We start from the raw sequence: 72,089 nt of genomic DNA, 5'->3' as shown, positions 1-72,089 counted from the left end.
GTGAATATGGGCTTATAGCTAAACATATTTTCAATTCTTTTTATGACTTAATAATACTCCTTTGGATAAATGAATTATATTTTATACAACTATGAAAGATATTCTATAACATAATCTTATTAATTACATGTCCTATATTTTTTAAAATATAGAGATGTGTCATAATGAAAGGTAAGTCTCATACCCTAACCCCTGGCAACTACTGCTGTGTTTCCTGTTGTTACAGTTTTGCCATCTCTAGTATATGATGTAAATAGAAACATACATTGACTGAACTTTTGACAGCAAATTTTTTCAATCAACCTAATGTCTTTGAGATACATCTAAGTTATTACATATATATTAATAGCTTGTTCCTTCCTATCGTTAAGTAATATTCCATTATATGGATGTACCAAAGTTGATTTATCTATTCTCTTACTGAAGGACACTTGTGTTGTTTCCAGATTTGGGTGATTAGAATAGAATGTTTATAAAACTCCATATAAACTTTTCTGTGTCAACATAAATTCTCATTTCTCTTGTATAAAGACCTAAGAGTGATATTTCTTGGCAATATGTTAAATGTATGTTTAACTTGGTAAATTGGACAGTTTTCTAATGTGGCTATCCCATTTTTACATCCCCACCACTATGTATGGGGGTTCCATTTGTTACACACCTCAGCATCGTTTGGTGTTATCGGTATATTTAACTTTAGCCATGGTACCCCCTGTTTAAATTTGCATTATCATAAGTTATACAAACATTTTATCTAAATCTACCAAAAGCCTCATTGGGTTTTCACTGCAGTTCTGCTCATTGTATAGATCAATATGGTAAGAACTGAAAAATTAGTGTGTCGATTTATGCAGTCCATAAACACAATATGTCTCTCCACTTAGATATTTGATCTATTTTACCAAACATTTCATAATTTGCTGCTCACCAATCCTGTACACACTTGATGGATTATTAATCATACTGTTCTTTTTTTAGGTTTCTCCTTACAATTTTTCGTTGCTAGCACATAGAAATATATTTGATTTCTCTGTGTTAAACATGTATCCTGTGACTTTGATAACCTCACTTACTAGTTCCAGGAAGTTTATTTGTTTATTCATTCTTTCATATATCTATTTTGTGAATTCGTTGGGATTTTCTGTATAAAAAAGCTATGCCTTCTGCAAATAGGAAAAGTTTTATTTCTTCTTTACAATATGTATGGGCTTTATTACCTTACTTGCCTTTTTACAAGGAATTTTTTTTAGGACGTAGAGTATAACATTGCATAGGAACGGTGACAATGAACACCCTTGCCTTTTTCCCAAAGCTAGGGGAAAAGCATGAAGTCTTTCATCATTAAGTACGGTATTACTGTAGGATTTTTTGTAGATGTTCTTCAACAGTTTAAGGAAATTAACTTTTTTATTCATGGTTGCTGAGAATTTTATTCTAAATAAAAGTTGAATTGTGTAAAAGATTTTTCTTCGTCAATTAATAATACATGTGTTTTTCTTCTCTAGAAGGTTAAAAACGGAATAAGTTCATGATAAAAACTCTCAGCAGAAGAGGAATAGAAGGGAAATTCCTCAACGTAATAAAGGGCATTTATACAAAGCCTATAGCCAACAACATCCTAAAGAGAGATCCTAAACAGAGATCGGGAGCCAGACAAGGAAGCCTTTTATCACCACTCTTATTCAACATTGTGCTGGAGGTCCTAGCCAGAGAAATTAGGATAGACAAAGAAATAATGGGCATCCAGATTGGTAAGTAAGAAGTAAAAGTATCTCTATTTGCAGATGACATGATCTTATACACAGATAACCCTAAAGAAACCAAGAAAACTACTGAAACTAATAGAAGAGTTCAGCAGAGTGTTGGAATACAAGATAAACATACAAAAATCAGTTGAATTCCTCTACACCAACAAAGAGAACATTGAAGAGGAAATCGCCAAATCAGTTCCCAAGAAGATAAAATACCTAGGAATAAATCTTACCAGAGACGTAAAAGACCTACACAAAAAAAACTACAAGACGCTACTGCAAGTAACCAAAAGAGACCTACATAAGCGGAAAAACATACTTTTCTCGTGGATAGGAAGACTCAATATTGTAAAAATATCTATTCTACCAAAAGCGATCTACAGGTACAATGCAATTTCGATCCAAATTCCAATGTCATTTTTTAATGAGATGGAAAAACAAATCACCAACTTCATATGGAGGAGAAAGAGGCCCCAGATAAGTAAAGCATTGCTGAAAAAGGAGAACAAAGTGGGCGGCCTCACACTACCTGATTTTAGAACCTATTATACCACCACAGTAGTCAAAACAGCCTGGTACTGGTACAACAGATACATAGACCAATGGAGCAGAATTGAGAATCCAGACATAAATCCATCTACATATGAGGAGCTGATATTACACAAAAGTCCAAAGTCTGTTGAATGGGGAAAAGGCAGTCTCTTTAAAATATGGTGCTGGCATAACTGGATATCCATCTGCAAAAAAATGAAATAAGACCCATACCTCACACCATGCACAAAAACTAACTGAAAATAGATCAAAGACCTAAATATAAAATCTCAAACAATAAAGGCCGTGGAATCAAAATTAAGGACAACATTAGGAGTTCTAATAAAAGGCATAAACAGTATATAAATCATTACTAACAATGCAGAACAGAAACAAGACAACTGGGAGCTCCTAACCTATGCTCATCAAACACCTATGCTCATCCAAAGCCTTCACTGAAAGAGTAAAAATATTACCTACAGACTGGGAAAAAGTTTTTAGCTATGACATTTCTGATCAGCATCTGATCTCTAAAATCTACATGATACTGCAAAAACTCAACAACAAAAAGACAAATAACCTAACTAAAAAATGGGCAAAGAATATGAACAGGCACTTCACTTAAGAAGACATTCAGGTAGCTAACAGATACATGAGGAAATGCTCATGATCATTAGCCATTAGAGAAATGCAAATCAAAACTACAATGAAATTCCATCTCACTCCAACAAGGCTGGCATTAATCCAAAAAACACAAAATAATAAATGTTGCAGAGGTTGTGGAGAGACTGGAGCACTTATACGTTGCTGGTGGGAATGTAAAATGGTACAACCACTTTGGAAATCAATTTGGTGCTTCCTTAAAAAGCTAGGAATAGAACTACCATACAGCCCAACAATCCCACTCCTTGGAATATATCCTAGAGAAATAAGAGCTTTTACACGAACACATATATGCACACCCATGTCCATTGCAGCACTGTTTGCGGTAGCAAAAAGATGGGAGCAACCAAGGTGCCCATCAACAGATGAATGGATAAATAAATTATGGTATATTCACACAATGGAACACTACCCATCAATAAAGAACAATAATTAATCTGTGAAACATTTCATAACACGGAGAAATCTGGAAGGCATTATGCTGAGTGAAATTAGTCAGATGCAAAAGGACAAATATCGTATGAGACCATTATTATAAGAACTCAAGAAATAGTTTAAACAGAGAATAGAATATTCTTTGATGGTTACAAGAGTGGGGAGAGAAGGAAGGAGAGGGGTATTCACTAATTAGATAGTAGATGAGGACTAATTAGGCGAAGGGAAAGGAAACACACTGTACAGAAGAGGTCATCATGACTGGACTAAACCAAAAGCAAAGAAGTTTCCTGAATAAACCAAATGCTTTGAAGGCCAGCATAGCAGGGTCGGGATTTGACATCCATGGTTCCAGAAGACATCTAGGACAATTGGCATAATATAATCTATTAAGAAAACATTCAGCATCCCACTTTGGAGAACGGCATCTGGGGTATTAAGGGCTAGCAAGCGCCCATCTGAGATGCATCAATTGGTCTCAACCCACTTGGAGCAAAGGAGAATGAAGAACACCAAAGACATAAGGTAATTATGAGCCCAAGAGACAGAAAGAGCCACGTAAACCAGAGACCGTAATAGCCTGAGACCAGAAGAATCAATAACTGCTCTGACAGGGAACACAATGGAGAATCCCTGATGAAGCAGGAGAGCAGTGGGATGTAGAACTCAAATTCTCATCAAAAGACCAGACTTAATGGTCTGACTGAGACTAGAAGGACCCCGGAGGTCATAGTCCCCAGGCCTTCTGTTAGCCCAAGACAGGAACCATTCCCAAAGCCGACTCTTCAGACAGGGATTGGACTGTATTATAAAATAGAAAATGATACAAATGAGGAGTAAGCTTCTTGGCTCAAGTAGACACATGAGACTATGTGGGCAGCTCCTCTCTAGAGGGGAGATGAGAAGGTAGAGGGGGACAGAAACTGGCTGAATGGACACGGGAATACAGGGTAGAGAGGAGTGTGCTGCCTCATTAGGGGGAGAGCAACTAGGAGTATATAGCAAGGTGTATATAAATTTTTGTATGAGAGACTGACTTGATTTGTAAATTTTTGCTTAAAGCACAATAAAAAAAGCAAATGAACAAAAACAAAAATGGAATGCATCATTTGAGTCTCCAATATTGAACTAGCTTTTCTTTCCCATTATAAACTCACTTGGTCATAGTTTATTTTTGTTTGTGTAGGTTGCTGGATTTGAATTGCTAATATTTTGTTGAGCACTTTTGTATCTATGTTTATGAAAGATCCTTTTGGTAATTTATTTTCTGATACTGTTTCTTTGGTGCTTTGATACCAGGGTAATGATGGCCTATATAATGTTTTCTGGAAAAGATTGTTTAACATTTGCATCATTTCTGCATTAAATATTTGGTAGAATATTCCAGTGAAAAAATTTGGCCCAGAAATTTTTTTCTGAGGTATTGTAGGTACAAATTCAATATCTTATAGGACACTTCAGACTATGTATTCTATTTATTTTGGTAGCTTGTGAATTTTGAGGAATTGTTCCGTTTCATTTAAGTTGCCAAACTTATGTGTTCAGTTGTTCATAGCATTCTTTATTATTCTTTAAATATCTTACTCCTTCAATCTCAACATTGATAATGTACATATAATATCTTATGCTCATCATTTTTATTATCTGTTGATTAATTTTATTAGTATTTTCAAAAATCAACTTTTGGTGTTATTGACTTGGGGAGCTTTTCCTATTTTTTTTTTTCAAATTTTGCCATGTTACAGTAACAGCAAAATGTGATTTTGGAATGCATTTGGGCACTGAATTTGACTAGTGTTTGCTCCCTTCCTAGTCATGACTGAAGATATTTCCTGTTGCTACCTACCAGTGAAAGAAATTTTAAAGTGCATATAAGACCATAGATATATGACCTATCTTCTCACAGAGTACATCTGTACTCATATCTGGTCATAAAAATACTAGTAGGTACAAACTTTAATAAGTATTTTATTGAATTAACTCAAGACTTTTAGATTGCTATTTCTCTTTTTTTTTCTTAGGTTGTACAGCATCTGAAAAAAGTTATTTTATTTTATTTTTTCCTCACACAATTATTTATACACATATTGTTTTGTGACATTAATTGCAATACCCACAATGTGACAGCACACTCCCCCTTTCTACCCTGGGTTCCCTGTGTCCATTCATCCAGTTTCTGTCCCTTCCTGCCTTCTCATCCTGCCTCTGGACAGGAGCTGCACATTTGGTCACGCGTATCTGATTGAACTAAGAGGTGCATGCCTCATGTGTATTATCTTCTTTTTTATAGTCCTGTCTAATCTTTGTCTGAAGAGTGGGCTTCAGGAATGGTTTTGGTTCTTTGTTAACAGAGTGTCTGGGGGCCGTAGTTTTGGGGGTCCTTACAGTACCTTTCAGACCATTATGTCCGGTCTTTTATGAGAATTTGAGTTCTGCTCCACACTCTCTCTCTGTCTGGGACTTTCTGTTGTGTTCCCCCTCACAGCAGTCACTGGTGGTAGCTGGGCACCATCTAATTCTTCTGGTCTCAGGCTGGTGGAGTCTCTAGTTTATGTGGTCCTTTAGTCTCTTGATGTTTTTCTGTCTACTATTTTTTCAATTACTGAGAGAGGAGTGTTACAGTCTTCAGATAAATACAATCCCCGTACCGAAAAAAAAAGGTGTGAACTTATTTATCTCCTTAAGTTTTATCATTCATTGCTTTTTTTTTTCCACTTAAACTCTATTATTTAAATATAGGTGCATTCATGTTTAGTATTGTTATACCTTCATGGTTAATTCACTCTTTCATCATTATGTAATGTCCCACTTTTTTCCTGGCAATTTTTATTTGCAATGACATCTACTTTGTTTTATATTAATCTAGCCATCAAAAGAAAATGGAAGGAACACACAAAGTCACTGTACCAAAAATAATTGGTCAATATTTCAGAAGGTAGCATATGATCAAGAACCGAAGGCCTTGAAGTAAGAAGTCCAAGCTGCACTGAAGGCATTGGTGAAAAACAAGGCTCCAGGAACTAATGAAATACTAAATGAAATGTTTCAACAAACTGATGCAACGCTAGAAGGGCTCACATGCCTATACCAAGAAATTTGGAAGACAGCTACCTGGCCAACTGACTGGAAGAGATCCACATTTGTCCCCTTTCCAAAGAAAGGTGGTCCAAAGAATGTGGGAATTATTGCACAATATCATTAATGTCATACACAAGTAAGGTCTTGCTAAGGATAATTCAAAAACATTTGCAACACTACATCAACAGGGAACTGCCAGAATTTCAACTGGGATTCGTAAGAGGACGTGAAATGAGGAACATCATTGCTGATGTCAGAGGGATCTTGGCTGAAAACAGAGAATACCAGAAAGATGTTTACTTGTGTTTTATTGACTATGCAAAGGCATTCCACTGTGGGGATCAAAACAAACTATGGATAACGTTGCAAAGAACAGGGATCCAGGACACTTGTGTTCAGGCAGAATCTGTACACAAAAAAAAGGGGCAGTAGTTTGAACAGAACAAGGGGATATGAAGTAGTTCAAAAAGGTGTGAGTAAGCCTTCTATCCTTTTACTATACTTATTCAGTCTGTATGTTGAGCAAGTAATCCAAGAAGCTGGACAATATGAAGAAGAACCCAGAATCAAGATTGGAGGAAGACTCATTAACAATCTGTGTTATGCAGATGATTTGAAACACTTACTGATGAAGATCAAAGACGATAGCCTTCAGTATGGATTAAACCTCAATATAAAGAAAAAAATTTTCCCAACTGGACCAATAAGCATAATTATTATAAACAGAGAAAATACTGAATTTGTCGAAGATTTCATTTTACTGGGATCCACAACTAACACCCATGGAAGCAGCAGTCAAGAAATCAAATGATCTATTGCAGCAGGCAAAACTGCTGCAAAAGACCTCTTTAAGGTGTTAAAAAGCAAAGATGTTATCTCGAGGCTAAGGTCAGTCTGACCTAAACAATGGTATTTTCAGTTGCCTTATATGCATGTGAAAGCTGGACAATGAATAAGGAAACTGAAGAAGAATTGACACCTTTGAATTACACTGTTGACAAAGAATATTGAAGGTACTATGGACTGCCAGAAGAACAAACAAATCTGTCTTGGAAGTACAGCAGAATTCTTACAAGTGAGGATGGTGAGACTTTGTCTCATGAACTTTAGACATTTTATCAGGAGTGAGCACTTTCTGGAAAAGGACATCATAGTTAGTAGAGGGTTAGCAAATAGAGGAAGAACCTCGATGAGATGAATTGACACAGTGGCTACAACAATGGGCTCAAACACAGCAGCAATTGTGCGAATGGTACAGGACTGGGAAGTGTTTCATTCTGTTGTACATAGGGTTGCTATGAGTCGGTGCCTGCTCCAAGATACCTAACAACAACAATATTGCCACATGCATTTTGTTTTGCTTAGTGTGTGCATGGTGAGTTTTTTAATCATTTTACTTTTAATCTGCTTATACCATTTTATTCAAAACAATTTTCTTCTGCTCCATATATAGTTGGGTCTTTTTTTTTTTTAATTCTGAATATATCTGTTTTTTTGGTATATACTGTATATATAACATAATATGTGTTATATATGTATTTAATTGTGTATATATTATATAATATATAATTATATACATATAATGTATTATATATAATATATATGCAATTTACATTTAAACTTCTTATTGAAATATATGATTTAAGTCTATCATTGTTATTTGCTTTTCTTGCCCCTCCACTATTTTGAATTGTGAATAATAAATTTTCTTAGTTTTCCTTTTTATTTTACAATCAATTCTGAAGGATATTTTTCCATAAAAAAGACTCTGGATTAACTCGCTGTTTTCCAGCACTTTACAAGTACGTTTCCACTTTCTTTGAGCTCCATGGATACTAATAAGAATCCATAGTCATGCTGTTGCAGGGTAAAAAACATCACACAGTTTAGTAAAGCAAAAAGGAAGTTTTATTTGGCATATATTCAAAAAGACTAAAGTGGGAAATGGACAACCATGCTGCCACAGTTGTGTCTGCTGAGTCCAAAGAAAACTACAGAATAAGCAAGAGTGGTAAAACGGACAAGCATGCTGCCACAACCTTGTCTGCCTGAGTCCAAAGAATATTTCAGAATAGGCAAGAATGGGAAAATGGACAGGCATACTGTCACAGCCATGTCTGCCCGATTCCAAGGACTCTTACAGAGTCATCAGTATATATTAACGTTACAAAATGAGCAAAACCCTTGAAAGCTTCATCTTTTCACAGATTGGTTAGAAACTGATCCTACATTTTGAATTGTCTTTCTTAACAATCATTGGTACAGGTTCCAGAAACAACAGTCATGAGAGTCTTCATTGGTCCAACAAATTTTCCATTCACAAAATGCTAATAGAAAAAGATAAGAGTCAAAAGTCTCGTGTTCTTTTATTAGCTCATGTGGAAGGTTCCTTAAAAGATGTTTTTGGAGAGTGTCCTAGGTATTGTCGTTATACATCAGGGCCCAGTTGATGTGTCCTTGTGAGCCCTTGTAAGCCCAGCTTCAGCTGAGTCACTTTCTCTAGGCTCAAGGACAGGGAATAACAATTCCAATATTATTTCCTAAATCAATGTGAATGATTGATTTGTCTTACATAATATGTTCTATCTCTCAGATTGCTTTCAAGCTTTTTCTTTGTCTTTAGATTTCAACAGTTTTATTATAAAGTCTCTACACATGTATCTTTGGGTTCATCTCAGTCAATGATTCTGTAACTTCTGGAATCTGTAAATGTATGCCTTTCACCAAATCTTACATATTTTTCCCATAATTTTTTTCAAATACATTCTTTTCTAAACTGTACTTTTCTCCTCTACTTATGGGACTCCAGTGATATGAATGCTAAACTTTCCATTTGTATTTCCAGAGGTCCCAGAGTCCCTGTTCATTTTTTTCACAATATTTTATATCACTACTGTTCAGGTTGAATAACGTATATGTACCTATCTTTAAATTTATTAACTTTTTTAAATCTGTGTTCTCCTCTCTGTTACCGAACAAATTTAGTTGGCTTCTTTATTTCAGTTATTATATTCTTCAGTTCTAAAATTTCTATTTGATCCCTGACTTTTTGTTTTTGTTTAGTTTTTGGTTAAACTTCCTAATTTCTATTCTTTCCAAGAGGGTTTGCCTTACTTATTGAATTACTACTATAATAACTGCTTTTTTTCCCAGATAATTCCAATCTCTGTGTCATCTCATTTTTAGCATTTATTGATTGTCTTTTCCTTTGCAAACTAAAGTAATTTTGGTTTGTATCCTAACCATCTTTTAATATTTTTAATGTGACTCTGGGTTTTGTTTAGATCCTAAGATAATGATATTTTTGTTTGTTTTTACAACAATATTCTCACTTGGGTTTATGGTGCAAGTTCTTACCAGCTTTCTCTGTGTTGCAATTTTAATTCAGCTCCATTTTCAAAACATTTGCAAGTCCGTTTGGATCCATCCCCACATGCACTACTCAGTACACAGTATGAGATGTGTTTGGAGGTCTACTTGCTAGTTGATTTCTCAAAGTCTATAGTGTTCTACTTAGGATAAGGTCTATACGTATGCAGCTCAGACTTCGCCCAGGGGTTCATAAACAATTCTATGGAGTTGTTTTACTTGGCTTCAGTCTTTCTAAAATCTAGTAGATAACTTTCTGGTTAAGTTCTAGTCTTCTTCCCCAATTTACCTGCTACTGTTTACTTTTCAGAATCCTGAAATGTTCATACTTTCTATACAGGTTCAATAATTGTATTGAGTCACAGAGACAAGGTTGAATAGGATTACTCCATCTTAATGGAGTTATCAGAACCTCGAGATCCCATGTAGAATAATACCGCATCAACAGGATTTATCATGGACTACATGCCCACAAATTCTCTTCTCTCCTGATACTCTATATTTCACTAGAGAAATTTTGAGAATGGCCTGGTGAGTAGGTGAAAAATAGATAACAGACTTTTTCAGATTCTTAGACAGTTGTTTCTAAAACTTGGAAGGCTACCTTCCAAGTGGCTTTGCTGGTCAGTATTAAATTTCTACTAAGGGGCTTCATTGCTAGGGGAAGTAAAGTGCCTAATCCGTCCACAATATAAGCAGGATTTGTCTGACATAAACTGTGATACTTCATCATGGATATCATAGGCAAGGTATGGTGTATGAAAGAAAACCAGAAATGCTCAGGCTTACTTTCCAACTTTGGCATGGCCGGTGGTATGATTTACTGATAACATTGATGATAAAATTGATCATATACAGGAAGGATAACCTAAAAAAATTGAAAAAAAGATGGGACCTTAATTGTTTTTGTTAGGTGTCTTTGAGTCAGTTCCAATTCATAGCAACTTTATGTACAACAGATCAAAATGCTGTTCAGTTCTACACTATCCTCGCAGTCTTTGTTATGTTTGACCCATTGTTGCAGCCACTGTGTCAAACCATCTCTTGAGAGTCTTCCTCTTTTTCGCAGATCCTCTGCCAAGCATAATATCCTTCTTCAGGGACTGGTCCCCCTGATAATATATCCAAAGTACATGACATGAAGTCTTGCCATCTCAGCTTGCAAGGAGCATTCTGGCTGTATTTCTTCCAAGACAGATTTGTTCATTCTTCTGGCAGTCCCCGGTTTATTCAATATTTTTTGCCAACATCATAGTTCAAAGGAATCATTCTTCTTCAGTCTTCCTTATTCATTGTCCAGCTTTTTCATGCACATGAGGTGATTGAAAATATCATGACCCGTGTCAAGTTCACCTTAGTCCTCAAAGTGACATGTTTGCTTTTTCACACTTCAAGAAGGTCTTTTGCTGTGGACTTGCCCAATGCAATACATCATTTGATTCCTTGAATGCTGTTTCCATGGACGTTGATTGTGGATTCAGGTAAATGAATTCCTTGATAACTAGAATATTTTCTCTGTTTATTATGATGTTGTTTATTGGTCCAGTTGTGAGGATTTTTGTTTTCTTTATATTCAGGTATAAGCTGTACTGAAGGCTGTAGTTTGATCTTCATCAATAAGTGCTTGAAGTCCTCTTCACTTTCAGCAAGCAAGGTTGTGCCATCTGCATATTTCAGATTGTTAATGAATCTTCCTCCAATCCTGATGCTGTATTCTTCCTTTAACCAAGGTTCCCCGATTATTTGCTTTGTATACAGAGTAAATGATTATGGTGAAATGATACAATGCTGACTTACATTTTCTCTTTTTAAACCACACAGTATCTCCTTGTTAAGTTCAAATGACTGCCTCTTGGTTTAAGTACAGGTTCTGCATGGGCACAATTGCTAAAACAAAAAGTTACTATCGAGTCAATTCCAACTCATAGCAACCCGATAGGACAGAGTAGAACTACCCCATAGAGTTTCCAAGGAGCAACTGGTGGATTCAAACTGCCAACCTCTTGGCTGGCAGCTGTAGCACTTAACCACTATGCCACCAGGGTTTCTGAGCACAATTAAGTGTTGTGGAATTCCCATTTTTTTCAGTGTTATCCATAATTTGCTATGATCCACATAGTCAAATGCTTTTGCATAGTTAATAAAATACAGGTAAACAGCTGTCATGGATTGAATTGTGTGCCCCCCAAAATGTGTGTATCAAATTGGTTAGGCCTTGATTCCCAGTATTCTGTGGTAATCCCCCATTCTGTGATTGGAATTTTATGTTAAAGAGGATTACGGCGGGATTGTAGCACCCTTCCCAGGTCACATTCCTGATCCAATGTAAACGGAGTTTCCCTGAGGTGTAGCCTGCACCACATTTTATCTCCCAAGAGGTAAACGGAAAGGGAAGCTAGCAGAGTGGGGGGACCTCATACCACCAAGAAAGCAGTGCCAGGTGCAGAAAGCATCCTTTGGACCCCAGGTCCCTGCACAGAGAAGCTCCTAGTCTGGGGGAAACTGACAGAGAGAGCCTTCCCCTGGAGCCAACGGCCCAAATTTGGACTTTTAGCCTACTTTACTGTGAAGAAATAAATTTCTCTTTGTTAAAGTCATCCACTTGTGATATTTCTGTTACAGCAGCACTAGACTACCAAGACAATACCTTTATGCTATTCTCTGCTTTCAGCCCGGATCCATCTGTTAGCAGTAATGATATCCCTCATTCCATATCCTCTTCTGAATCTGCTTGAAATTCTGGCAGTCCTCTGTCAAAGTACTGCTGCAAGCGTTTTTTCCTCAGTAAAATTTTCTTGCATGTGATATTAATGATATCGTTCAATAATTTCCACATCTGTTGGACCACCTCTTTTTGGAAGAGGCACAAATATGGATCTCTTCTAGTCAATTGGCTAGGTGGCTATCTTTCAAATTTCTTAGCATAGATGACTGAACACCTCCAGCATTGCATCCATTTGTCGAAACATCTCAGCTGGTATTCTATCAATTCCTGGGGCCTTCAGTGCAGCTTGGACTTCCTTCTTCAGTATCATCAGTTCTTGATCATATGCTACCTCCTGAAGTATTTGAACACTGACCAATTCTTTTTGGTACAGTGACTCTATGTTTCCCTTCCATCTTGTTTTGATGCTTCCTGCATCATTCAACATTCTGTCCCTAGAGTCCTTCAATATTGCAACTTGGGACTTGAATTTTTTCTTAAGTTCTTTCAGCTTAAGAAATGCTGATTGTGTTCTTCTCTTTTGGTTTTCTAACTCCAGGTCTTTGCACATTTCATTATAATACTTTACTTTGTGTTCTTGATCTGCCCTTTGAAATCTCAGGTTCAGCTCTTTTACTTCATCTTGTTTTCTCCATTTGCTTTAGGTACTCTACATTTAAGAGTAAGTTATGAAGTCTCTTCTTATCTCCATTTTGGTCTTTTATTTCTGTCCGATCTTTTTAATGACCATTTGCTTTCTTCATGTATGATGTTGTTGATGTCATCCCACAACTTCTTTGGTTTTTGTGCATTAGTTTTCAATGTATCAAATCTATTCCTGAGATGTTCTCTATATTCAGGTGGGATATACTCAAGGTCTTACCTTGGCTCTTGTGGACACAGGATCTTAACACTAGGCAAATAATCCTGTGTTTTTGAAATGATAGCCAAAGGTTTATAGAATGATTTGCTACCTCAGAATTGATAGTAAGAGTGTGGAAACAAATCCCTAAATTTTTTCTTCTTTTGTTGTGTCATAAAAAATAAAAGGAAAATATATATATATATATATATATATATATATACCTCTTTTAATTGGAAACCCTGGTGGCATAGTGGTTAAGTGCTATGGCTGCTAACCAAGGGTTCAGCTGTTTGTATCCTCCAGGTGCTCCTTGGAAACTCTATGGGGCAGTTCTACTCTGTTCTACAGGGTCACTATGAGTCAGAATTGACTCAATGGCAGTGGGTTTGGTTTTCCTTTAATTTACCATTTTGTATGGAATATGTGGGCGATTATCATTTCCAAACCTCTTTGTAATGCTATATAACACAATAAAGAAAGTTACATAAAAACATTGATGCACACATTTAAATATTTTTAATCAAATATATCCATTTTGTTTAGTGTAGCTCTAAGTTTATCACATCCGTTGCTGTCGGGTACTATAATATGCCAATGTGCTAATACATATAATTATATTATACATATGTATATAAATATATCCATTCTAATATTGATGAATATTTGAGTTTTATTCTAATTCTTCTCTGTAATAATGCTCATTCTAAACATTCCTGTAAATGTCTTTTGGAGTGTATACATACTCATGCATATCTGTTGTTGGGAGTGGACTTGTTTTAACTTAGTAGATGCTGCTGACATGCCTACTTAACATCATGGCTTGTGAGAGTTCAGTTTGCTTCAAATCTTCACACCTGTTATTTTCATTAATTTTAGCCATTCTGGTGTGGGTGTATTAGGAAAGTTGTGATTTCTCATTGTGGTTGTAATTTGTATTTTCTGATGGATGATGGATGTCATTACTGTTGGAGGTAATTTTGGTGCCTTGCCCACATCCTTCCACACTCATCATTGTGTTGGAAGCCCAACTTCCTATGGCAATCCCTAATGACTCTCAAGCCTGAGGGATCTCTCTAGTCACAAGGATTTGCTTGTCCCCTGGTTTGCACAGAGTGAGAGGCCTGGTTTTTCAATGGCCCCAGGAGAAGACTTCAACAAATGACAAACAGAATTGGCAATAAAAACCCAAAATTCTTGCTGTATGCATGACGCAATTCAGGGACTGTTTCTTAGTTTTCTCCACACTTCATTCACCAGTGGCATTCAGTCATAGTTACCCTCATTGGTAACTTTCTTATTAATAGACCGATTTGACTTCCCACTCCTATCTCAAATCCCCAGTCTATTACCTGTACATCCTTAAACCAATTATCAAGTGAACTATTTTCACTCACATCCTAGTCTCAGATTCTGCCTCTAGAAAAAAAAAAAAGCCTCTAGAGAAACCCAAAATAAGTCAATTAACTTCATATTTTTGACCATTTGCTTTTTCACTTTTTTGAAATACATTTTAAAATGCATTGCCAATATATAGATATGTGTGTGTGTGTGTGTGTGTTTATATATATATATATATATATATTTTTTTTTTCTGTTGGTTGTTCTCTGAACTCGCTATCGATTTGCAGGAGTTGTTTATGTATTTTAGATAGGAATCTTATGTCAGTTATGATTTGCAAATATATTCTCTCTCTCTTTCTCAACCTCGCTCCTTTCCCCTACCTCTCTTCCTCTAGGGCTTGCATTTTCCCTCAGTAAGCAGGTTAATCATATTTTCCTTTGCATTTAATATTGTTCATCTTAGTAATATTTCAGCTTCCCCATATTCTAAATATTATTTCCAAAATTATTTTGAAGCTTTTACATTTAGATACACTATTCACTTGGAATTAAATTTTTTTGTGTGGTGTGAGGTAGAGATATCAGGTATTTATTTATGTGGATATCCAATTGTTTTAGTGCCTAGTGTCATTTAGTAGAATCTTGTTACCTCTACAAGAATCTTGTTTCTTCTTTGCTATATATTAAGTGTCCACCCATATGTGCATCTGTTTGGGGACATTCGTTTATCCATTGCTTATTTTTTCTTATGCATATGCTATACTATTTTAATTACTGTAACTGTTTACTGTCACTAGATATCCTGAGTATAAACTCTCAGATATGACATCATCTACAAGATTGTCTTGTCTATTCCCTTTCCTTTACAGATTACAGTAAAATTAATTGCCGATTAATTTTTATTAATAAAGTTACTATAAAAGCAATATAAAATAGATTAGTCATTTCCATTTGCATAAAATGCAAGCCTAATACTTAAAACAATTTGTATCATTAGATCATGTAACCAGTCTACTTCTAAATTACTTCTATTTTTCTAAAATTTAACATATATTCCTATAGAGTTTAATCAAACATTTTTACTAAGTTATATTAAATTATAGTTAAATGGAAAAAATAGGTAAACAAACTATTATAAAATGATTAAATATGAATTTTGGTTCAAAATTTTCTGTATTAATAAGGAATATCATAAAATACTAACAATTACCATTTTCTTATTTTATGTAGTATATAACAACCACTGCCTTCTGAAAGAGTTGTGAGCATAAAATGACAAATTGCACGAATGGACAAACACTTTAAAAAAATACGTCATCCCTGCATTACATTTGGTATTCAATCACCTGGTGTAGGTTAATATTTCCATTTCCATTTCAAATTAATAAGTATTAATTTTTACTTCTTAAAATTGATCACATTTTCCAAATTATTATTACCAATTTATGGACTTTGAGTGTTGATTACTCAAATATTGTGTTAATGAAAATCACATGAACCCCAAGTTTTGCCGAATTCCCTTAACTCTCTGTATATCACATTATTTCCTAGCCACAGTTACTTTTTAACCAGTGTAGTTTTGCTCCTTTCTTCAGAGCAATTTGGATACCCTTGTTTCTCAGACTATAGACTAAGGGATTTAGAAGGGTTGTGAGCACTGTGCAGAGAAGTGATAAAATCTTGTTCAGATTGAGTGTTTTTCCTGATGCTGGTGTCATGTACACCACAACCATGGTGCCATAAAACACAAATACAACAATCAAGTGGGAGGAGCAGGTGGAAAAGGCTCTGTATCTCCCTGTAGAAGAAGAAATCTTTAAAATGGAGAACATAATGAAACTATAAGATAACAAGGTCCAAAGGAAAGGAGACAGGGATAGGAATGATGAAGCAAAGGCCACCCTCTCAACCACTGCAGTGTCTGTGCAGGAGAGCTTCACCAGTGGGAAGAAGTCACAAAAGAAATGGTCTATTATGTGGGGACCACAGAAGGTTAATGTTGCAAACAAAATTAGCATAGATCCCAGGAATAGGAGACCACCAATCCATGATCCAACTGCCAGCTTGACACAAGCTCTGTTGTCCATAAGCACTGAGTATCTCAGGGGCCAACAGATGGCCAAGTAGCGATCATAGGACATGACAGCCAGAAGAAAACACTCTACAGTGAGCAGAGCCCCAAAAGCATAGAGTTGCACTACACAGGCTGTAAAGGAGATAGTGACACCACCAGCCACGACCTCCCTCAGCAGCTGAGGGACAATGCTGATTGTGTAGCCAACATCCACACAGGATAAGTGGCACAGAAAGAAATACATTGGAGTATGTAAGTGTGCACTTTTCTGGACGGCAAGAATCAGCAGCAGGTTACCACACAGTGTGACAACATAAAGGCTTAGGAACAAAAGGAAAAGGGCAGTCCCAACTTCTTTGAGGTCCCCAAATCCCAGCAAGATCACATAAGTGATATTGGAGATATTTCCCTTCTGGTTGTCTTCCATCTGAGGGCATCAGATAAAATATCCCAGTAGATAAAATATAGGGTGAAGCAATTTAAAATAACATATTTCCGAGGGAACTTGTTGCTGCAAAACCAGGGACATAGTCATATTTTCCAGTAAGCCCAATGATGCTATTCTTCTCCAAAAAAATTTTTCTCATCTCTAAACTGGCATCTTAGATTATGTCTTCCATTCTGATGTTACATGTGAAAAATGCCTAGAAGCCAGGTCAGTTTGGGGTGAGGGCTAAAAAAATGAGTATATATATAAGCTTTGGTAATTTAACTTTTAATCCTGCTTATCAGTGAATCTCTTGTTTGTCTCTCATGCTCTGTATTTGCAGCTTTCTCTTCCATTCCTCTCCCTTAAAAGATGCAAATGAAAACAAAATAGCTAGAATGAGGATAATGCTCATGGAAACAATGATAGGATCAGGTCCAGAGCGTGTCCTGACAAAATTACAAAATGAGAGTATTTGACTTGGGCTTTCTCATTTCTTTGGCCTATTTTGTTTCCTTCCTTATGTCTTAACATTCCACTGCGGCACTGGGAAAAAAGCTTCTTATTCGCAGTTGGAATTCTCTGTCTCAACAAAGGTGTGCATATGAAAAGGTTCAAGATGTTGCACATAGCTAGGGCCTTCATCTGAGAAGAAATTTGCTTTTCAGTAGACTTTCAGTTATCACACACTTTTTTTTTTGAATCTAGGAGAGTGGATATGTATAAATTTTGAATACAATGATGGTGCCTAAATTTGCAAACACTTGAATGATAAAAAGCAGGATATAACTTATGGAAAATTAACTCAATGTGCTGCACTGTAAATATTATTCATCCAAATTCTAAAAACCTAAAAAATTCTTTATGGGAAAATAGGAATGGATTATTGAGAAATGAAAAAGGGAGGTAGTGCTTGGAACTGGGAGTAAAGAGTGAATAAATCCGATAATATAAACAGAAACTGAGCTCAGAATGTCAAGCAGTATTTTCATCAAGGTGGTCTATCTCTGCTTTCGCCTGCTGTGTTTTTTAATCATCTTTGAATCTATAGTTTTAATACTTACTTTATCTGGAGCCAAAGATGAAGCAAGTACTTCTCTGGTCATGGGTAATTGAAGTCTTGAGCTCCCACTGAGGAAGTAACTAAGAGAAAATTTGCTTTCTCCTTAAATTTGGTTATTTACAAGAAACCTGCAAAACTTCCTTGCATTTTGCAGAATCTGAAAGCCTCAATATTTTATTTCTTTGCATGACATTAAGAACACACAATCAATATTAAAAAAAAAATCCACTTTTATGTTTAAACTGCAACTTCATTTATACCAGAATGATTACCTGAATTCTGCATTGGTTGACATTCATTTTCACATAATTATCCAAAAGTCGTTATTGAAATTGGAATGTCTCAAGAATACAACATTCAGAACATGAACCTCTGATTATATTAAACCCAGTATACAGTTTTTTTTTTGTATTTCTCTGTTTGTACATTATAGTCATAAGCTTTACCTCCAGAACTCCCAGGATACATGAACTTTTAAAAATAAATTCTGGTGGGAGAATCTCACCTGAATTTTAATTTACCAAGAGGATTCATGTTGAGAAAACTGCATGTTTACCATCCACATGAATTTTTAGGGAAAGGCAGCAAAACTGACAAAAGGATCATTTGGGCTTTGAAATATTTGATAGAGTTGAGTACTTTGCCAAAAGCTACATTTATTCTTCTCTAGTTATTCCTCCACCTCCTTTTGTTTCTTTATTTTTTCTCCTCTTTCTCCTATTTCCGCTTGTCCTACTTCTCCAATTTCTCTTCTCTTCTCCTCTTCTTTCTTAGTCGTTCTCCCCACCTAATCTTATTTTGGCAAAAAGTAAACATATAAAAGATAAAAGACTATTAACTGCATAAAAACCTATTTTGAAGGATAAAATATTTCTCAGGGGCACTCCTCTCTAAATTATTGCACAGTTTAGTTACAGGCAGCTCAAGGAAAAATCAAAAAGTTATTGATTAGTTAGTGATAGAAAATCCAGTGTAAAATCATATAAAATCTAGTTAAACAGGAATTGAGGAATAGAATTTTAGAACTAGAAATAAATGGTGTTGAGAAATGAAGAAACACATTAACAATATATGTTTATGCAAGTTCTACTTTAGTACGACAGTTTGACAAAAGCCTTAGTCATCCATCCTTTCTGACACTACAATACATAAATACTAATTTATAGTCATCATAACAATGTACACAATGAGCGGGCAAGTGTATACTGAGTAAGAACAAAATGTAAGAGTGGTGGGGGTGGGAGCTGGACCCTGGTTTCAGGGAACATCTAGGTCATTTGGCATAGCAAAGTGTATTTAGAAAATGTTCTGCATCCCACTTCAGTGATTGGCATCTGGGGTTTAAAAAGCTAACAAGTGGCCATCTAAGATGCATCAATTGACTTCATCCCACCTGGAGCAAAGGAGAATGAAGAACACCAAAGGCACAAGGAAGATATGAGCCCAAGAGAAAGAAAGGGCCACATAAACCAGAGACTCCATCAGTCTAAGATCAGAAGAACTAGATGGTGCCCAGCTATCACAAATGACTGCCTTGACATGGAACGCAACAGAGGATCCCTGATGGAGCAGGAGAAAAGTGAGATACAGACTTCAAATTCTAGTAAAAAGACTGGGCTTAATGAATGGTCTGACTGAGACTCAAGGTACCCCAGAGGTTATGGCCCTGAGACTCTCTGTTAGCCCAAAACTAAAATCATTCCTGAAGCCAACTCTTCAGACAAAGATTAGACTGGACTATAAGACATAAAATGATACTGGCGAGGAGTGTGCTTCTTAGCTCAAGTAGACACATGAGAATAAGTGGGCAGCTCCTGTCTGGGGGCAAGACAAGAAGGCAGAGAGGGACAGAAGCTGATTGAATGGACACAGGAAATACAGAGTGGAGAGAAGGAGTGTGCTGTCATATTGTAGGAACAGCAACTAGGGTCAGATAACAATGTTTGTATAAGTTTTTGTATGAGAAACTGACTTGAATTGTAAACTCTCATTAAAACACAGTTTAAAAAAGAGCTCTTTAAAGTGCTAAAAAAAAAACACATTGTAAGCTATTGATGAATAGGGAAAATTGTGGGAGCAGAAGCACATAACTACTGTGCAGTTATTGTAACGAAGGAGAGTGAACACTTTGGGGGGGAGGATTTTGTGGATCGCCTCAGACCAGTTTTAAACTTAGAGGAGCCTAGGACAACAGCAGCAGATAGAAGTAAGGAGGGTCTTCAACTAGAAAAGTTGACTTTAAAAAAAAAATCTGCTGACAGATCAGCATTTAGTTTCCGACAGCAATCCTCCCCTACTTTCCCTTGAATTTACCAAATGTGGCTGCAAAACAAAGCAACTCAAAAATCTACATGTAGGCTCTTGAATTCCTCTCATTCCATTGAACTTTTCGCTGAATACTCATCTTGAAATTCTGTCCATAAAGAATTTCAGAGAAAATTGGACCAAACAAAAACAAAACAAAAGAAAATAAACTCTTCTTCCCTCATGGTTAAGAGATACACAGTGTGTGCTTAGAAAAAGCAACACAGCCCTACATTCTTAAATATGAATGAAAACCACAAAAGATACAGGGAAAAAAAAAAGCACAAAAGATAAAACTCAAGCTACTTGAACAAAACACCTGACTCTGGGAAGAAAGAAGACATTTGCAGAGCAAACTGCAACTTGAGAACTGTAAAACAGAAACATAATTTTACACAGAAATCCCCAGAAATTTTTAGAAGTGCCATGAAACTTCTTAAAGGGAGACTTTTTTTTTTTAATCTAAAATTGTATACCCAATCAAAATGAAGTATACGGACAATATACATTTTTTTTTTTTATGGGATAGTCATAAAGCTCATTTCCTATATGTTTTATCAGAGGAAGAAAGAAAATTTCGGGATGACATCTAGACAGAAGCACCATAAAGAAATTCATACAAATTATGGTAATATTTTGGGGGCATCAGAAAAAGTATTGCAAAAATTTTAAAAGGAAATTGGATCCCATCCAAGCAACACAAAAATATTCTAAAAACTTTGAATTAATTTGGTAAATGTTTGTTGTTATTTTCCATTGGCTTGACTGTGACTCACAGTGACCTTATATATAACAGAGTTGATTGCTGCTTGTGCTGTGCCATCTTCATGACTGTTGGTATTCGTTCAACAGAAAAAAAAATAGTCCATTTTGTATCTAAAGAAGGACAAAAAGACAAAGTATGAGAAGGAAAGAAAAAGAGGGGAAGTAAAAAGGGAGGAAGGCATGAGTAAGAGAGCGATAGGGACAAAGGGAGGGAGTGAGAGAAGAAACAAAGTGAACAAGAAAGGAACAAATTTACAGCCACAATATACCAATACCAAACCCATTGCTGCTAAGTTGACTCTGACTCGTAGAAACCCTGTAGGACAGAGTGGATCCCTGGTTTTGCAATGGTTAAGAGCTTAGCTGCTGATCAAAAAGTCAGCAGTTTGAATCCACCTACCACTCCTTGGAAACCTTATACGGCAGTTAGGGTCGTTGTGAGTAGGAATCAACTCAATGTCAGCAGGGTAGGACAGGATTGAACTGCCTCTCCATAGTGTTTCCAAGGCTGTAGATTTTTATGGAAGCAGACTGCCAAATTTCTCCCATGGTGGCTTCGAATCACTGAACTTTTGGTTGGCAGCTCAGCTCTTAACCACTGTACAACCAGGGCTCCTATATGCCTAATATGAAGGAAACTAAACATTAGTAAGATTTTGTGGAATTAATGGGGTATAAAAAGTAGAATCAATATACCCTTGGCAATTGGATTATATTTTTTTCAAATTCCTCAAGCTCACGATTTAAAATCTAGCACAATCCTTTGCCTTTTTGACTGATATTAATAAAGGTAAGCTAGTGGCTTACTTTAAAAAAAAAAATTAAATAAAACTTTAGATTAAATCATAAAAAATTGATATCTTTTCAAAAGAGAATTTTAGTGTTATCTTGAACAATATTTGCTTAGATAATATATTGTTGAGAATAAAATTCTATTATCTATCTTAACTCAATGATCAATAGCTCATGTATTAGAGATACTGGAAAGTCCTATGAAGTGAAATCCCTTGAGTATGACCAAGTGAATCTGTGCTTGTCTTGGATGGTCTTTCAGGTGAAGAGTATGAAAGTGAAACTCATGCAGGAAGGCCCTAAAACAAAAATAATTTAGTACTCACCACTCTGAGAAAGGAGACCACAGCACTTTGACTCAGGGTGTTGCTTCTGGGAAAAGGTAACAAAAAGTTCAAACAATAGGAGAGGGCTTCTGTATGGCAAGCAGAGTAGGGTCTCAGGATTAGCAGACTGAAGACATATTGTCAGTATTAAGGATTGAATTGTGTCCCCCCAAATTATGTGTCATCTTGGCTAGGCCATGATTTCAGTATTGTGTTTCGTCCTCCATTTTACAATGTGATGTAATTATCCTAGGTGTTGTAACTCCAAACCTTTATGTTATTAATGAGGTAGGATTAGAGGCAGTAATGTTAATGAGGGAGGACACAATCTACAGAATTAGATTGTATCTTCAGTCAGTCTTGTTTGAGATATAAAAGAGAGAAGCAAGCAGAGAAAGAGAGGGACCTCATTACTACCAAGCAAGAAGAGCCAGGAGTGGAGCAAATACTTTGGACCTGGAGTCACTGTGGTAAGAAGCTCCTAGACCAGGAGAAGACTGATGACAAAGACCTTGCCCCAGAGCCAACAGAGAGAGAAAGTCTTCACCTGGAGCTGGTACCCTGAATTCGAACTTCTAGCCTCCTAAACCATGAGAGAATAAATTTCTGTTTGTGAAAACCATCCACTTGTATTTCTGTTATAACAGCACTAGATAACTAAGACAGTCAGTTTAAAAGTTTCTAGTTTGTTAGCACAGGAAAAAGGAGAAATTTTTATCACAGGTAATCATATAAGACATGGCCAAGAGGGGCAAGGATTAACTATTGCCTTTGAGAGACTAGGTTACAAGATAGTAACCCAGATAGTAATTTTATCATGAGAAACCTAATAGGCATGGCCAGTAGGAAAAGTTAGACTACAGCTTCTGAGAGACTGTGTGACAAGTAAGAATGGTCATATCAGACAGTGAGTGAAAGGGCAACTAGGAGAAATTAATAGATGCCAAGGCAGCAAACTATGTAGACTGTACACTGGTCTTATGGCAATCAACCCTGTGATGGCTGCGCATCATTAGCATGGATGTGAGACACTGGTTGTCTTTGTTGTTAAATGTGAAAGGCATTGGGTTACCCAACTATTTAAGACAGTTGTAGTTTAGTTGGGTTTCCTGTGTGTAGTAGAGATCACAAGACTGCCTGTCGGGTGTAGGGGAGGTTGACCAGGAAAAGTCCAGTGTATTTCCAAGTCCCTAGTGACCAGAGCCATAAATGATAAGAGTGTTCACGGTGATGTCATCTCCAACAACTAAATCTTGGACTGTGACTAGGTCATCTAAAGCAGTGTCATTGGAGGTGGTGTGAGGGGACACCCAGAAAAAGTATAGCTTTCCCAAGTGGCTATCCACTGGGAATATGTTGAAGCATTTGTGGGCATGGCCTTGTGATATATTTTAGTTGCCTGATCAAAGATGTTTCTACACTGGACCCTGAGGCTGCTAGTGCTTCAGGTCTCTTTGACATTTTTCGGGTCATCAGGTTTGAAATGGGAAAAGCTATCGCTGTTTTTTGTCAGCTTCGGCTTGGGGCTTTGATCCACAGCTGCGGAATGTTCTGGTCACATTCATAAACCAGTTGGAGTGTTACTGGGCCTCATATATAATGTTTTTTTTGTACATATAGAAGTGAGACATATTCCCTTTTAAATATAAGAAGAGGTGGTGAGAAGGTTTTTTTGCTTGTTTTTTATGTTGGTAGGAAGTCTGAGTCAGCCAAAAGGCCTTGAATCAAGACAGATTGAGGTCTGGGGCAAGAGGGGGAGCCATTTAGGAATCTTATGCCTATTTTATAACTCACATAGGAGCTGTTGAGGAGAACATTAGGTCTCTCAGGAAGAGAGGAAAGTTCCATTGAATACCTTTTTCAAGATCCCAGCATTGGAAAGTGAAGTGTGCCGGAGTCACTCTCAGTAATGTCTGGAATGTGGAAGGATAGGAGCTTTATATTACAGCCTTAACATATATAATGATACATGTGTGACCTTGATTTATATTTTGACTATCTATGATGCAAGACATACCCAGAGATTTTACCCTGAAAGAAACAACTCCAAGGCTATTACCTAAAAGTTTGTAAAAAAAAAAAAAAAAAAATGTGTAGGTAAGTCCACTTGTCAGCCAGGGCATCCAGTACTAAGATGACTGTCTGATGTCTGGCCAGTTGTGCTGACATGTGATTAAGAGATGGAAAGTATCAGAATTCCACTGATATCCATCACTTTTTTGATGTGGGTGGTATCAAATATATAGTCTATGAACTCTCATTTCTGTTCAATTAGTTAATCCGAAGAGGTGTACCTGGTAGTCAAGGGCCTGGAGGGAGGGTGAACTTCTCCAACAATATGATACCTAGAAAGTGACTGAGTACAGGAATGCCAACCCCTCCTGCAGGTGGAATATGCCAGAAAGCCCAGGTTTGCCTCCACCGTGTATCAAGGAGAAAGCCTCAGTAGCCGGGCCAAACTTGTGGCGTACTGCTATCTGGGTCTAACACATAATGACCAGGTGGGTCACAGGCTCTGTAAGAGCCTCTGTTTCCATGATAGCACAGTATGCTGTCAGCAATTATGGCACTAATGGTGAATGGCACAGGGCTTAGAAGGGTGGATTCTTGCATCAGAAGTCCACAGGGAACTTATGGCCATCATAGGTGGTCCAGAGACTCCAAGAGTTATGAGATGAGGTTCTTAAAGCTTTACAGTAAAGGAATCTCTGATTTTAGTATGGACAGCTTTTAGAGCCTTTTGTTGAAGGGGCCCCATTCATGGAGGGCTGCATTGTAAATAGAAGCAGCAGTGAGATTAAATGAAATTTGTAAATGAGGAATATGTTGCCTTTAGAACCCTAATACGCTAAAAGATGTTGGACTTGCACGTTCTTAATTAGTGTATTAAATAAGTCTCCTCAAAATTATGCTCTTTGAGAAAGGTGGGTACAATTTAGATCTTGCCTGTAAAAATCGTGTGCAAAGTAAGGCTGCTGAGGTATCCCATGGGTGGTGCAGCAAAGGAGTACTGTGTCCCTTCAGAGGTTATTAATAGGCAAACTGTGGTTGAGAGGCTTTTGGAGTAGACACTAAATAGAACATATTAGTCAAATGTATAATAGAGAAATATTTACTGGCTTATGATTGGGTAGAGGCAATAATTTTAATAATAATAGGTATTGGATATTGGGCCACAGCATTAAGGCTTCAGTAATCTACCATGAGGTGCCAGTTATCCCTGCCAGGTTTAATAACAGGCATGATGTGGGTTGTTAAATGGAGAAATAGAGGGGATAATTACCCCTTTACTAAAACTGTAATTACAGCCCCAGTATTGATTAATTTCATGAAGGTTGCCAGTTGGTATATTTCCGTAGACATAAAAGTTAAAAAAATACATATTTTTTAAATTTATTTTTATTAAAAGTTAAGGTAGAACTTATGTATGAAAGGTGAAAAAGCAAATCACTACCTTTTTTATCTTTTGCTGTATAAATTACTTAAAGAATTTTGGGTTTCCAGCTTGGTCAAATTATAAGCCTCCATTTAAATTTAATAATATATGTGTGTATGTGTGTATATATACATATATGTATACATGTATTCATTCATTTATTCATATTTTCTCCCCTTGTATCCATTTTTTTTTTCTTTCTCCCTTTGTCACTGAATATACTATGGGGGGGCTTTTGCTCTATTTTGTTTATATTTATAATCTTTTCTTCTGTTTTTAGTTGCCATCAAGTAGGCTCTGACTTATAGCAACCTCATGTATAAAAGAACAAAACTTGCCAGGTCCAGTGCCTCACTAATGTTGATATATTTGAGCCCATTTTGAAGTCATCATGTCAATTCATTTCATTTTTGGTGACCTTTTCTACTTTACAAAGCATGATGTCCTTTTTCAGCAATCGGTCCCCCCAATGACCTGTCCAAAGAAAGTGAGACAAAGTCTTGCCATCCTTGCTTATAAGGAGTGTTCTGGCTGTGCTTCCTCTAAGACAAATTTGTTTGTTCTTCTCGAAGTCTATGGTATACTAAATATTCCTTGCCAACACCACAATGTGAATGTTTCAATTCATTGTCCAGCTTTTCCATGTGTATGGGGCAATTGAAAAGGTCATGTTTTTGCTGCAGATTTGTCCAGTGCGATACATTGTTTGATTTCTTGACTGCTGCTTAAAAAGGCATTTATTGTTGATCCTAGTAGAATGAAATCCTTGAAAACTTCGGTTTCTTCACCTTCTATCATTGATGTTTATTGGCCCAGTTGTGAAGATTTTCACTTTATATTCAGGTGTAAACCATCCTGAAGACTATAATCTTTGGCCTTCATCTTTAAGTGCTTGAAGTCATCGCCATTTTAGGCAAGCAAGGTTGTGTCACTGCTTATTGTATGTTGTTAGTGAATCTCCAATCCTGATGCTGCATTCATCTTCATCTATTCCAGCTTCTTGGGTTACTTATTCAGCATGCAGATTGAGCAAATTCGGCGAAAGGATACAAACCTGCCGCACACCTTTTCCAGTTTTATAACAAGTAGTATCCCCTTGTTCTGTTTGAAAGACTGCCTCTTGATCTATGTACAGATTCTGCATGAGCACAGGTAAATTCTCTGCAATTTCCATCCACTGTGATGTTATCTGTAATTTGTTATGATTTGTGTAGTCAATAAAACATAGGTAAACATATTCTGGCATTCTCTGCTTTCAGCCAAGATTCATTTGGCAACGACAATGATACCGTTCCACATTCTCTTCTTAATCTGTCTTGAAGTTTGGAAGCTTCCTGTCAATGTACGATGCAGCTTTTTTTTTTTGACATTATCATCAGTAAAATTTTGCTAGCATATGATAGTAATGATATTGTTTGATAATTGTCGTACTCTTTTTTACTGTCTTTCATTGCAGTTAGCATAAATATGGATCTCTTCCAGTTGGTTGGCCAGGTAGCCATTTTCCAAATTTATTGACATAGACGAATAAGCACTTTCAGAGTTGCATCCTTTGTTGAAGCATCTCACCTGGTATTACAGCAATTCCTGAAGCCTTGTTTTCCACCAGTGCACTCAATAAGCTTGAACTTCCTTTACTAAAAGCAATTGTGGATCATATGGTACCTTCTGGAATGTTTAAAAATCCATCAATTATTTTGGGTACAATGACTCTGTGTATTCCTTCTATTTCTTTGATGCTTCCTGCATCATTCAATCTTTTGCCCGTAGTAGAGTCCTTAAGTATTGCAACCCCAGACTTGAACTACTCTTCAACTCTTCCAGCTTGAGAAATGCTAACCTTGTTCTTTCCTTTTGGTTTTCTAACCCCAGCCCTTTGCACATTTCATTGTAATATTTTACTTTGTCTTTTCAGGCTGCCATTCAAAATCTTTTGTTCAGCTCTTTTACTTCATCATTTCTTCAGTTTGTTTTAGATACTCTGCACGTAAGAACAAATTTCAGTGTCTCTTCTGACATCTGTTTTGTTCTTTTCCTACTTTCCTGTTTTATTTATTTACTTATATAGTTTTGTTGCCCTCTTATATTCCTCATGTATGATTTCATACATGATTTCGTTGATGTCATCCCACAACTCTTCTCTCAGTCATTAGTGTTTAATACATCAACCCTGTTCTTGATATGGTCTCTAAATTCAGGTGAGATGTATTCAAGATTGCACTTTAACTTCTGCGGATCGTACTGATTTCCTTCAGCGTCACCTTGAACTTGCCCACGAGCAGCTGACGATCTGTCCCACAGGCAGCCTCCGGCTTTGTCTTCACTTGTGATTTTTACATTACCCACCGTCTCCTTTCACAGACGCACTGCATTTGATGTCTGCGTGATCCATCTGGTAAAGTCTCAGGTAGAGTCTTCCACTGCATTGTTAGAAAAAGTGTTTCTGAAGAAGGAGTCATTGGCCTTGCAGGATTCTATAATTTCTATCAGCAAGGCCTTATTTTCCCACTACCGATCCTCTTGTTTGTTCCCAACTTTTGCATTCCTTTCACCAGTAATTATCAATGCCTCAATGTACCTTGATTGCACATTCAATCAATTTTAGGCTACAGAAGCTTGTAAAAATCACCAAATTCTCCATATTTGACATGAATGGTTGGTGTGTATATTTGAACAATAGTCATATTTACTCATCTTCCTTATAGGCATACAGATATTAACATATCAGTGATGGGTGATGTCAAGATAGATCTTAAAATGTTCTTTTTTGAGGATGAATACAACGTTGTTACTCTTCAATTTGCCACTCTCTGCATAGTAGCTTGTTAGATTCTAAAAGGCCAATACCAGCCCATTTCAGCTCAAGAATGCCTAGGATATTAACCTTCAAGCATTCTGTATTGTTTTTTTTTTACAACTTCCAGTTTTCCTTGATTCATAATTCCTGCATGTCAAGTTCCGGTTACTAATGGATATTTGCTGCTTTTACTTCTCATTCTTGATTGTGCCACATCAACAATGAAGGTAACAAAAGCTTTACTCTCTCCTTACCATTAATGTTGGCTCTACTTTGGGGAGACATCTCTTCCCCTGTCGTATTTTGAGTGCCTTCCAAACTCAGAGGCTCACCTTTGAGCACTATATTCAGCAATATTTTCTCACTATCCATAAAGTTTTCACTGGCTAATTTTTGGAAATAGATTGCCTCCACCCATTGGTCAGTTTGTTGTACTGTTCTTGCTTGTGCATTGCTATGATGCTACAAGCTATGTCACTGATATTTCAAATACTAGCCGGGTCACCATGGTGGACATGTTTCAGTGGAGCTTCCAGAATAAAATCTGTTAGGAAACAGGGCCTGGCATTTTTTTTTCTTCTTGTTAAGTGCCATTGAGACAATTTGGAGTCATAGCAACCCCACATGACAGAGTAGAACTGACCCATAAGTATTCTAGGCTGCATTCTTTCCTGAGCAGATCATCAGTCCTTTCTCCCACAGGGCTGCTGAGTGGGTTTGAATCCCAACCTTTCAATTAGTAGCCTAGTGCTTAACTCTTATGCCACCAAAGTTCCTTCAAATCAGAATAGTCAGGGTTAGGGACCTCTTCCATGGCAATGATTTATAGTTTAAGAACCCTGGGCTTGAGCTGGGTTTGAATTAATTCCTTTGCTGTGCCACAGGAATGCCCTGGTTTTTGTTTGTTTGTTTGTTTGTTTCTCTACAACCTTGAGGATTAGGCTTTGTTGTTATAACAGAGCCATAACAAGTAGAGTTGCAGGTTATAAGAGTGAAGATCTGGATTGAATCTGTCATTGATTAGCTTCTAAGTCTTGACTTTTTAAAACATTTTTCCTTTGTTTTGTTGTCATTGTTGTGTTACTGTTGTTGTTAAGCCCCCTCCCCCTTTTCCAGAGTGATCATTTTAAGCCCTCCTTCTTTTTCTGGAGTAACCTGTTAGAGCAGGAGGCTCTGCTTTTCATTTCCAAGCCACATTGTTTTATTTTTCAAACAATGGTTCCAAAACACCACAGTGAGTAAAGCTGAAAGGTAATAGACAGTTTTAAAAAGATAAGTTGTATGCTAGTAAACCTCTAAAACTGAGGCACTTGGCATAAAAAAAATATCTGACATAAGTTATAAATCAAAACTCCATTTTGTTGCAAGCTCCTGTGTCTGTATTCCTGAGAATGTAACCTTGGCTTTGTCCCATTCATGTGCATATGGCCTTGGGCCTCTGGCTGGATAGAACCAGGGGACACTGACCCCCATCAATCATCTTATTTAACTGGCTTGGATTCGCCCCAAGCCACTCTTAACAAATAAAGAGCGGGGGTTAAGAATGTGGTTTAGCTACTCTTTGTAGATAAGAGTGGTGGTCAAGAATGTGATTGTAGGAGAAGGAGTTTGCTCATGATGTTCCAGGAAGATGGTAGTTGAAAATAAAATGGATCATGTGACCATCACACTCCATTCTGATGTAAAAAGAGCAAATGATTTTAAAATCTTTGTGGTTTTTCCAGTAACTTCTTAGCATATAGACAATCAGAAGATTTTTACTGTCAGTTCCTCAAAAAGTAATAACCAGTCTAAAGTGCCCACATATATCCCTTAAGCCAATCATCTTAAAATCTCTGCTTTGAAGTAGCCTGCTTTCAATTTCCCTAAATTCTCAATCGCCAATCTATCGTATTCTAAGTTATAAACATTTCTGTTCACCTGCAATTCTCAGGAGCACTTGCATTAACTTTGCAGTATCATGTGTTTCCCCACTTTGAACTGTCTCAAGCCTCCAATAAATCTCTTTGCTTTTATTTTAACAGAGTAAACTTCTTATTTTTGACATTTTCTAGTGTCAGATACATGGGATTCAAAGGCATATTATCTTCCGTGGCCTCAGGGACATCATGGTCTTCAGGGCCCTGGTACAATGGAGCCTCTTGTGATCTCTGTTCTCCCCAGATTTCGGGGAGTTGCCCCAGGTAAAAAGTCTCTTGAATAGAGCTACTCTTCCATGTTTTGTTGATCTTCTAGAGTAACTGAGGCCTTTCTTGCATACTTTCATTTTCAGTTCACACTGAATATTTTGATGAGTTCATTGCCAAATAGAGTTTTTTGAGGCTATTAACATTATACTCCTAGTTCTAATAAGCTACAAAAACAAAAGGTACAGGACAACCACTTAACAGCCAGTAGGGCAATCGCTATGCACTAGACAATTAAAGACTCCTGTGACAGGACAAGCTGGATGTGAGACAGGCCAGAGCACTAGGCCTCCTGCTGGACTCAAGCAAACACTCACACAAGAAAGGTCCACATTTGTCTAAGCAAAACCCACTCCCAACCCTGCAACAAAATCCCTGATAGGACTCTAGTAGACTCTGGGAGAATCAAAGATTCAACCCATTAAGTTTGAATTCATTTTCTTAACAGCCATTCAGGCCTGAGTGCACATTTAGATTTTGACAGCACATGCAGTTTACCGCTAGTAAGATGAGGAATGCTGGCTCTGAAGACTCGGCAGGGCCACCTTCAGGCACCTCAGCTGCTTATATGCGCAAACATTTTGGCCAATGCACTCGCCTGTTTTTAAGTGCTGGCACACCTTTAAAAAGGTAGTCTAGGGGATCATTGGCCATTATGGGGCTCTTTTGAACTAAATAAGCCAATTTTCCTGCACAGTAAATTAGAAAATAAACTCTCCTGGATCGGGAGGCTGCAATGGGATGCCTATTTTGATTGGTAACTGCAGGCCTCCAAAAGACATCCAGTCAGTGAAATTGCTTCTCTGCAAGGTACCGTTTCCAAATTAAGGAAACTAAGGAATTGCAATGTCAAAATTCATCCCTTACTCCCTCTGTGCCATTGCCAGCTGCTACTCCTTTGTATCCATCTTTGCTTTCTTATTCCACTGATAACACCTGACCTGATCTCCCTTTCTTTACAACAAAATTCAGCCAATAAACCTCTGTCTGAATTGTCTTTTGAAACCTGTTCTAATACAGACACAAAACAACTTTCCTGTATTACTTTTCTCCTTTGTATGCACTCAAAATTGCAAAAAAATATTGTGATAGAATTTCTTCTCTGACAATTCGGAAGGAAGGAAACCAAAGTTTCATCCTCTTCTTAACATTCTTCATAAATGAGCTTGGATTTCCCCCTATCAGAATGTCAGTTTGGGATTTGTATTTTAAAACACTATAAGTTGAATATACTGGAAGTAATTTTAAATTTCAGTGATTTCTTTAGTAAAAAATAATTTTCCATCTGCTCTGTCTTTTTTCTTCTACTTTGAGTAAATGAGTTTCTGTTTGTGTTGTCTTTACTTTCCTTTTTTGAGGGACTATTGTTTGATAGTGAGGTTTTCAGAGGGTCTGAGATCTCTCCATCTGAGGCTCTGGCAAGTAAACAAATTTTATCTAGAACCTGTTTTTCCGTTGACTTGCATTGATGTTACCAAAATTCGCTATACGCATTTCAGGAAACTAGGTTCCCCATATGTGTGTCTTGTTTGGTATTGTCTAAGCCTTTTTTTTTTTTTTTAAGCCTGGTTTTTGAGCTGGAGTCATAGACAAGTGAATTTTTGTGAGTTTTGTTTTTTTCTGAGAGTTTGCATCTTGTCTAGAATATTTGTATCTAGGTTTCTGTCTTGTACTAGGTTAAAGGCCGTGGCTGATGTTTTTCATGGAGTTGTCTAAAATTTCAATTCTTTTCTCTTTGAAGAAAGTCTGCTTCTTAAATCCACCTTATTATTTGGACTTTTAGTAGCTACTTGGAGAAATTTTTATATGAACTGGTCTATTTGAAATATACACACACAAAAAAAGATGGATTTTTTAAAATTATTTTGAAAAGAGATATTACTGTACATTGCTTCTCTAAAGGACTTTATAAAGCATGCAAAAAAGGGGTTGTGAAAACAGAATATTTTCCTACCTCTGGATGGTAATATTAAAAACTAGATTATAATATTCCTTTAGAAAATGTTATTTGTTCAGTTTAGTGATAAATAAGCACTTATATAAATTTAGTAGTCTGAATATTTCCATGAATTAATGAAAGTAAATTTGTTTTGACTAAGATTTTTATGTCCTGTAGTATATAATATGTCTTAAAAACAAAACATTCCTAAGTAACTTAAGCTAGGTATTACATGAAATGTGTTTTATTTAAGAAAAAGGGTAATTCTGTCTTAAAATAAAGTTAGTAGTTCTAGAATGAGAAATGGGAGGCATAAGACAAGACTAGAGGGAAAAACGGATATCCAAGAATTAATGCTCATTTACAGAATTACTAAACAGTTTGAGTATTTACTAGGCAAAATAAAAGTCTATGATACAGAAAAGATAAAACTGTTTACCAAGAGAATAGTGAAGAATAGTAAATGGGAAAGAATGTGTTTATATTTTGTCTTTCAAAATTACTAGGTCAACTTAAACATATATAAATTAACAGAGGTGGCCGATTCTTGTCTCTGATCATAGATCAAAGTTTGGGAGGGTGAGACAGGATCAAGTTTCCTTATTCCCGGTCTTTGAGGCCATGAAGCACCAGGAAAGCTTTTAAAGGATCCCTCCCAACTAGGAGAAGACTTTTCAAGACAAAATAAAATAGGAAAGATGCTGTCCTAATGCAATTCTCAGAAATTGGGTGGCTCACCATCAAAATAACTGTAAACAAGTTCTTTCTATTGTAGATGAATTCTTCGAAGCCAAAAATAGAAATCATAATGAGACGTACCTAAAATGAAATGGTAAAAGTTTGAGTGAAAATATAGCCCATTTAAACAAATTTATTTCAACAGTAATTATGTTTTGAGGTATATAGGCTTAAAATAATTTTTAAGATCTTTAGGTAACTTACTGTTATTAAATTGAGTTAGTATTCAAGTTGATATAATTTTGCTTTTTATACCATATAGAAAGATACATATATTTGCATCTGCTGATGAATGTCTTCATTATTGCCACTTAGGGGGTTGTACATTTTTTACTGTATAAGATATGCAACAAAAGACAAAGTTTAAAAAATTCATTAAAAAGGGAATTTATTTGATAAGGTCAAAGATTTTATCTATCCACAAGTTTGATGAATTAATTTACGAGAATATTTTTTTATTGTGCTTTAGTGAAAGTAACAGTTCAAGTCAGTTTCTTATACAAAACTTATACACACACCATTATGTGACCCTAGTTGCTCTCCCTAAAATGTGACAACACACTCCTTCTCTCCACTCTGTATTTCCCATGTCCATTCAACCAGCCCCTGTCCCCCTCTGCCTTCTCATCTTGTCTCCAGACAGGAGCTGCCCACACAGTCTCATGTGTCTACTTGAGCTAAGTAGCACACTCCTCACCAGTATCGTTATATATGTTATAGCCCAGTCTAATCTTTGTCTGAAGAGTTGGCTTTTATTTTTGGGCTAACAGAGATTCTGGGGGCCATGACCTCTGGGGTCCTACCAGTCTCAGTCAGACCATTATGTCTGGTCTTTTTACTAAAATTTGAGGTCTACATCCCTCTTTTTTCCTGCTCCACCAGAGATTCCCTGTTGTGTTCCCTGTCAGGGTAGTCATTGGTGGTAGCCAGACACTGTCTAGTTCTTCTGGTCTCAGGCTGATGAAGTCTCTGGTTTATGTGGTTCTTTCTTTCTTTTGGGTTCATATTTTCCTTGCATCTTTGGAGTTCTTCATTCTCCTTTGCTCCAGATGGGTTGAGGCTAATTGATGCATCTTAGATGGCCACTTGCTAGCTTTTAAAGACCCCAGATACCACTTACCAATGTGGGATGCAGGACATTTTCTTAATAAACTTTGGTACGCCAGTTGACCTAGGTGCCCCTGAAACCACAGTCCCCAGACCCGTGCCCCTGCTACTCTGTCCTTTGAAGTATTTTATCGTATTTAGGAAACTTCTTAGCTTTTGGTTTAGTCCAATTGGGCTGACTACCCCTGTACTGTGTGTTGCCTTTCTCCTATGTAATTAGTGAACACACTTCTCCCTCCCTCCTTCCCCACGCTCGTAACCATCAAATATTTTCTTCTGCACATAAACCTTTTCTTGAGTTCTTATAATAGTGGTCTCATACAATATTTGTCCTTTTAAGATGGACTAATTTTGCCCAGCATAATGCCTTCCAGATTCCTCCATGTTATGAGATGTTTAAAATATTCATTGTTGTTCTTTATTGTTGCATAGTATTCCATTGTGTGACTATAACATAAATTGTTTATCCATTCATCTGTTGTTGGGCTCTTTGGTTGTTTCCATCTTTTCACTATTGTAAAGATTTTGACAGCACATGCAGTTTACCGCTAGTAAACTGCAATGAACATGGATGTGCATATATCTATTCATGTGAAGGCTTTTATTTCTCTAGGATGTATTCCAAGGAGGGTGGTTGCTGGATCTTACGGTAGTTCTATTTCTAGCTTTTTAAGGAAGCATCAAATGTTGTAGAAAATACTAAATGGGACATTGCTGAATTTTGGGAAATGTAATTTATTGAAAACATGACATGTGAATGGACTTACAGTCCCTACATCTTGAAACAAAGGCGCATAACATACGGCTATTACATATTAAAATTTTGAAAATGACTTAAAGATCAATGACAGTCCAGAGATTAGAAGAACAGGATATCATTGAATAATACAAGAAATTTAATTAGTGATGTGATTGCTTAATCATAAAGGAAGGAAAAAACGTGGTTAATAGAAATCCGAAGATAACATTGAAAGCCAGAGTGTAACAGAGAATCAGAAATGAAGAGAGTCCCACATATTGCCTGTGATAACAGAACATACTCAAATGTGATGCCTACACTGGGGACTATTTTTTGAGAAGTAACTGGAGTGAAAAGAATTGGGGAAAAGATTGATAAAAATGTACATTATGGCATAGTTAACATGGTATATCACATAAACGGTAGCCAGAGAGAGAATATTCCTATTCCTACAGGTAACAGGAAGAGGCTGAAGTGAGAATGGACAGTGATCCAATCAGAAACCATAGCTCTTTATTCACACAAAATGGGGAGTGCTTAGCTCTAAATGACTTTATTCTGAGTAGCTTTAAAAAATTGATAAATGTAAGAAAAATATAAGGTAGCCGATGAGAAGATTGGTGGGTGCATGTGTGTGTGTCAGAAGATGATATTTGTAGTTTTAAACACGTTAAGATGGTAGTAATATAATAACCAAATTAGATATCTATTCTTAGAAATACTGAAAAGTAAGCCCTTACCTTGAACGGAAAGGGGAACTGAAAATGGATGTGGTCACAGGGAAGTGAGAAAGCACAGAAATATAAAGTGGAAACCAAAGTTGAAGAAGAAGAGAAAAATGATCAAGCTAAGTAGTCATATCAGGATAAGTGTTTAGGCAAATAAGGTAATAAAGTAAAAGGAAGATGAATTAGAAAGATACAGGTGCAGTTACAGAAATAAAAAATTAATGCATGTATGTGTACATACACACACATAGGTGATATATGATATATGTTATATAAATATATTGGGTCTAAGTATAGCTATGTGTATGTATATGGATATGGGTATAGAATGTGACCATAGATCCAAATTTACTTAAGATACACACTATTTATACCTCTTACACCACTGCAATTATTAACTGTTCCCTAATTTCTTTAAAAAAAGTCTGTTTTTATGATAAATTTTATATTCCTTGTGGACGGTGATATAGTTCTATAGATAGGCATAAATGTAGAAATATGTATGTGTGAGTGTGCTTATAAATTTCTGTATATATGTAGCCATGTCCTCTCTATCCCCAGCACAACAATAGAAAATTATTCTTTCTATGAATTCTTCCAATCCTTCCTATAAATTCAGTCTAAGTGGGTAACACTGTCTTAAAATCATGTTTGTCCTAAACAGATCTTATGGCATAAAATCTTTCTGAGAGCTCCTTTCAACTCAGTGTTTCTCAGCCTGTAGATAATGGGGCTTAACATTGGAGTAACGACCCCACATAGCATTGAGATGAACATGTCTCCAGCTGGGAAGTTGTAACTGGAAGATGGGTGGATGTATGTAAATATCATTGTATCATAGAAAAGTCAAACAACAAGGAGGCAGGAAGCACAAGTGGAGAAGGCCTTGTTCTTGCCTTCCATTGACTGTATCTTAAGGGTGGTGGATAAGATGTAGATATAAGACATACCAGTGATCAGGAAGGTGCTCATGCCCAAGACATCTCTTACCACTAAGAGAAATATTTCTGCCACGTAAGAGGAAGAGCAGGACAGTGCCACCATGAGAAAGATGTCACAATAATATTGGTTGACCCAATTGGACTTACAGAAAGACAGGCAGAACATGAACACTGTCTGCAGAAGGGAATTCAGAAAATCTGCTTCCCAAGCCACAGCCATAGAGTGGAAACAGCACCCATTTTTGATGATGAAGGTGTAACAAATGGGGAAACATACGATCACATAATGGTCATAAGCCATGACAGCGAGAAGGAAGACTTCAGTACACGCCAGGGCTCCAAGGAAAAGAGATGCAAAGCACACCCAACAGAAGAAAAGCTTTGCTTCTCATTCAAGAGGTTCTTGAGCATTTTGGTAACAGTAGCTGATGGGTAGAAAATGCCTAAGAGGGACAAATTTGCCAAACAAAATTATACATGGGTGTGTACAGCTTTTTCTCAGTCCCAATGGCAAGGAGAATGGCCACATTTATCACCAAGATGAAATGTTATATGGCAGCAAAGATCACAAAGAGACGGTAGTGCACCTCCAAGAGATCGGAGAGCCCAATATATGGAACTTACTTCAGTGTTGATTATTCAAAAATTGTGTTAATGGAAATCACATAAGCCCACACTTCTACCCGATTTCCCTAATTTGCTCATCACATTATTTTCTAGTCCCAGTTACCTCCTGAACAATATAGTTTCTTCAGAGTGATTTGAATGCCGTTTTTTCTCAGACTATAGACTAAAGGATTAAGAAGGGTTGTGAGCACTGTGTAGAGAAGTGATAAAATCTTGTTCAGATTGAGTTTTTTTTTCTGATGCTGGTGTCACGTGCACCACAACCATAGTGCCGTAAAACAAAAACGCGACGATCAAGTGGGAAGAGCAGGTGAAAAAGGCTCTGTATCTCCCTGTAGAAGAAGAAATCTTTAAAATGGAGGACAGAATACAACCATAAGTTAACAAGGTCCAAAGGAAAGGAGACAAGGATAGAAATGATGAAACAAAGGCCACTCTCTCCACCACTGTGGTGTCTGTACAGGAGAGTGTCACCAGTGGGAAGAAGTCACAGAAGAAATCATCAATGACATGGGGACCACAGAAGGTTAACGTGGCAAGCAAAATTAGTACAGGTCCCACAAACAGAAAACCACCAATCCATGATCCAACTGCCAGTTTGACACAAGTTCTGCTGTCCATAAGCACTGAGTATCTCAGGGGCCAACAGATGGCCAAGTAGCGACCATAGGACATGATTGCCAAGAGGAAACACTCTACAGTGAGCAGAGCCCCAACAGCATAGAGTTGCACTACACAGGCAGTAAAGGAGATAGTAACACCACCAGCCAGGACTTCTCTCCGCAGCTGAGGGGCAATGCTGCTTGTGTATCCAACATCCACACAGAATAAGTGGCACAGGAAGAAATACATTGGAGTATGTAAATGTGGACTTTTCTGGACGGCAAGAATCAGCAGCAGGTTACCACACAGTGTGACAAAATAAAGGCTTAGGAATAAAGGGAAAAGGGCAGTCCCAACTTCTTTGAGGTCCCCAAATACCAGCAAGATCACATAAGTAATAGTGGAGATATTTCCTCTCTTGTTGTCTTTCAGCTGAGGACAAAGATAAAAATACAATATTGCTGGGTGAAGTAATTTAAAATAACATATGTCCAAAAGAACTTGTTTTTGCATAAACAGGGCTACACTCATATTTTCTAGTAAGCCCAAAAATGTTATTCTTCTCGAAAAAAAAATTTCTCATCTCTAAACTGGCATCCTAGATCGTAGTATTATGTCTTCCATTCTGATCCTACATATGAAAAATTCCTAGAAGCCAGGTCGGTTTGGGGGAAGGGCTATAAAAATTAGTGTGAATAAGTTTGGTAATTTAACTTTTAATTCTGCTTATCAGTGAACCTCTTGTACCTCTTTCATACTCTGTTCACAGCTTTACTGTAGTGATACACAAATGTATTTCTCTTTCATTCCTCTTCCCGAAATGGTGCAAATGCAAACAAAATAGCTAGAATGAGGACAATGCTAGTGGAAACAATGATGGGATCAGGTCCAGAGCCTGTCCTGACAGAATTATGAAATGAGAATATTTGACTTGGGCTTTCTCATTCCCTTGACTTATTTAGTTTCCTTACGCCTTAACATCACACTGGGACGCTAGGAAAAATCTTCTTATCCACAGTTGGAATTCTCAGTCTCAACAAATGTGTGCATATGCAAGAGTTCAAGATGTTGCACATAGCCAGGACTTCATCTGAGAAGAAATTTGCTTTTCAGTAGACTTTCAAATATCTTACACTTTTGTATTTGAATCTAAGAGAGTGGATATCATCCTTTAAATTCGAGCACAATGATGATGCCTAAATTTGTAAAAACATTTATGATAAAAAGCAGATAACAGCTTACAGAAAATTAACTCAATTTGATCTTCTGTAGATACTATTCATCCAAATTCTAGAAACCTAAAAATAGGAATTGGAAAATAGGAATGCATTGACGAGAAATAAAAAAAGGAAGGTAAAGTTTGAAATTAGGGGTTAAGATACTCTAAACAGAAACTGAGCTCAGAAAGTCAAGCAGCATTTTCATCAAGGTGGTCTATCTCTGCTCTTGCCTGCTGTGTTTTTTAATCATCTTTGAATCTATAGTTTTAATACTTACCTTTATCTTAAGCCAAAGGTGAAGCAAGTACTTCTCTGATCATGAGTAATTGAAATCTTGAGCTCCCTGTTAGGAAGTAGCTCAGGGGAAATTAGCTTTCTACCTTGGTTATTTACCAGAAACCTGCATAACTTCCTTTTATTTTGCAGGATCTGAAAGCCTCAATATATTGTTTCTTTGCATGACATTAAGAACACACAGTCAATATTTTGGTTTGAAAAATCCACTTACATATTTAAACTACAACTCCATTTATGCCAAAGAGAGATTACCTGAATTCTGCATTGGCAAGCATTCATTTTCACATCATTACCCAAAAGTCAGTATTGAAATTGGGATATTCTCAAGTACACAATGCTCAGAACACGAAATTCTGATTACGTAAAACCCAATATGCATTTTTAAAAATTCCTCTGTTTGTATTTTATAGTCATAAGCTTTAGCTCCCTAACTCCCAGGACACACAAACATTTAAAAATAAATACTGATGGAGAATCTCACCTGAATTTTAATTTACCAAGAGCATTCATGTTGAGAAAATAGCATGCATGTTTACCATACACGTGATTTTTTAGGGAAAGGCAGCAAACCTGACAACAGGATCATTCAGGCTTTGAAACATTTGATAGAATTGAGTACTTTGTCAAAAGCTCCATTTAATCTTCTGTAGTCATTCCTTCTCTTCTTTATTCCCATCCCCCTTGATTCTCTTCTCCTCTTATTTCCCCCTTCTCCTACTTCTCCAATTTCTCTTCCCTTCTCCTTCTCCTCATAGTTTTTCTACCCAACCTGTCTTTTTTTGTTGAAAAATAAACATATAAGAGATAAAAGACTATCAACTGCAGAAACACCTATTTCTAAGGATACAATATTTCTCAGAGGCACTCCTCTCTAAATCACTGAATAATTTAGTTGCAGAGGCACCAAGGACAAATTAAAAAGTTGTTGATTACGTTCACCCACCACCCACTGACATCAAGTTGATTCTGACTCATAGCGACCCTATAGGACAGAGTAGAACTGCCTGATAGAGTTTCCAAGGAGCGCCTGGTGGATTCGAACTGCCGACCTCTTGGTTAGCAGCTGTAGCACTTAACCACTACATCACCAGGGTTTCCACTGATTACATTAGTGATAGAAAATTCAGTGAAAAATGGTATAAAATCTAGTTCATGGAGGGCTGGGGACTAAAATTTTAGAATTAAAAATAAATGATGTTGAGAAATGAAGAAACACATTAACAATATATGTCTTTGCAAGTTCTAGATTAGTATGGCAGTTTGACAAAAGCCTTAGTCATTCATCCTTTCTGATACCACAATAAGTAAATATTAATTTATAGTCATCACAACAATGTACTTAATGAGAGGGCAATCATATATTGAACAGGAACATAATGTAAGCTGTTGATGAACAAGGAAAATTGTGGGAGCAGAAGCCCATAACTACTGTGCAGTTATTGTAGCAAAGGAGAGTGAATTTTTGGGGGGATATGGGAAGTGGATGGCCTCAGAAAAGTTTTAAACTTAGTGTAGGCAAGTACAACGGCAGCAGACAGAAGTAAGAAAGGGTCCTCAACTAGCAAATTTGACTTAAAAAAAATCTGCTGATAGATCATCATTTAGTTCCCCACATCAATCCTCCCCTTCTTTCTCTTCATTTACCAATAGTGGCTGCAAAATAAAGCAACCCAACAATCCACATGAGGCTCTGGGAGTCCTCTCATTCCATAGACCTTTTTGCTGAATGCTCATCTTGAAATTCGGTCCATAAATAAAGAATTCCAGAGAAAATTGGACCCAACAAAAACAAAATAAAACAACCTCTTCTTCCCTCATGATTAAGAAACAGAGACTGTGCTTTATAAAAGCAAAACAACCCTACGTTCTTAAATACTAATGAAAACCAAAAACCTACAGAAAAAAAGTGCACAGAAGATAAAATCCAAGCTACTTGAACAAAACTTCTGACTCTGGAAAGAAAGCATATATTTGGGGAGCAAACTGCAACTTGAGAGTAATAAAAAAGAAAGATAACGTTTACACAGAAACCTCCAGGAAATTTTAGAAGATATTTGCTGCCATCTAAATTCTCATCACAGGTACAGAATTCTAGAAAATAATTAAGCAGTGCCATGAAACTTCTTAAAGAGAGACTTTTTTTTTAATTTAAAATTGTATAACCAGCCAAAATCAAGTTTATGGAAAAATACGTTTTTTGATGTGAAGGCTCATAAAGTTCATTTCCTACATTTTTTATCAGAAGAAGAGAGAAAAGTCCAGGATGTCAACTAGACAGAAGTACCACAAGGAAATTAATACAAATTACAGCAGTATTTATTGGGGTACAAGAAAAAATATTGCAAAGACTTAAAAAAGGAATCAAATCCCATCTAAAAAACATAAAAATATTCTAAGGGCTTTGAATTAATTTGGTCAGTGTTTGTTGTTGTTGCTATTTCTCATTGAGTTGCTATGGCTCACAGAGACCTTATTTATTATTGCCTGGTTCTGTGCCATCATCATGATTGCTGGTCTTCTCTCTCAATAGAAAAAAAAAAGTAGCATTTGTATCTAAAGAAAATCAAAAAGACGAAGGAGGAGGAGGAGAGAAAAAAGGGGAAAAAGGGAACAATGAAATGAATATGGAAGAATGCATGAGTGAGAGAGAGCGAAAGGGAGAAATGAGAGTGAGAGAAGAAACAAAGTGAAGAAGAAAGGAAAGAAGAAAGTTATAACCACAATATACCAGAACCAAACCCTTTGCTGTTGAGTTGATTCTGACTCATAGTAACCTTACAGGACAACAGAGTGGAGCCCTAGTGGTGCAGTGGTTAAGAGCTTGGCTACTAACCAAAAGGTGGGAAGTTTGAATCCACCAGCCGCTCCTTGGAATCCTATGGGGAAGTTCTACTTAGTCTTACAGGGTTGCTATGAGTCAGAATCGATTCTACGGCAATGGTGTAGGACGGAGTAGAACTGCCCTCATAGGGTTTCCAGGGCTGTAAATTTTTATGGAAGCAGACTGCCAAATGTTTTTTCTGCTGGCTTCAAACCACTGAGCTTTTGGTTAGCAGCTTAGCTGTTTAACCACTGTACCACCAAGGCTCCTATATGCCTAACATGAAGGAAACTGAACATCAGTAAGATTTTGTGGAATTAATGGGATATAAAAAGTAGACTCAGTGTATCCTTGGTGTGATGGTTAAGATTGTGTGTCAGCTTGTTTGGGCTATAATTCTCCCTGTTTTGGCAGTCATATAATGTAGTGATCATTTCCCTGGTGAGATTTGATATGTAATCACCCCCATGATGGAATCTGCTGTGAGTAGCCAATCAGTCAAAAGGGAGTTTCCTTGGGCATGTGGCCTCCATCCGAATATAAGTGGACATTCTGGCAAGGCCTGGGGGCTTTTTCTTGTTCTAGATCGTGCAGCTGGCTCCTGTTAGTCTGACCTTTGGTTCTTGAGACTTGAGCTAACAGCTTATGTGCAGCCTTGCCTCCTGATCTTGGAATTTCTTGATTTTCACAGCCAGTGAGTAAAAGCCCTGGTCTCTGACCTGCTGATCTTGAGTTTACCAGCCCCTGCAGCTACCTGAATCAGAAAGCTGTATCCTGGTCCACGGACTGGAGTAGTTCAAGCCTCTACAACTATGTCAGCCATTTCCTTGATATAAATCTCTTTACATATATGTACTAATATACTTCACTGGTTTTGCTTCTCTAGAGAACTCAGCCTTGGCAATTAGAATTTTTTTTTTCAAATTCCCCAATCTCATTATAATATAAAACCTAGCACAATTCTTTGCCTTTTTGATTGACATTAGTAAAGGCAAGCTAGTGGCTTTTTTTTTTTTTAATTTTAAATAAACTGTAGATTAAATCTTTAAAAAAAACTGATATTGTTTCAAAAGAGAATTTTAGAGTTTTCTACTATTTGTTTAAAATATATATTGTGAGGTAGGGCCAAGATGGCAGAATAGCCAGATGCTTCCAGGGATCCCTCTTATAACAAAGACCCAAAATCAAATGAAACAATTATATTTATGACAAGTTAGAAGCCCTGAACATCAAAGGCAAAGTTAGAAAACAGACTGAATGGCAGGGGGAGAGAGAGGCAGTTCAGTAGTAGAGAGGAGTTGCCAGACCTGAATCACTGGGATCCCTCAGGCACCTTCCCAGGAGCAGCAGTGGTGGGCTGGTGGTAGCGCTCAGCCACAGTTTCCTCAGGGAGAGGAAGCCAGCAGCACACCCTACCAATACTTCTGGAACCAGAGAATAATGGCGCTTTCAGCAAAACCTAAGTACTTGTGTATATTTTGCAGTGCCCCCAGACCCCAAAGCAGCTTCAGTGGCTATTGATTTCTCTGGGCCTGAGATACACCCATTTGAATACCCTGAAACAAGTTCCTGGCCTTGGAGAAGGAATAAATTCACATCAGAGGGAAAAGATAATTTGCCAGCTCCACTAACCAGGAGAGCTGAGGACAGAAATGGCTCCTGTCCAGTCATAAATGGTGTGTGGACTTTGAATACCTTTCCACCTGCAAGAACCTAGGTGGGCCTATTTCAGGAGAATAGGCCTTTGCTGGCAGACTGCAACTGATTAAGCTGTGTGGTGGATAGATGGGTGTTTGATATTAGACACCACTTTGCCTATTAAACAGTGTCCACAACTACCCACATCAGGGGCTTAAGGACTGGTGGCTCCATTCAGGTCACCCAGCCACCAGCAACAGGGGTCCAAGGATAACTGGTAACTCCCAGCCCTTACAGCCAAAAGCATTGAGTGCCCACAGTCCATCTGCAGAACCCACCCACCTATATGCTCCAGGGAACAGGGATGAGCTTTCCTCAGAGATATTCGGGGGATGGTTCTCAGCACCCTGCCTTGTTCAAACTGTGACCCCCTGGTGCAACCAGATACCGGTACCTACACCAAACAACCCTGCCCTTCTAAGACTGCATGACAGAGACTGTACGACACACTTGATGACCTGCTACCTGGATACCTGAGAGGAATCCACACAAGAAAGGTGAATGGACTCAGAAGCTCATATGCCTGATAACAGCTCTAGCCATCTGGTGACAGGACATGAGAGCTCCAAAGGTGAAAATAATCAAGCTAGCTCACTCGAGCAACCCATCTGGGCAAATAAAAATAAAAGAAAGCAAGAAACTAGGATACAGTAAGGAAACATAAAATTAACTAATACAATAACTTATAGATGGCTTGGAGACAACAGTCAATATCAAACCACTTAAAGAAACAGACCATGATCACTTAAACAAGCTCTCAAAACAGAGAATCAAAGGATCTTCTGGATGAAAGTGCCTTCCTGGAATTACCGGATGCAGAATACAAAAGATTAATATGCAGAACTCTTCAAGACATTAGGAAAGAGATCAGGCAATATGCAGAACAAGCCAAGGAACACACAGATAAAAGAATTGAAGAAATTAAAAAGGTTATTCAAGAACATAAGAAACCATTTAATTAGCTGCAAAAATCCATAGAGAGACAGCAATCAGAAATTCAGAAGATTAACAATAAAATTACAGAATTAGAAAACTCAGTAGAAAGTCAGAGGAGCAGAATCGAGCAAGTGGAAGGCAGAATTAGTGATCTTGAAGGTAAATCACTTGGCACTAATATATTTGAAGAAAAATCAGATAAAAGAATTTTAAAAAATGAAGAAACCTTAATAATTATGTGGGATCCTATCAAGAGAAATAACCTACAAGTGATTGGAGTACCAGAGCAGGGAGGGATAACAGAAAATGCAGAGAGAATTGTCGAAGATTTCTTGGCAGAAAACTTCCCTGATATCGTGAAACATATCTACCCAAGATGGTCAACAAACTCCACATAAGTAGGTTTTCAAAGAAAGTCACCAAGATATATTATAATCAAACTTGCCAAAACCAAAGATAAAGAGAAAATTTTAAAAGCAGCTAGGGATAAACGAAGAGCCACTTACAAAGGAGAGTCAATAAGAATAAGTTCGGACTACTCGGCAGAAACCATGCAGGCAAGAAGGCAATGGGATGACTTATATAAAAAATTGAAGGAAAAATATTGCCTGCCAAAAATCATATACCAAGCAAAACAGTCTCTCAAATACGAATGTGAAATTAGGACATTTCCAGATAAACAGAAGTTTAGGGAGTTCGTAAAAACCAAACCAAAACTACAAGAAATACTAAAGGGAGTTCTTTGGTTAGAAAACCAATAATACCAGGTATCAACCCAACTAGGACACTGGATAGAAAAATCAGACGTTAACCGAGACAGGGAAACCACAAAAATAAATAAAAGTTAAAAACGCTCAGAACAGGGGAAAAGTCATTACGTAAAAGAAGACAACGTTAAAATAATAAAGAGGGACTAAGATGTTGTCATAGATCTTTCATATGGAGAGGAAGACAAGGAGATATAAAGAAATAAAAGTTAGCTTTAAACATAGAAAAATGGGGGTAAATATTAAGGTAACCACAAATGAGACTAACTATCCTACCCATAAAATTGAATACAAGAAAAATTAGAGACTCGGCAGAAATGAAATCAACAACAACGAATAAGAGGAAAAGACAATACATAAACTACCCAGCACAAAAAATTAAGTGGGAAAAAGAAACTGTCAACAACACACACACACACAAAATCAAAAGGACAGCACTAAACTTGTATCTATCCATAATTACGCTGAATGTAAATGGCCTAAATGCACAGAAAAAGAGACAGAGAGTGGCAGAATGGATTAAAACACACTATCCATCTATATGCTGCCTACAAGAAACACACTTTAGACTTAGAGACACAAAGCAACTAAAACTCAAAAGATGGAGAAAAAAACATCAAGCAAACAACAATCAAAAAAGAGCAGGAGTGGCGATATTAATTTCTAACAAAATAAACTTTAAAGCTAAATTCACCACAAAGGATAAGGAAGGACACCTCATAATGATTAAATGGACAATATACCAAGAAGAAGATACAACCATATTAAATATTTATGCATCCAAATACAGGGCTGCAAGATACATAAACTCTAACAACATTGAAAAGTGAGATAAACAGCTCAATTATAGTAGGAGACTTCAACACAGCACTTTCAGTGAACAACCGGATATCCAGAAAGAAGCTAAATACAGACACGGAAGATCTAAATGCCACAATCAACCAAAGTGACCTCATAGACGTATACAGAACGCTCCACCCAACAGCAATCAAGCATACTTTCTTTTCTAGTGCACATGAAACATTCTCTAGAATAGACCACATATTAGGTCATAAAGCAAGCCTTAGCAGAAACCAAAACATCAAAATATTACAAAGTATCTTCTCTGACCAGAAGGCCATAAAAGTAGAAATCAACAACTGAAAAAGCAGGAAAAAAAAATCGAACACTTGGAATCTGAACAATACTGTGCTCAAAAAAGACTGGGTTACAGAAGACACAAGGATGGAATAACCCCTCCTGGGGTTAGTTCACGGGGATGGAGCAGCTCCCCGCGCTTATGCTGTGCCTGTGCCCCACCAAAATCCCGGCGGGACGGTTCCCCGGCCACGCCACCTGCGCGAAATAGCTGGGCCCCCTCCCAGAATGAATTTGCAAAAACCAAACCAAAGCTACAAGAAATACTAAAGGATATTGTTTGGTCAGAAAACCAATAATATCAGATACCAGCACAATACAAGGTCACAAAACAAAACATCCTGACATCAACTCAAATAGGGAAATCACAAAAACAAACAAATTAAATTAAGATTAATTAAAAAAAAAAAAACATAACAGGGAATCATGGAAGTCAATAGGTAAAAGATCGCAATAATCAAAAACAGGGACAAAATAAGGAGGCATTGAACTGCCATATGGAGAGTGATACAAGGCGATATAGGACAATACAAGATAGGTTTTTATTTGAAAAATAGGGGTAAATAATAAGGTAACCACAAAAAGGTATAACAACTCCATAACTCAAGATAAAAGCCAAGAAAACCATAACGACTCAACTAACATAAAGTCAAACACTATGAAAATGAGGATCTCACAATGTACTAAGAAAAACACCTCAGCACAAAAAAGTATGCAGAAAAATGAAATGGCCAACAACACACATGAAAAGGCATCAAAATGACAGCACTAAAAACTTATTTATCTATAATTACGCTGTATGTAAATGGACTAAATGCACCAATAAAGAGACAGAGTCACAGACTGGATAAAGAAACACGATCCATCTATATGCTGCCTACAAGAGACACACCTTAGAATTAGAGACACAAACTAAAACACAAAGGACGGAAAAAAATATATCAAGCAAACAATAAGCAAAAAAGAAGAGGAGTAGCAATATTAATTTCTGACAAAATAGACTTTAGACTTAAATCCACCACAAAGGATAAAGAAGGAAACTATATAATGATAAAAGGGACAATTGATAAGGAAGACATAACCATATTAAATATTTATGCACCCAATGACAGGGCTGCAAGATACATAAATCAAACTTTAACAGAATTGAAAAGTGAGATAGACACCTCCAAATTATAGTAGGAGACTTCAACACACCACTTTCGGAGAAGGACAGGACATCCAGTAAGAAGCTCAAGAGAGACAAGGAAGACCTAATTACAACAATCAACCAACTTGACCTCATTGACTTATACAGAACTCTCCACCCAACGGCTGCAAAGTATACTTTTTTTTCTAGCGCACATGGAACATTCTCTAGAATAGACCACATATTAGGTCATAAAACAAACCTTTGCAGAATCCAAAACATCAAAATATTAGAAAGCATCTTCTCAGAACACAAGGCAATAAAACTAGAAATCAATAACAGAAAAACTAGGGAAAAAAAATCAAATACTTGGAAAATGAACAATACCCTCCTGAAAAAAGATTGGGTTATAGAAGACATCAAGGAGGGAATAAGGAAATTCATAGAATGCAACGAGAATGAAAATACTTCCTATCAAAACCTCTGGGACACAGCAAAAGCAGTGCTCAGAGGCCAATTTATATCGATAAATGCACACATACAAAAAGAAGAAAGAGCCAAAAGCAGAGAACTGTCTCTACAACTTGAACAAACAGAAAGTGAGCAACAAAAGAACCCTTCAGGCACCAGAAGAAAACAAATAATAAAAATTAGAGCTGAACTAAATGAATTAGAGAACAGAAAAACAATTGAAAGAATTAACAAAGCCAAAAGCTGGTTCTTTGAAAAAATTAACAAAATTGATAAACCATTGGCTAGACTGACTAAAGAAATACAGGAAAGGAAACAAATAACCCGAATAAGAAACGAGAAGGACCACATCACAACAGAACCAAATGAAATTAAAAGAATCATTTCAGATTACTATGAAATATTGTACTCTAACAAATTTGCAAACCTAGAAGAAATGGATGAATTCTTGGAAAAACACTACCTACCTAAACTAACACATTCAGAAGTAGAACAACTAAACAGACCCATAACAAAAAAAGAGATTGAAACGGGAATCAAAAAACTTCCAACAAAAAAAAGCCCTGGCCCAGACGGCTTCACTGCAGAGTTCTACCAAAGTTTCAGAGAAGAGTTAACACCACTACTACTAAAGGTATTTCAAAGCATAGAAAATGACCGAATACTACCCAACTCATTCTATGAAGCCACCATCTCCCTGGTACCAAAACCAGGTAAAGACATTACAAAAAAAGAAAATTATAGACCTATATCCCTCATGAACATAGATGCAAAAATCCTCAACAAAATTCTAGCCAATAGAATCCAACAACACATCAAAAAAATAATTCACCCTGATCAAGTGGGATTTATACCAGGTATGCAAGACTGGTTTAATATCAGAAAAACCATTAATGTAATCCATCACATAAATAAAACAAAAGATGAAAACCACATGATCTTATCGATTGATGAAGAAAAGGCATTTGACAAAGTCCAACACCCATTTATGATCAAAACTCTCACCAAAATAGGAATTGAAGGAAAATTCCTCAACATAATAAAGGGCATCTATGCAAAGCCAACAGCCAATATCACTCTAAATGGAGAGAACCTGAAAGCATTTCCCTTGAGAACGGGAACCAGACAAGGATGCCCTTTATCACCGCTCTTATTCAACATCGTACTTGAAGTCCTAGCCAGGGCAATTAGGCTAGACAAAGAAATAAAGGGCATCCGGATTGGCAAGGAGGAAGAAAAGTTATCACTACTTGCAGATGACAGGAACTTTTACACAAAAAACCCTAAGGAATCCTCCAGAAAACTATTGAAACTAATAGAAGAGTTTGGCAGAGTCTCAGGTTATAAAATAAACATACAGAAGTCACTTGGGTTCCTCTACATCAACAAAAAGAACACCGAAGAGGAAATAACCAAATCAATACCATTCACAGTAGCCCCCAAGAAGATAAAATACTTAGGAATAAATCTTACCAAGGATGTAAAAGACCTATACAAAAAAAACTACAAAGCTCTACTACAAGAAATTCAAAAGGACATACTTAAGTGGAAAAACATGCCTTGCTCATGGATAGGAAGACTTAACATAGTAAAAATGTCTATTCTACCAAAAGCCATCTATACATTTAAAGCACTTCCGATCCAAATTCCAACGTCATATTTTAAGGGGATAGAGAAACAAATCACCAATTTCATGTGGAAGGGAAAGAAGTCCCGGATAAGCAGAGCATTACTGAAAAAGAAGAAGAAAGTGGGAGGCCTCACTCTACCTGATTTCAGAAGCTATTATACAGCCACAGTAGTCAAAACAGCCTGGTACTGGTACAACAACAGGCACATAGACCAATGGAACAGAATTGAGAACCCAGACATAGATCCATCCACGTATGAGCAGCTGATATTTGACAAAAGCCCAGTGTCAGTTAATTGGGGAAAAGATAGTCTTTTTAACAAATGGTGCTGACATAACTGGATATCCATTTGCGAAAGAATGAAACAGGACCCATATCTCACACCAGGCACAAAAACTAACTCCAAGTGGATCAAAGACCTAAACATAAAGACTAAAACGATAAAGATTATGGAAGAAAAAATAGGGACAACCCTAGGAACCCTAATACAAGGCATAAACAGAATGCAAAACATTACCAAAAATGACGAAGAGAAACCCGATAACTGGGAGCTCCTAAAAATCAAACACCTATGCTCATCTAAAGACTTCACCAAAAGAGTAAAAAGACCACCTACAGACTGGGAAAGAATTTTCAGCTATGACATCTCAGACCAGCGCCTGATCTCTAAAATCTATTTGATTCTGTCAAAACTCAACCACAAAAAGACAAACAACCCAATCAAGAAGTGGGCAAAGGATATGAACACACATTTCACTAAAGAAGGTATTCAGGCAGCCAACAGATACATGAGAAAATGCTCTCGATCATTAACCGTTAGAGAAATGCAAATTAAAACTACGATGAGATTCCATCTCACACCAACAAGGCTGGCATTAATCCAAAAAACACAAAATAATAAATGTTGGAGAGGCTGCGGAGAGATTGGAACTCTTATACACTGCTGGTGGGAATGTCAAATGGTACAACCACTTTGGAAATCTATCTGGCGTTATCTTAAACAGTTAGAAATAGAACTACCATACAACCCAGAAATCCTACTCCTCGGAATATACCCTAGAGATACAAGAGCCTTCACACAAACAGATATATGCACACCCATGTTTATTGCAGCTCTGTTTACAATAGCAAAAAGTTGGAAGCAACCAAGGTGTCCATCAACGGATGAATGGGTAAATAAATTGTGGTATATTCACACAATGGAATACTACGCATCGATAAAGAAGAGTGACGAATCTGTGAAACATTTCATAACATGGAGGAACCTGGAAGGCGTTATGCTGAGCGAAATCAGTCAGAGGCAAAAGGACAAATATTGTATAAGACCACTATTATAAGATCTTGAGAAATTGTAAAAACTGAGAAGAACACATACTTTTGTTGTTACGAACGGGGGAGGGCGGGAAGGAGGGAGACGGTTTTTTATTGATTAATCAGTAGATAAGAACTGCTTTGGGTGAAGGGAAAGACAACACTCAATACATGGAAGGTCAGCTCAATTGGACTGCACCAAAAGCAAAGAAGTTTCCGGGATAAAATGAATGCTTCAATGGTCAGCGGAGCAGGGGCGGGGGTCTGGGGAACGTGGTTTGAGGGGACTTCTAAGTCAATTGGCAAAATAATTCTATTATGAAAACATTGTGCATCCCACTTTGAAATGTGGCGTCTGGGGTCTTAAATGTTAACAAGCGGCCATCTAAGATGCATCAATTGGTCTCAACCCACCTGGAACAAAGGAAAATGAAGAACACCAAGGTCACACGACAACTAAGAGCCCAAGAGACAGAAAGGGCCACACGAACCAGAGACCTACATCATCCTGAGACCAGAAGAACTAGTTGGTGCCCAGCCACAATCGATGACTGCCCTGACAGGGAGCACAACAGAGAACTCCTGAGGGAACAGGAGATCAATGGGATGCAGACCCCAAATTCTCATAAAAAGACCATACTTAATGGTCTGACTGAGACTAGAGGAATCCCGGTGGCCATGCTCCCCAGACCTTCTGTTGGCACAGGACAGGAACCATCCCCGGAGAAAACTCATCAGACATGAAAGGGACTGGTCAGTGGATGGGAGAGAGATGCTGATGAAGAGTGAGCTAATTATATCAGGTGGACACTTGAGGGTGTGTTGGCAGCTCTTGTCTGGAGGGGGGAAGAGAGGATAGGGAGAGAGGGAAGCTGGCAAAATTTTCGCTAAAGGAGAGACTGAAAGGGCTGACTCAATAGGGGGAGAGCAAGTGGGAGTAGGGAGTGAGATGTATGTAAACTTATATGTGACAGACTGATTGGATTTGTAAATGTTCACTTGAAGCTTAATAAGTTAATAAAAAAAAAAAAAGAATAAAGGGCCAAAACAAAGAATTATTCATGCAACTTGAACAAATAGAAAGAGAGCTACAAAAGAAACCCTCAGGCACTAGAAGAAAGGAAATAATAAAAATTTGAGCTGAACTAAATTAAATAGAAAACAGAGAGGCAATTGAAAGAGCTAACAAGACCAAAAGCTGGTTCTTTAAAAAAATTAACAAAATTGATAAACTATTGGCCAAACTGCCAAAAGAAAAACAGAAGAGGAAGCAAATAATGCAAATAAGAAATGAGGTGGGTGATATTACAACAGACCCAACAGTGAAACTAAAAGAATCATATCAGATTACTATGAAAGATTGTACTCTAAAATATTTGAAAAACTAGAAAAAAACGGATGAATTCCTAGAAACACATTACCTACCTAAACTAACCAAACAGAGGTAGAACAACCCAAGAGACCCATAAAAAAAGAAGAGATTGAAAAGGTAACAAAAAACTCAACAAAAAAAAAAAGCCCTGGCCCAGACGGCTTCACTGCAGAGTTCTATCAAACTTTCAGAGAAGAGTTAACACCACTACTACTAAAGGTATTTCAGAGCATAGAAAAGGACAGAATACTCCCAAGTTCATTCTATGAAGCCACCATATCCCTGATACCAAAACCAGATAAAGACACCACAAGAAAAGAAAATTATAGACCTATATCCCTCATGAACTTAGATGCAAAAATCCTCAACAAAATTCTAGCCAATAGAGTTCAACAACATATCAAAAAAATAATTCACCATGACCAAGTGGGATTCATACCAGGTATGCAGGCATGTTTCAACGTTAGAAAAACAAATAATGCAATCCATCATATAAATAAAAGACAAGAATCACATGATTTTACCAATTGATGCAGAAAAGGCATTTGACAAAGTTCCATACCCATTCATGATAAAAACTCTCAGCAAAATAGGAATAGAAGGAAAATTCCTCAACATAATAAAGTGAATTTACACAAAGCCAACAGCCAACATCATCCTAAATGGAGAGGTTTGAAAGCATTCCCTCTGAGATCAGGAATCAGACAAAGATGCCCTTTATCACCACTCTTATGCAACATTGTGCTGGGGGTCCTAGCCAGAGCAATCATGCTAGATAAAGATATATAGCATACCCAGATTAGTTAGGAAGAAGTAAATGTATCGCTTTTTACAAATGACATGATCTTATACACAGAAAACCCCAAAGAATCTTCAAGAAAACTACTGAAACTAATGGAAGGGTTCACAAGAGTATCAGGATATGAGATAAACATACAAAAATCAGTTGAATTCCTCTACACCAACAAAAAGAACATTGAAGAGGAAATCACCAAATCAATACCATTTACAGTAGCCCCCAAGAAGATAAAATACTTAGGAGTCTTACCAGAGATGTAAAAGACATATACATAGAAAACTACATGACACTACTGCAAGAAACCAAAAGAGACCTAAATAAGTGGGAAAACATACCTTATTCATGGATAGGAAGACTTAACATTGTAAAAATGTCTATTTTACCATAAACAACCTATAGATACAATGCAATTCCAATCCAAATTACAATGACACTTTTTAATGAGGTGGAGAAACAAATCACCAACTTCACTTGGAATGGAAAGAGGCCCTGGATAAGTAAAGCATTACTGAAAAGGAAGAACAAAATGGGAGGCCTCACTCTACCTGATTATAGAACCTATTTTACTACCACAGTAGTCAAAACAGCTTGGTGTTTGTTCAACAACAAATACATAGACCAATGGAACAGAGTTGAGAATCCAGACATAAATCCATCCACATATGAGCAGCTGATATTTGACAAAGGCCCAAAGTCAGTTAAATGGGGAAAAGACAGTCTCTTTAACAAACGATGCTGGCATAACTGGATATCCACCTGCAAAAAAATGAAACAAGACCCACAACTCACACCATGCACAAAAACTAACTCAAAATGGATCAAAGACCTAAATGTAAAATCTCAAACGATAAAGATCATGGAAGAAAAAAACAGGGACAACGTTGGGAGCCCTAATACATGGCATAACAGTTTACAAAACATTACTAACAATGCAGAAGAAAAACCATATAACTGGCAGCTCCTTAAAATCAAACACTTATGCTCATTCAAAGACTTCACCAAAAGAGTAAAAAGATTACCTACAGACTGGAACAAAGTTTTTACCTATGGCATTTCTGGTCAGCATCTGATCTCTAAAATCTACCTGATACTGGTAAAACTGAACCACAAAAGGACAAATAACCCAATTAAAAAATAGGCAAAAGATATGAACAGACACTTCCCTAAAGAAGACATTAAGGTAGCTAACAGATACATGAGGAAATGCTCAGGATCATTAGCCATTAGAGAAATGCAAATCAAAACCACAATGAGATTCCATCGCACTCCAACAAGGCTGGCATTAATGCAAAAACACAAAATAATAAGTGTTGGAGAGGTTGTGGAGAGACTGGAACACTTATACACTGTTGGTGGGAATGTAAAATGGTACAACCACTTTGGAAATCAATTTGGCACTTCCTTAAAAAGCTAGGAATACAACTACCATAGGATCCAGCAATCTCTTTCCTTAGAATATATCCTAGAGAAATAAATCCCTTTACACAGACAGATATATGCACAGCCATGTTCATTGCATCACTGTTTACAATAGCAAAAAGATGGAAGGAAGCAAGGTGCCCATAAACAGATGGATGCATAAATAAATTTCTTATAGTCACACAATGGAATACTACACATCAATAAAGAACAGTGATGAATCTGTGAAACTTTTCATAATCTAGAAGACATTATGCTGAGTGAAATTAGTCAATTTCAAAAGGACAAGTATTGTATAAGACCACTATTATAAGAACTCAAGAAATAGTTTAAACAAAGAAGAGAATATTCTTTGGTGGTTATGAGAGGGGGCAGGGCGGGAGGGAGGGAGAGGGTTTTCAATACTTAGACAGTACATAGGAACTATTTTAGATGAAGGGAAAGACAATACACAATACACAGCACAACAGGACTAAACCAAAAGCAAAGAAGTTTCCTGAATAAACTGCATGCTTTGAAGGCCAGTGTAGCCGGGGACATCTAAGTCAACTGGCATAATAAAATCTATTCAGAAAACATTCTGCATCCCACTTTGGAGAGTGCTTTCTGGGGCCTTAAGTGCTAGCAAGAGGCCATCTAAGATGCATCAATTGTTATCAACCCACCTGGAGCAAAGGAGATTGAGGAACACCAAAGACACAAGGTAATTATGAGCCCAAAAGGCAGAAAGGGCCACATAAAAAGCAGAGACTACATCAGAGACCAGAAGAACTAGATGGTGCCTGGCTACAACTGATGACTGCCCTGACAGGAAACACAACAGAGAACCCCTGAGGATGAAGGAGAGCATTGTAATGCAGACCCAAAATTCTAGTAAAAAGACCAGACTTAATGGTCTGACTGAGACTAGAACGATTCAAGAGGTCATGGCCCCCAGACCTTCTGTTAGCCCAAGACAGGAACCATTCCCAAAGCCAATTCTTCAGACAGGGATTGCACTGGACTATGGGATAGAAAATGATACTAGTGAAGAATGAGCTTCTTGGTTCAAGTAGACACATGAGACTATGTTGGCATCTCCTCTCTGAAGGGGAGATGAGAGGGTAGATGGGGTCAGAAGCTGGCTGAATGGGCACGAAAATAGAGAGTGGAGGGAAGGAGTGTGCTGTCTCATTAGGGGGAGAGCAATTAGGAGTATATAGCAAGGTGTTTACAAATTTTTGCATGAGAATCTGACTTATTGTAAACTTTCGGTTAAAGCAAATAAAAATTTAAAAGAGGAGGCGGGGCAAAGATGGCTGACTAGGTAGAAGCTACCTCGGATCCCTCTTGCAACAAAGACTCGGAGAAACAAGTGAATCGATCACATACATGACAATCTAAGAACCCTGACCATCAAACACAGATCTAAAGAGTTGACCTGAGTGACAGAGACTGAGAACGAACAACCACGGGGAAGCAACAACTGCTTTCGGAGCCTGGAGCCAGCGTCCCAGTCAGGAAACCTTTGTGCCAGGCTTTGGACTGGGCGCAGGGGAGCTGAGCAGGACATTCTGAGACGGCGCAAACACGGGATGCAGCCCTAGCCCCATGAACTGACCTCAGGGGAAGCCCAACCAGTGCATGCAGGCAGCGAAGCAAAGTGGCCGACAGGAGGAGAAGTCACCGGGAGGCAGTGACTGGTTTTGGAACCTGGAGTGGGGCGTCCCGGCCAGGGAATCTTGGTGCTGGGCGTTGGTCTGGGAGTGGAGGAACTGACCATGGCTTCTGAGACAGCACAAGCACGGGACCCGGGCCTGACCCTGGGGGGAAATCTCGACACAGCCAATGCACACAGGCTACACACCCCTCAGAAATCTCAGATAAAACAGTCATCACCAAACAAGATAAGTAACTTTGTCTATATTCCGGGGTGCTACTCTCTCCTACCTATCTGATCCCTCCCCTCCACTCCCCTTCCCAGGTGGATTCATTAACACTGGAATTTCCTGAGCCAGAGAATGACGTGTGCTTCGGTTTTTCTTTTTGTTATTGTTGTTGTTGTTCTCCTAACCCATTCTCCTGGCCTGAGAGAAGCACCTACAAAAAACCGAGGGACCAAAAATCCTTCCCTGATTGGACTAAAAACAAAGAACCAGCTCCAGCCAAGCATATGTGATCCACAGTCTTGGGCTTTCAACCCTACAGGGAACAAGGTGGCTATTATAATGCAAAGGCAATTCTGATAGGGATCTGACTGTAGTTGCTTTAGCAGATTACTGGAAAAACAAGTTTCCCAGGTCTGATATCTCTGCGTATTCAACAGAGCCCTCACTGACCCACAACAGGGAACTGAGGGTTGAAGCTACCCCCAGACCACCTAGCCTCCTGCCTTAGGGGTCTAAGGAGAGTGACACCTACCAATCTGTAGAGGTACTTGCATTGGGGGCCTAAGGTACAGCTGCAGAGCCCACCCACCAAAGTTCTTTAGCAATAGAGACACACTTACCTCACTGGCACTTAGGGGAAGCCTGTCAGCATCCTGCCCCCTCAGAGTGTGAACCCCTGCTGCTACTAGAATCTGGTGCACACAACTAGCACCACTACTTCTCTAGGTGGATAGGTGACAGTCTGCACCACACACTTGATGACCCAAAATCAGATTCTACTCAAGAATAGTGAATGGACTCTTAGGCTTATGTATCTGGGAACAGTCCAAGCCAGCTGGTAATAGGACATAAGTAACTCAAGGGCTACAACAATCAAGACAGTGTAACCTAGCAGCCCATCTATGTATATTGAAAGAAAACAAAACAAGATAAGACTCAGTGAGCAAATATAAAATAAATCACTACAATATCTTAGAGATGGCTCAGAGACAGCAGTCGATATCAAACCACATAAAGAAGCAGACCACGATTGCTTCTACAACTCCCCAAAATAAAGAATCAAAATCTTTCCCAAATGAAGACACAATCCTGGATTTGCCAGATGCAGAAGGCCATAAAAGTGGAAATCAATAACAGAAAAAAATGTGGAAAAGAAATCAAATACTTGGAAACTGAACAATACCCTCCTGAAAAAGATTGGATGATAGAAGACATTAAGGAGGGAATAAAGAAATTCATAGACTGCAATGAGAATGAAAACGCTTCCTATCAAAACCTCTGGGACACAGCAAAAGCAGTGCTCAGAGGCCAATTTATATCGATATGCACACATACATAAAGAAGAAAGAGCCAAAATCAGAGAACTGTCCCTACAACTTGAACAAATAGAAAGCGACCAACAAAAGAATCCATCAGGCAACAGAAAAAAACAAATAATAAAAATTAGAGCTGAACTAAAAGAATTAGAGAACAGAAAAACAATTGAAAGAATTGACAAAAGCAAAGGCTGGTTCTTTGAAAAAATTAACAAAATTAATAAACCATTGGCTGGACTGACTAAAGAAATACAGGAAAGGAGATAAATAACCCAAATAAGAAATGAGATGGGCCACATCACAACAGACCCAACTGAAATTAAAAGAATCATATCAGATTATTAAGAAAAAATGTACTCTAACAAATTTGCAAACCTAGAAGAAATGGATGAATTCCTAGAAAAACACTACCTACCTAAACTAACCCAATCAGAGGTAGAACAACTAGATAGACCCATAAGAAAAAAAGAGATTGAAACGGTAATCAAAAAACTCCCAACACAAAAAAGCCCTGGCCCGGACCGCTTTACTGCAGAGTTCTACCAAACTTTCAGAGAAGAGTTAACACCACTACTACTAAAGCTATTTCAAAGCATAGAAATGATGGAATACTACCTAACTCATTCTATGAAGCCACCATATCCCTGATACCAAAACCAGGTAAAGACATCACAAAAAAAGAAAATTACAGACCTATATCCCTCATGAACATAGATGCAAAAATCCTCAACAAAATTCTAGCCAATAGAATTCAACAACATATAAAAAAAATAATGCACCACTACCAAGTGGGATTTATAAATTAAAAAAAAAATTTTTTTTTAATTTTATGCAAGGCTGGTTTAATATTAGAAAAACCATTCATATAATCCACCATATAAATAAAACAAAAGACAAAAACCACATGATCTTATCAATTGATGCAGAAAACGCATTTCACAAAGTCCAACACCCATTCATGATAAAAACTCTCAGCAAAATAGGAACTGAAGGAAAATTCCTGAACATAATAAAGGGCATCTATACAAAGCCAACAGCGAACATCACTCTAAATGGAGAGAGCCTGAAAGCATTTCCCTTGAGAATGGGAACCAGACAAGGGTGCCCTTTATCACCGCTCTTATTCAACATTGTGCTAGAGGTCCTAGCCAGAGCAATTAGGCTAGACAAAGAAATAAAGGGCATCCGGATTGGCAAGGAGGAAGTAAAATTATCTCTATTTGCAGATGACATGATCTTATACACAGAAAACCCTACGGAATCCTCCAGAAAACTACTGAAACTAATAGAAGAGTTTGGCAGAGTCTCAGGTTATAAGATAAACATACAAAAATCACTTGGATTCCTCTACATCAACAAAAAGAACATCGAACAGGAAATTGCCAAATCAATACCATTCACAGTAGCCACCAAGAAGATAAAATACTTAGGAATAAATCTTACCAAAGATGTAAAAGACCTATACAAAAGGAAACTACAAAGTACTACTTCAAGAAACCAAAAAGAACCTACTTAAATGGAAAAACATACCTTGCTCATGGGCAGGAAGACTTACAAAAGTAAAAATGGCTATTCTACCAAAAGCCATCTATACATACAATGCACTTCCAATCCAAATTCCAACGGCATTTTTTAATGTGATGGAGAAACAAATCACCAACTTCATATGGAAGGGAAAGAAGCCCCAGATAAGTAAAGCATTACTGAAAAAGAAGAAGAAAGTGGGAGGCCTCACTCTACCTGATTTTAGAACCTATTATACAGCCACAGTAGTCAAAACAGCCTGGTACTGGTACAACAACAGGCACATAGACCAATGGAACAGAATTGAGAATCCAGATATAAATCCATCCACATATGAGCAGCTGATATTTGACAAAGGCCCAGTGTCAGTTAACTGGGGAAAAGATAGTCTTTTTAACAAACGGTACTGGCATAACTGGATATCCATGTGCAAAAGAATGAAACAGGACCCATACCTCACACCATGCACAAAAACTAACTCCAAGTGGATCAAAGACCTAAACATAAAGACTGAAATAATAAAGATCATGGAAGAAAAAATAGGGACAACCTTAGGAGCCCTAATACAAGGCATAAACAGAATACTAACATTACCAAAAATGGCGAAGAGAAACCAGATAACTGGCAGCTCCTAAAATTCAAACACCTATGGTCATCTAAAGACTTCACCAAAAGAGTAAAAAGACCACCTACAGATTGGGAAAGAATTTTCAGCTATGACATCTCCGACCAGTGCCTGATCTCTAAAATCTATATGATTCTGTTAAAACTCAACCACAAAAAGACAAACAATCAGATCAAGAAGTGGGCAAAGGATATGAACACGCACTTCACTAAAGAAGATATTCAGGCAGCTAATAGATACATGAGAAAATGCTCTCGAGCATTAGCCATTAGAGAAATGCAAATTAAAACTACGATGAGATTCCATCTCACTCCAACAAGGCTGGCATTAATCCAAAAAACACAAAATAATAAATGTTGGAGAGGCTGCAGAGAGATTGGAACTCTTATACACTGCTGGTGGGAATGTAAAATGGTACAACCACTTTGGAAACCTATCTGATGTTTTCTTAAAAAGTTAGAAATAGAACTACGATACAACCCAGAAATCCCACTCCTCGGAATATACCCTAGAGAAATAAGAGCCTTCACAGAAACACATATATGCACACCCATGTTTATTGCAGCTCTGTTTACAATAGCAAAAAGCTGGAAGTAACCAAGGTGTCCATCAAAGGATGAATGGTTAAATAAATTGTGGTATATTCACACAATGGAATACTACGCATTGATAAATAACAGTGGCAAATCTGTGGAACATTTCATAACGTGGAGGACCCTGGAAGGCATTATGCTGAGTGAAATTAGTCAGAGGCAAAAGGACAAATATTATATAAGACCACTATTATAAGATTTTGAGAAATAGTATAAACTGAGAAGAACACATTCTTTTGTGGTTACGAGGCGGGGGAGGGATGGAGGGTGGAGAGGGTTAGTTACTGATTAGTTAGTAGATAAGAACTACTTTAGGTGAAGGGAAGGACAATACTCAATACACGGAAGGTCAGCTCAACTGGACTGGAGCGAAAGCAAAGAAGTTTCCAGGATAAACTGAATGCTTCAAAGGTCAGCAGAGTAAGGGCAGAGGTTTGGGGACTATGGCTTAAGGGGACTTCTAAGTCAATTGGCAAAATAATTCTATTATGAAAACATTCTGCATCCCACTTTGAAATGTGGCATCTGGGGTCTTAAATGCTAACAAGCGGCCATCTAAGATGTATCAATTGGTCTCAACCCACCTGGATCAAAGGAGAATGAAAAACACCAAGGTCACACGATAACTATGAGCCCAAGAGACAGAAAGGGCCACATGAACCAGAGACTTACATCATCCTGAGACCGGAAGAACTAGATGGTGCCCGGCCACAATCGATGACTGCCCTGACAGGGATCACAACAGAGAACCCCTGAGGGAGCAGGAGATCAGTGGGATGCAGACCCCGAATTCTCATAAGAAGACCAGACTTAATGGTCTGACTGAGACTAGAGGAATCCTGGCGGTCATGGTCCCCAAACCTTCTGTTGGCCCAGGACAGGAACCATGCCTGAAGACAACTCATCAGACATGGAAGGGACTGGACAACGGGCTGGAGAGAGATGCTGACAAAGAGTGAGCTACTTGTATCAGGTGGACACTTGAGACTGTGTTGACATCTCCTGTCTGGAGTGGAGATAGGAGGGTAGAGAGGGTTAGAAACTGGCAAAGTTGTCACGAAAGGAGAGACTGGAAGGAGGGAGCAGGCTGACTCATTAGGGTGAGAGTAAGTGGTAGTATGGAGTAAGGTGTATATAAGCTTATATGTGACAGACTGACTTGATTTGTAAACTTGCGCTTATAGCACAATAGAAATTATTAAAAAAAGAAAAAAATTAAAAAGAAATGTGGTAAGTTGCTGTGACAAAATTCTATTACCTATCTAATTAACTAAAAAAAAACAATGATCAATAATATAGGGATACAGAAATGTCTCATGAAGTGAGGCCTCTTCAGTTTGATCCAAAGGAATCTGTGGGTGTCTTGGATGGTCTTTCAGGTGAAACATGAGGAAGTGAAACTCGTGCAGGAAGGCCATAAAACAAAAATAAGTACTCACAGTTCCCAGAAAGGAGACCGCAGCAGATCAGCACAGGTCCATACGGGGTGTTGCACCTGGGAAAAGGTAACAAAAAGCTCAAACTATACAAGAAGGGTTCTGTATGGCAAGCAGGGTAGGGTCTTATGATTAGCACAATGAAGACTTATTGGTCAGTGTTATGGATTGGATTGTGTCCCCCAAAATTGTGTCAACTTAGCTAGGCCATGGTTCTTGTATTTGTGGTTGTCCTCCATTTTGTAAACTGATATCTATATGGTGTAACTCCTAACCTTTATGGTGTCAATGAGATAGGATTAGAGGCAGTAATGTTAATGAGGCAGGACACAATCTATAGGATTGGGTTGTATCTTGAGTCAATCTCTGTTGAGATGTAAAAGACAAAATCGAGCACAGAGAGAGAGAGAAAGACCTCATTACCACTAAGCAAGAACAGCCAGGATTGCAGCACGTCCTTTGGACTGGGTTCCTGAGACAGAAAGCCTTCCCCTGGAGATGGCACCCTGAATTCAGACTTCTAGCCCCTAAACTGTGAGAGAATAAATTTCTGTTTCTTAAAGCCATCCACTTATGGTATTTCTATTATAATAGCATTAGCACTAGATAACTAAGATAGTCACTTTAAAAGTTTCTAGTTTGTTAGTACAGGAAAAGGGAGAAGTTTTTATCATAGGAAATCATATAGCAAATGGTCAAGAGGAACAAAGATCAACTTCTGTCATTGAGAGACTGGGTTACAAGATAGTAGTAACAGGCTTTTATCACAAGAAATCTTATAGGCATGGCCAGTAGGGAAAATTAGAGACTACAACAGTTGATTGTGTGACAAATAGAAACGGCTATATCAGAAAGTGAGTGAAAGGGCAACTAGGAGAATTAATGGATGCCAAGGCAGCAAACTATGTAGACTGTAAACTGGTCTTATGGCACTTGACCCTCTGATGTCTTGGCATCATTAGTATGGATATGAAACATTGGTCGTTTGTGTTATTAAATGTAAAAGGCATTGAATCACTCAAACTTTTAAGACAATTGTTGTAGTTTAGTTGGGTTTGCTGTGTGTAATACAGATGACAAGACTGCCTATTAGGTGCAAGAGAAGTTGACCAGGAAAACATCTAGTGTATTTACAAGTCCCTAGTGACCAGAGCCGCAAACGATGACAGTGTGCATGGCGATGTCATCTCAAGCAACTAACTCTTAGGTTGTGGTGAGGTCATCCAAAGCAGTGTCATTGGAGGTGGTGTGGTAGGACACCACGGAAAAGTGTGGCTTTCCCAAGTGGCTATCCACTGGGAGTGTGTTGAAGGGTTTGGGACAGGGTCTTGTGATATATTTTTGTTACCTGATCTAAGATGTTTCTACACGTGACCCTGAGGCTGCTAGTGTTACAGATCTCTTTTACATTTTTAGGGTCATCGGGTATGAAATGAGAAAAAGCTGTGGCTGTGTTTTGTTGGCCTTGGCTTGGGGCTTTGATCTACAAGTGAGGAATGTTCTGGGTACATTGATAAACCAACTGGAGTGTTAATTTATAAAGCCCTTGATCCAGGGCTCTTTAAAGGCAGAAGGAGACATTATTACAGGGACTCATAGATAATAATTTTTTTCTTTTTATACATATAGAAGGGAGACATGTCTCCTTTTAAATCAGACAGAGGCGATAGAGAGGTTTTTATTTTTATTTATTTTTTTAATGTTTGTGTGCGGTCTGAGTCATACAAAAGTGCTTGAATCAAGACAGATTAAGGTCTGGGGCAAGACGGTGACCCATCTAGGGATCTAATAGCTATTTTATAAGTTTTATAGGAGTTTTTGAGAAGGCCATTAAGTCTCTCAAGTAAATTGACTGCCTGGGACTGATCAGAGAGATAACTGTTCCACTGAATGCTTTTTTCAAGATCCCAACATTGGGAAGTGAAAAGTGTGCCAGAATCACTATCAGTAATGTCTGAAATGTGGAAGGATAGAAGGTTTTGTGTAATTGCCTTAGTATATATAGAGATACATGTTTGACCTGGATTTATATTTTTACTCTTTATGACACAAGACATACCCAGAGTTTTTACCTGATAGAGACAACTCCACAGCTATTGCTCAAGAGTTTTGTTTTGTTTTTAATGTGAAGATGAGTCCACTTGTCAACCAGAGCATCCAGTGCTAAGATGACAGCCTGACATCTGACTAGTTGTGCTGACATATGATTAAAAGTTGGAAAGCATCAAAATTTCACTGATTTCCACCCTGACACCAAAACCAGGCAAAGACACCACAGAAAAAGAAAATTAGACCAATAACTCTCAGGAATATAGAAGCAAAAATTCTCAACAAAATTCTAGCCAATAGAATTCTCCATCATATCAAAAAAAAAAATAAATAATAATACACCATGACCAAGTAGGATTTATTTTTATGTAAGGATGGTTCAGCATTAGAAAATCAATCACTGTAATCCACCACATAAATAAAAGAAAAGGATCACATGATCATCTCAATTGATGCAGAGAAGGGATTCAACAAAGTCCAACACCTATTCCTGATAAAAACTCTCAGTAAGATAGGTATAGAAGGGAAATTTCTCAACATAATAAGGGGCATCTATGCAAAACCAACAGCCAACATCATTCTCAATGGAGAGAGGCTGAAAACATTCCCCTTGAGAACAGGAACAAGACAAGGATGCCCTTTCTCACCCCTCCTATTTGACGTTGTGTTGGAAGTCTTAGCTAGAGCAATAAGGCAAGAAACAGAAATAAAGGGCATCCAAATTGGTAATGAAGAATTTAAACTGTCTATATTTGCAGATGATACGATACTATACTTAGGATCCAAAAGACTCCATGAGAAAACTACTGGAACTCATGGAAAGATTCAGCAGAGTTGTTGGATACGAGAGAAACATACAAAACTCAGTTGAAATTCTATACACTAATAAAGAAAATGATGAAAAGGAAACCAGGAAAACAGTACCATTTATAATACCCCCTAAAAAAACAAAATACTTGGGAATAAATCTAACCAGGGATGTAAAATACCTATACAAAGAAAACTACAAAATACTACTGCAAGAAACCAAAACAGATCTACATAAATGGAAAAACATAACATGCTCATAGATAGGTAGACTCAATATGGTGAAAATTACAATTCTACCCAAAGAGATTTACAAATACAATGCAATACCGATCCAAATAACAACATTCTTTAAAGAGATGGAAAAACTTATCATTAACTTTTATAGAAAGGGAAGAAGCCCCAGATAAGTAAAGCACCATTGAAGAAGAAGAATAACCTAGGAGGACTCGCACTACCTGACCTCAGAACCTCTTATACAGCTATGGTAGTTGAGACAGCCTGGTACTGGTACAATGACAGATACATTGACCAATGGAACAGAATTGAGAGCCCAGATGTAAATGCATCCACCTATGGTCACCTAATGTTCAACAAGGGCCAAAAGTCCATCAAATGGGGAAAAGACACTCTTTTTAAGAAATGGTGCTGGCAAAACTGGATACCCATCTGCAAAAAAATGAAACAGGGCCCATACCCCACATCCATATTCAATGGATCAAAGACCTAAATATAAACCCAAAAACTATGAAGTTCATAGAAGAAAAAATAGGCTCAACACTAGAGGCCCTAATACACAGCATTAACAGGATAGAAATCACAAGCAACAACACACAAGCTTCAGAGGATAAGCTAGATAACTGGGATCTTCTAAAAATTAAACCCTTATGCTCATCAAAAGAGTAAAGAGAGAACCTACAGACTGGGAAATAAATTCTGGCTATTCCAAATCAGACGAAAGTGTAATCTGTAAAATCTACAAGAAAATCCAGCACTTCTACAACAAAAAGACAAATAATCCAATTGAAAAATGGTCAAAGGAGGTGAACAGACGCCTCACCAAAGAAGACATTCAAGCGGCCAACAGACACATGAGGAAATGCTCGTGATCTCTAGCCATCAGAGAAATGTAAATCGAAACCACAATAAGATACCATCTCATCCCAGCATTACTAGCGTGAATGAATAAAACAGAAAATAACAAACGTTGGAGAAGCTGCAGGGAGGTCAGAACTTTTATGCACTGCTGGTGGGAATGCAAAATGATACAACCTTTTTGGAAAACGATATGGCCCTTCCTTAGAAAGCTAGAAATAGAAATACCATATTATCCAGCAATCCCACTCCTAGGAATATATCCTAGAGAAATAAGAATCGTCACATGAATAGATAGATATATGTACACCCATGTTCACTGCAGCATTGTTCACAATAGCAAAAAGATGGAAACAACCTAGATGCCTATCAATAGATGAATGCATAAACAAACTGTGGTACATACACACAATGGGGTATGACACAATGTTAAAGAACAAAGATGAATCAGTGACGCAACATGTAACGTGGATCAACTGGAGGACATTATTCTGAGTGAAATAAGCCAATCACAAAAGGACAAATATTGTCTGAGACCACTACTGTAAAAACTCATGAAAAGGTTTACATACAAAAAGCAACAACACTTGATGGTTATGAGGGAGGGGAGGGGTGGCGATGGAAAAACACTTAATAGACAATAGCTAAGTGGTAACTTTGGTGAAGGGTAAGACAGAAGACAATATTGGGGAAACCAGCACAACCTGTACAAGGCAAGGCCGTGGTAGCTCCATAGACACATCCAAACTCTCTGAGGGACCAAATTGCTGGGATGAGGGCTGTGGGGACAATGGCTTTGGGGAACATCTAGTTCAATTGGAATAACAGTTTGTACAGAAAATTTTCTACATTCTACTCTGGTGAGTAGCATCTGGGGTCTTAAAAGCCTGTGAGCAGCCATCTAGGACACTCCACTGGTCTCACACCTTTGAGAGTAAGGAAGAGTGAAGAAAATTAAAGACATAAGGGAAAGATTAGTCCAAAGACTAATGGACCACGTCTGCCACGGCCTCCACCAGACTGAGTCCAGTACAATGAGATGGTGCCCAGCTACCACCACTGACTCCTCTTACAGGGATCACAATAGAGGGTCCCAGACAGAGCTGGAGAAAAACGTAGAACAGAACTCTAACTCAGAAACAAAGACCATACTTGCTAGCCTGACAGAGATGGGAGAAACACTGAGAGTATGGCCCAGACACATTTTCAGCTCAGTAAGGAGGCCACTCCTGATGTTCATGCTTCAGCCAAAGATTGAACAGACCCGTGGAACAGACAAGACTAAACGGCATACCAGCCCTGGGGCAGGGACTGGAAAGTAGGAGGGAACAGGAAAGCTGGTAATAAGGAACCTAGGGTTGAGAAGGGAGAGGGTTGACATGTCATGGGGTTGCTAACCAATGTCATACAACGATGTGTGTACTAACTGTTGATGAGAAACTAGTTTGTTCTATAAATCTTCACCTGAAGTTCATTTAAAAAAAAAATTTCACTGGTTTCCATCACTTGTGTGATGGTGGCAGTGTCAAATGTATAGTCTACAAACTCTCATTACTGTTCAATTAGTTAATCTGATGACGTTCCCCAGGTAGTGAAGAGCCTGGAGGGAGGGCGATCTCCAGCATCATGACACCCAAAAAGAGACTGAGTACAGGGATGCCACCCTCAACTGCCGGTGGAGTATACCAAAGAGCTCAGGTTTGGCTCCATCCTGTATCAAGGAGGAGGCCCCTGTAGCTGGGTTGAATTTGTAATATGCTGCTTTCATGGTCTAAGGTATAATGGGCAGCTGGGTCACAGGCTCAGGGTCTGTAAGAGCCTCTGTTTCCAAGAAAGCACAGTATGCTGTCAGCAATTATGGCACTAATGGTACATGGCACAGTGCTGAGAAGTGTGTATTCTTCCATCAGAAGTCCACAGGCAATTTATGGCCATCATAGGTAGTATGAGACTCCAGGAGGTATAAGATGAGGTTCCTAAAGCGCCACAGTGAAGGAATCTCTGAGGGCACTACATGGAATGCCTATTGATTTTAGTATGGACAGCTTCTAGAGCCTTTTGATGAAGGTGCCCCATTCAAGAAGGGCTGCATTGTAAACAGAAGCAGCAGCGAGATTAAGTAAAATTTGTAAATGAGTAATGTGTTACCTTTAGAACCCAAATAGAATAAAAGATGCTGAACTTCCATGTTCTTAATTAGTGTATTAAATAAATCTCCTCAAACCTGTGCTCTTTGAGAAAGGTGGGTACAGTTTAGATCTTGCCTGTAGAAATTGTGTGTAAATATAAGGCTGCTTAGATATCCCATGCGTGGTGCAGCAAAGAGGTATTATGTCCCTTCAGAGGTTAAGGCAAACTGGATGAGAGGGTTTTGGAATAGGCACTGAAGAGAACATATTAGCCAAATCTATAATAGTGAAACATTTACTAGTTGATGATTGGGTTGAGGCAATAATTTTAATACTACTGGGTATTGGGTATTGGGCCACAATATTAAGATTTCAGTAATCCACCATGAGGTGCCAGTGATCCCTGCCAGATTCAATACTAGGCAAAACATGGGTTGTTAAATGAAGAAACTGGGGATAATTACTCCTTTACTAAAACTGTAATCAGAGTTCTAGTATTGCTTAATTTCATGAAAGTTGCCAGTTGGTGTATTTCAGTAGATATAAAAGTTAAGGTAGAACTTATAAAGGAAAGGTGAAAAAGGAAATCACTACCTTTTTTATCTTTTGCTGTATAAGTTATTTTAACACATTTTGTGTTTCCACCTGGGTCAAATTATAAGCCTCTATTTCAAATTTTTATTTCAAATTAAAATTATGTATGTACGTGTATATGTATATATGTGTTCATTCATTCATTTATTCATTCGTATTTTCTCCTTTTTTTTCTTTCTTTCTTTGTCACTGAATACACTATGGTGTTCCATCTGGCGAAGTCCATGTGTATAGTCGCCGTTTATGTTGGTGAAAGAAGGTATTTGCAATGAACAAGTTGATGGTCTTGCAATATTCTATCATTCAATCTCCGGCATTGTTTCTATCACCAAGGCCATATTTTCCAACTACTGATCCTTCTTTGTTTCCAACTTTCACATTCCAATCACCGGTAATTATCAATGCATTCAAATTGCACGTTCGATCAATTTCAGACTGCAGCAGCTGATAAAAATCTTCTATTTCTTCATCTTTGGCCCCGGTGGTTGGTGTGTAAATTTGAATAATGGTCGTATTAACTGGTCTTCCTTGTAGGCGTATGGATATTATCCGATCACTGACAGCTTTGTACTTCAGGGTAGACCTTAAAATGTTCTTTTTGACGATGAATGCAATACCATTTCTCTTCAAGTTGTCATTCCAATTCAAAATGGCCAATACCAGTCCATGTCAGCTCACTAATGCCTAGGATATCGATGTTTATGCATTCCATTTCATGTTTGATGATTTCCAGTTTCCCTAGATTCATACTTCATACATTCCAGGTTCTGATTATTGGATGTTGGCAGCTGTTTCTTCTCATTTTGAGCCATGCCACATCAGCAAATGAAGGTCCCAAAAGCTTTACTCCATCCACTTCATTAAGGTCTCTCCTCTACTTTGAAGAGGCAGCTCTTCCCCAGTCATCTTTTGAGTGTCTTCCAACCTGGGGGGCTCATCTTCCAGCACTATGTCAGACAATGTTCCACTGCTATTCATGAGGTTTTCACTAGCTAATGCTTTTTGGAAGTAGACTGCCAAGTCCTTCTTCCTAGTCTGTCTTAGTCTGGAAGCTCAGCTGAAATCTATTCTCCATGGGTGACCCAGCATTACAGCAACATTCAAGCCCCCACAGTATGACCTCACCAGATAGAACATACAGAAATCAAATTGACTGCATCTGTGGAAAGAGACGATGGAAAAGCTCAATATCATCAGTCAGAACAAGGCCAGGGCCTGACTGTGGAACAGACCATCAATTGCTCATATGCAAGTTCAAGCTGAAACTGAAGAAAATCAGAGTGAATCCACGAGAGACAAAATATGACCTTGAGTACATCCCACCTGAATTTAGCAACCATCTCAAGAATAGATTTGATGCATTGAACACTAGTGACCACAGACCAGACGAGTTGTGGAATGACATCAAGGACATCATACATGAAGAAAGCAAGAGGTCATTGAAAAGACAGGAAAGAAAGCAAAGACCAAGATGGATGTCAGAGGAGACTCTGAAACTAGCTCTTGAGCATCGAGCAGCTAAAGCAAAAGGAAGAATTGATGAAGTAAAAGAGCTGAAAAGGATTTCAAAGGGCAGTTTGAGAAGACAAAGTAAAGTATTACAATGACGTGCAAAGAGCTGGAGACGGAAAACCAAAAGGGAAGAACACGCTCGGCATTTCTCAAGCTGATAGAATTGAAGAAAAATTCAAGCCTCGAGTTGCAATAGTGAAGGATTCTATGGGGAAAATATTAAACGATGCAGGAAGCATCAAACGAAGATGGAAGGAAAACACAGAGTCATTATAACCAAAAAGAATTAGTCGATGTTCAACCATTTCAAGAGGTGGCATATGATCAGGAACTGATGGTACTGAAAGAAGAAGTCCAAGATGCTCTGAAGGCATTGGCGAAAAACAAGGCTCCAGGAATTGATGGAATATCAGTTGAGGTGTTATTGACAAACAGATGCAGCGCAGAGGTGCTCACTCGTCTATGCCAAAAAACATGGAAGACAGCTTCCTGGCCAACTGGAAGAGATCCATATTTATGCCTATTCCCAAGAAAGGTGATCCAACCAAATGTGGAAATTATAGAACAATATCATTAATATCACACATAAGCAAAATATTGCTGAAGATCATTCAAAAACGGCTGCAGCAGTATATGGACAGGGAACTGCCAGAAATTCAGGCTCATTTCAGAAGAGGACGTGAAACCAGGGATATCATTGCTGATGTCGGATGGATCCTGGCTGAAAGCAGAGAATACCGGAAGGATGTTTACCTGTGTTTTATTGACTATGAAAAGGCATTTGACTGTGTGAATCATAGCAAATTATGGATAACTTTGCGAAGAATGGGAATTCCCGAACTCTTAATTGTGCTCATGAGGAACCTTTACATAGATCAAGAGGCAGTTGTTCTGACAGAACAAGGGAATACTGATTGGCCTAAAGTCAGAAAATGTGTACGTCAGGATCTCATCCTTTTACCACCCTGGCGGCATAGTGGTTAAGTGCTATGGCTGCTAACCAAGAGGTTGGCAGTTCAAATCTTTCAGGTGCTCCTTGGAAACTCTATGAGGCAGTTCTGCTCTGTTGTGTAGGGTCGCTATGAGTCAGAACCAACTCAACAGCAGTGGGTTTTTTGGTTTATTCAACCTGTATGCTGAGCAAATAATCTGAGAAACTGGACTATATGAAGAAGAATGGGGCATCAGAATTGGAGAAAGACTC

The 72,089-nt window shown here is 37.9% G+C and overlaps 1 protein-coding gene and 1 pseudogene across 1 annotated transcript; both read right to left on the bottom strand.

Annotated features, from left to right (window-relative positions):
• Positions 1-16,284: 16,284 nt before the first annotated feature.
• On the bottom strand, positions 16,285-17,238 carry LOC100676092 (olfactory receptor 5P68-like). The gene has a single exon (XM_003421199.1). It carries the CDS (start codon positions 17,236-17,238, stop codon positions 16,285-16,287), a length of 954 nt encoding a protein of 317 aa, XP_003421247.1.
• A 19,565-nt stretch (positions 17,239-36,803) lies between these two features.
• LOC111748331 (olfactory receptor 5V1-like) lies at positions 36,804-38,578 on the bottom strand (annotated as a pseudogene).
• Between the last annotated feature and the right edge of the window lie 33,511 nt (positions 38,579-72,089).

This window comes from Loxodonta africana, chromosome 2 (assembly GCF_030014295.1).
Source record: "Loxodonta africana isolate mLoxAfr1 chromosome 2, mLoxAfr1.hap2, whole genome shotgun sequence".
Taxonomy (NCBI): domain Eukaryota; kingdom Metazoa; phylum Chordata; class Mammalia; order Proboscidea; family Elephantidae; genus Loxodonta; species Loxodonta africana.
This window is presented reverse-complemented; position numbering and strand designations above follow the sequence as displayed.

Coding starts and splice junctions, on each gene's coding strand:
- LOC100676092 (XM_003421199.1), bottom strand. CDS start 17,238: ATGGAAGACAACCAGAAGGGAAATATCTCCAATATCACTTATGTGATC.